The sequence below is a fragment of the Bufo bufo genome, chromosome 10 (assembly GCF_905171765.1).
Source record: "Bufo bufo chromosome 10, aBufBuf1.1, whole genome shotgun sequence".
In the NCBI taxonomy this organism is placed as follows: Eukaryota; Metazoa; Chordata; class Amphibia; order Anura; family Bufonidae; genus Bufo; species Bufo bufo.
The window spans coordinates 11,299,837-11,371,925 of record NC_053398.1 but is presented as its reverse complement, the minus strand read 5'-3'; the positions used below and the strand labels follow the sequence as shown (position 1 = coordinate 11,371,925).

Below are 72,089 nucleotides of genomic sequence, written 5' to 3'. Positions count from 1 at the left end.
GGACTTTAATAGCGTCCTGGGTGCCATAGTAACACTGAAAGCATTTGGAAGACGGTTCCGTCTTCAAATGCTTTCAGTACACTTCCGTTTTTCCGGATCCGGCAGGCACCTCCGGCAACGGAAGTGCATGCCGGATCCCAACAACGCAAGTGTGAAAGAGGCCTAAGTAATGTATGTACACAGTGACTGCACCAGCAGAATAGTGAGTGCAGCTCTGGAGTATAATACAGGATATAACTCAGGATCAGTACAGGATAAGTAATGTATGTACACAGTGACTGTACCAGCAGAATAGTGAGTGCAGCTCTGGGGTATAATACAGGATGTAACTCAGGATCAGTATAGGATAAGTAATGTATGTACACAGTGACTGCACCAGCAGAATAGTGAGTGCAGCTCTGGAGTTTAATAATACAGGATGTACACAGTGATTCCACTGACAGACTCCCTTTAAAGTTTTCTACAGCCCTGGCTGGACACAGAGGATACTGATGGGTGGGATACAAGAGACCACCACCCATGAGTGCACGCTGTGATACAACTACTCACTCGATGATGCGGGGCTCCGGCACTCTTCGGTTCACCTGAAACAGAAAGAAGGGGCACCTGAGCGAGTCTAGATAAAAATACAGAAGGAAGAATAGTATACATAGAGATCACAGAGCGAGCAGTGTATCTGGAGGACAGATACGGCGCTGCTTAGTTTCCATGAGAGCAACTGATGCAAAACTTTGCACATCCAGGATCTTTTTACTACACTTACCTGTCCCCCTATATATGCAGGCTGGGTGCACTATAGAGCACGGGGTGTAATATAAGGCGCACTTACCTCTGCTGGCTCTTTATATACAAACTGCTTGTCCGGAACGACCTGGTCACTTCCCCAGTGCTGGGGCTTTGCGGCGGTAAGGACAGGCCGAGATGCTGGGAGAAAGAAAACAACATTGTGTTGTAATGCAACCATTGTCAAGACTCCTGCTTGCTGTTCTGGAATTGGGACAATCTTATTTACACCCAGAGGCTGAAAACCTGAACAGATCTAATACTTCTCCAGTTGTATCCCATCTAAATACATCAGCAACACAAATCTCTCTCCTGTCAGGGGGTTTGTTACAGTGTATCAGTTTGGAGTCCAGGTTGTTTAGTGCACATTCCAAAAACATCCTAAAAAGTTAATTGGCTTTGTATAAAACGAGTGTGTGACCCATAGGGAGTTAGGAACAGGAGCTCCAGGGGACGGGGCGGAGAGATTTGGACCTCTGTACGGCGCCGCAGAATATGTTGGCATCATATAAGGAACAGAAAATAAAAACTGCAACAATACGAGCCTAGAGGAGAGCTGAGCATTTACAGATATCAGTCCAGAGTCTAAATGGCTGCAATCCCGACCGTTATACCGAGGCTCAGCTTTTTAGCTTCTGAAGTTTCCCAACCAACCGTATACCGAAATGGTTTTTGCCAAAATTCCCTCGGCCTTTGCAATGTTTTCATTCTATTCCTGAAACCAGAGTGCCACCTGCAGGCCATAGTGAATACTGCAACCAGGACCTGAAATTATTCTTAGTTATACAGACACTTTTTTTTTTTTATCTTAACCCCTTCATGATCGCCAATTATCTAATTACAGCCCAATTCTACTGCACACAGAGGACCTGAGGATCCTCCAACCCGGTCCATTAAACCCTTTGATCATCAAGAACAAGAGTGACTGCAGCATCATAGGAGGCGTCACCGTTCTTATCGGGTCACAGGGTTTTCGGGTGACATGATCAGAGACTGGGAGACCCCTGATGCAGTCAGTCCTGGGGACCCGGGGGCTGTCTGTATATGCGGCCTGCTGTTAGGGCACACTAAGCGTTGTCAGATCAGACTGCATTAGAATACAGCAGTAAGATAATACAGCAAATAAACTTGTAAACCAGAAATCCCTTAAAGGGGTGGGATACAAGAGACCACCACCCATGAGTCCACCTTATACTATTGATGATCTATCCTCAGGATAGGTCCTCAATATCAGATCGGTGGGGGTCTGACAACCATCACCCCTGCCAATCAGCTGTTTGAAGAGATGTTTCCATTCACGTATGTCCGGCGTTCCGGAGGGTGAAAGCCTCCCCAGTCGGGAACGCTGTATGCCAGAAGCTGGGAGCAGTGCAGCCGGCCTCCCCTCTGGATGATTTGCCAGATCTGACCTTACCAGGACGAGAGGTATTTTTGGCAGGTCCTGCCCACGCTCCCTGCACTCGCGCCCTACGTCTCTTGTCATCCATCCTCCCGTACGCTGCAGTCAATATTCATCACATGGATCTGGAACGAGAGGTCAATGCGATCAACGAGATATTACAAAGCGCAGTGCTAAAGGAGGCCACCGATTCCTGTACTTAAGAGAAGCTCCGGGGTTAGGGAAGGAGGCGCTGCTGTGACAACTGGGAGGAGGGGGAGGGGGGAGGGGGAGGGGGCAGGGCAAAGCTATCATTGGTGAGTTTAATGGGTTGAATGAGATGAGAAAAAATGGGGCTTCTTCCATGGACAGTTAGTGGCGCTGTTTGTGGGCCGTGCCTTGTTTTCAGGTGTAGGGAGCAGAGCTGCAGTACCTGGCACAGCCCATGGACAGTTAGTGGCGCTGTTTCTGGGCCGTGCCTTGTTTTCAGGTGTAGGGAGCAGAGCTGCAGTACCTGGCACAGCCCATGGACAGTTAGTGGCGCTGTTTCTGGGCCGTGCCTTGGTTTTCAGGTGTAGGGAGCAGAGCTGCAGTACCTGGCACAGCCCATGGACAGTTAGTGGCGCTGTTTCTGGAATAAGTGCACTCATTTCTCAGTGGATGCGGATCCATTTATACGGTCGTGTGAATGCACCCTAACGGACAAGGATAGTACTGTTCTATCAGGGGCCAGCTGTTCCGTTCCGCAAAAAAACCGAATGCACACGGACATCATCCGTATTTTTTGCTGACCGCAAAATACTGAAAAAGCCACACGGTCGTGTGCAAGAGGCTTAAATGCTATATCTACCCATCAGTGACTACTCGGCTCTCGTACCAAAAAGTAACATAGTTTAGGAATATTGTGGAACAAACATGATATAAACAGCACCGCACACCGCCGTACGCCATGTCCCGGGGAAGGTTTACCAGAACTAGATCAAAAAGGACATGAAGCCATAAACCATTCCCATAGCAACCAGATTTCAGCTCTCATTTTGTACAGACTCTTTACAAGATGAAAGCTGCTACCTGATTGGTTGTTACAGGCAATTACTTTCCAAAAGCAGGGCAAATGGAAAGTAACCAATCAGACTCCAGCTCTCATTCTGTACAGGATCTTCGGAAAATGAAATCTGTTACCTGATTGGTTACTTTTCATTTAGTCCGTTTTTTATTTTTATAAATGATCTGAAGCAGTTGCCTGTACCAACCAATCAGATTCCAGCTCTCATTCTGTATAGGTTTTCTGGAACTTTAAAGCTGCTGCCTGATTGGTTACTTTCCATTTGCTCTTCACCTTGCAATGCGGCTGACAGCCTGTACCAGCAGCGCCTCGTCTCCTCTACGTCCTCACAGGCACAGAGATACCTCAGCTCTAATGTCTGTCACACAGGATTACACATAGAGTTACACTAAAAAGCCGAGAACTGTGCGTTCCAGCTCCTCTTACCTGTTACAGCACACTGCTTCCGCTTCCTGTGTTACACTCATAAGTGTCCCTCCCCTATAAAGCTCGGGCAGAAAGGTTCCTCCGCATTATTTGTGAATTATACCCAGACTGGTCTGAGCACAAAGAGGGGCTATGGAAGCTGAAGACACCATAGACACAGCATGCCTGGTATATGGGGACACGGTAAAGGGCTGTTGGGATCCTTTCTAATATACTTTGGTGCACATTTATCTGATAAAGTGCACTGGATAGTCACCGCTTTTTGCCTCCATATGCACTTTCACACATAGAAACAATGGGGAAGATTGATCAAACTGGTGTAAAATAGAACTGGTTTAGTTGCCCATAGCAACCAATCAGATTCCTCCTTTTATTTTCCAAAGGAATGCTGAAAAATGAAAGGTGGAATCTGATTGGTTGCTATGGGCGACTAAGCCAGTTCTACTTTACACCAGTTTGATCAATCTCCCCCAATGGCTTCCTGCTTGTAGGAGGCAGTAATATTGCTTCCATACCAGGGCAGCCTCCTTTATCACCAGAAATACCAGACTGAGAAAAAAAGGTGGGTGATTTTGAAGCAATTAAAATCTCAAATTGCCTGCAGAAAATAAGCAGTTAATGTCAGCGGTTTTGGTGTTCTGTCAGTGGCAGCCTCCTTGGTGGTCAAGAGCAGTGAATGGGTCAGTCCAAAAATTCCTTGAGGAAGTGCATGAGTTTTTCTCCAATGCACTTTCATATGCTGCGTGTAGGGGGATGGGGGATGGGGGATAGGAATTTTTTTCAGAAGCGAAAAATACAGATCGGATCCTCGGCCGTACATAACAGTAAAGCAGGGTCTGCATGGAAAAAGTTTTAGGCCACTTTCACACGAGCGAGTTTTCCGCCCGGGTGCAATGCGTGACGTGAACGCATTGCACCCGCACTAAATCCTGACCCATTCTTTTCAATGGGTCTGTGTACATGAGCGTTGTTTTTCACTCATCACTTGTGCGTTGCGTGAGAATCGCAGCACGTTCTATATTCTCTCAGGCTATGAGCTGAGCGCTGCTATTGGCCAGCGCTACAGCCTGGGAGAAGGAGACCGCGGCAGGTTCCACTGGGTGGAGCCTAACTATGAAGATACCGGAGGCTATAACCGGAGAACGGAGCAGCGCCCGGGGATAACAGTAAGTACAGGGAGATCCCTGGGCGCCGCTCTACACATCTGTATAGTCAGTTTAGAGGCTTTATTCTGGTGAAAGGTCCTCTTTAACTTTGTGACACTTTGGTCCGCCCCCTCCCCCCCTTTTTTGGGCGTGTGACGTGACGACGGGCGGTATTATCCCTCTATATATACCTGCTTCTTTCAGTATACCTTCACCTGTTGATAAAGGCATGTTTGCCGAAACGCGTCCTGGTTGTAGGACATATTGATTTGATGCAATAAAACATCACGACTATACAAGACACGACTGCTGGGATTTATTTTGGATTTCAAGTGGAGATTGCTTCCTATCCCGTGCGGTGTGCATTGAGTGAGTGCCGGCTGATTTCTTTTTTTTTTAGTTCCGTGCATTGGGGACCACAATTTGCGGTCCCCAATGCACGGGCACTATCCGTCCAGTTCCCGCAACAGATCCAGACCCAATTCAACTTGAATGGGTCCTTGATCCGTCCGCATCCCCAAAAAAATAGAACAAGTGCCTCCGTTCCGCACCGCTGAATTGCAAGCTGCAATACGGGCCATGGCCGGCAACAGTTGTGTGCATGAGGCCTTTTTAAAAAATTTTGGGGGGGGGGACAAGGTTACCAAAAAAATGGTGAATCACGTGTTTTGTTTTTTCCGTTATGGTGTACACTGCGCAGGAAAAATATTTTTCTATTTCAAACATGGCGACACCTGTTATGTCTTTTTTTTTTTTTTATTGTTTATATATTTTTATATGTACAATTGGAAAAGAGGGGGAGATTGAAATAAAAAAATTTTTTACTTTAACAATAACTTTTAGCCCCCTTTGGGGGCTAGAACCTAGGGTCTTTTGATCCCTTGTCCCATTCGCCCTATTAGGCCACTTTCACATAAGCGAGTTCAACGCATTGAACTCGCAGCTCGTGTCTGCAGAATCTCCCTTCCTGACCTCCCAGGACTGACGGGGTCGCATAGCATTTATATTGATTTATGATGCTATGTAACCCTTTAACTGACATAATGCTGAGCTGTAAGGGTTACATAGCATCATAAATCAATATAATGCTATGCTCCCGTGTCAGTGCAGGGAGGTCAGGACGGGTGCTACCGTAGACACGCTGCAAATTCAATGTGTTGAACCCGCTTGTGTGAATGTGGCCTTAGGTTGAATTGGATTCTGACCCACTCATTAACGTGACAGGCCAGCGAATCTTCAGCAGCACCCTATCTGTCATGGTAACTGATTGGAGCCCCATAATTTCACTGCAGGGGCTCCGATCGGAAGGCAGGGGGAGCCGCATCGTGGCAATGTTGCGTGACATTTTTGTAATGATAGTTAATGGTGTTAAATCCATTCAAGCTGGATTTTTGTGCTATTGTCGCTCCGCAGCATGTCACACTGCGACACCATTGACCATCATTACAGAAAATGTTGTGCTACATCTCAATTTACCCTTATTCCCTCTGCCAGCACCACTGGTTTCCCCCAGTGATCCTTTTCCTCAGCTTTAGGGCTCCTGCACACGAATGGGTGCACCCCGTGGCCGTGCTGCGGCCTGCAATGCACGAACACCGACCGTGGGGCAGCTGCAGAAGATCGCGGACCCATTCACTTTAATGGGTCCGCGATCCGTCCGTTCCGCAAAAAGATCGGACATGTTCTATCTTTTTGCGGAACGGAATTACAGGACGAAACCCCACGGAGGCACTCCGTAGTGCTTCCGTTCTGCATTTCCGGACCCATTGAAGTGAATGGGTCCGCATCCGTGATGCGGAATGCCCACGGAACGGCACCCGTGTATTGCGGATTCGCAATACAGCAACGGGCAGCACACGTTTGTGTGCAGGAGGCCTTATTCTACTTACCCCTCTCTCACTGGTATTGGCCGCTCAGACCTCTGATGGGGTTCTCATAGACTAGAATTGGCTGCAATCTGCAGGGACGCTTTACTTTATTGGGGGATCCCAGGTGACCAATGACACACACGACAGATTGCCTACAATTAACTTTATTAGTATAAAAACCGTCTTTACAAACATCATGAAAACACGTTCTTGTTACCTCCGTGAGCCCGACCCATATGACAGGAGACACTTACTGCCCCAATCAGGATGGGAGAACCTAATGATGGTGGAGAGTTATCTGAACCAGTGCAAGGGGAAGTGGAGCGCTCAGGCTTAACCAATCAGATTGCAGCTTTTACTTCCCAAAAAGATGCTTGATAAATGAGAGCTGAAATCCGACTGGTTCCTGTAGGCAAGTGCTGCCTTCTTCTTATCCACCAGTTTTCTCCCCCAATGTCAGTGCAACAAGTCTTATCTAGTGCAAACAAGTACCACAGGCTGGATCCCACTGTTGGGGGTTTTCTGCGGCCAGTAAGAGTACGACAAGAGGCGCTTATCCAGGGATGAGACTGAGGTGTGGACTGAATCTTGCAGACCCATTCAGGTGAATGGGTCAGCACCTGCAAATGGCGGATACACGGCCGCTTCCCACGCACTGCAGACCGATATTTGCGGTCCGCAGCACGGCCTTGGTTACAGCTGTACCCACTAAATGAGACTCCCCCAACAAGCTGCCAACCAGGTCTGAAGTTTTTCTTGTTCCTTAGGACTCAGATACACGACCGTATGTACTTTGAGGTCTGCTAAACACGTATCGGTAAAAAATACGGATGGTGTTCGTGTGCATTCCGTATTTTGTGGAACGGAACAGCCGGCCCCTAATGGAACATGTTCTATTTTTTTGTGGAACGGAACATCCCCTGAGGAAGCGACGGCGAAATGCGCGTCGGGGTTAGGACTACACTGGTCGGTATTATATTTATGTATTATTCTTGAATGTACTGTCTGTGTGTATGCACTTAATCTCTATATGGATAGATACTATACTATTTGGGATGTATACTGTGCCCGTGTTTCCTTTATCACCTTAGGTGGTGTGAGGTATCATCTATATGACAAGTTAGTCAGTCATTCAGGTTTTGCATTTGATTGTGAATGGCGGCATTCGAGTGCAGTCCATTTCTTCTTCCTGTGTACGCTCGCTGCCTAGATTCTATTGTGAAATATTTTTGTACATGTGAACAGTAAAGTAGTGGTTTATAATACAGTGTGCGGTGTTTGTATTTGGGGGTTGTGATTCATATCGGTTACACACAGCAACCAAATTTGTTAGGAGCAGAATAGTTTTTTTTGGTGTGGAATGCACACGGAGTAAGGCCTCGTGCACATGATCATATTTTGTTTCCATGTCTGTTCCGTTTTTTTACAGATAGGATGCGGACCCATTCATTTCAATGGGTCCACAAAAAATGCGGACAGCACACGGTGTGCTATCCGCATCCGTATGTCCGTTCCGTAGCCCCGCAAAAAAAGAACAACGTCCTATTCTTGTTAGTTTTAGGCATTGTTACAATGGATCCGCAAAAAAAAAAAAACAACGGATGGCATACAGATGTACCGCAAAACACATACGGTCGTGTGTATGTAGCCCAACTCCCGTTTTTTTTATGGACCCATTGAAACAAATGGTCCTGCCTACGCTCCGCAAAAAAACAAACAAAAAAAAACACTAATAGACATGGAAAGAAAATACGTTTGTGTGCATGAGCCCTTAGTGGCAGGAAGTCGGGCCCCACAGCAGTTCAGCTGAGCCACATAAGGCACGGCATTAAAAACTGCAATATAGTCCGTTTCTTTCCACTGGTGCCTTTCTAAACCTTTTAATAGTTATGGCTGCGGTCAGTCTGTGAAAATGGACAAAGAAAACGGTGAATGTAGCCGTAGGGTAGATCAACACATGGCGTAATTTTAGTCTACAGACCAATCCATCACCGAATTTGCTCGTCTTACGTTCAGTTTGATGTAGATTTAATAATCACCATGCCCACCAGTGGCAGCCAATGGGCGCACAATTATGAGGTAAAATCACGTGGCCATTGGCTGCCGAGAGTGGCGTAGTTTGGCCGCTTGCAGCCAGTAGCACCAAAGGGTCGTAGCCTAAAACCTCATGCAGACGTCCGTGGAACACGGTCTGTGAGATACCGGACTGGATTAAGGTTTAATTGCAGGAAGAATGCTTTAAGCCCCATGCACACAACACTGTCAGTTTTTCATGGCCATTTTTCAAATATTTATGCATCCCTTTTCTGTCCGTTCTGCATCAGTTTTTAGCAATCATAAAAAAAATGGATGTAGTCTATAAATTATATATTTTTTTAAACAAATTAAACAGCTGCAGTGCCCTCAGTATACCCAATGTCCCCCATAGTGCCACATGGACATCAAATGCCCCTCTCAGTGGTCTCCAGTGTATATATAATGCCCCTCTCAGTGGTCTCCAGTGTATATATAAGGCCCCTTCAGTGGTCTCCAGTGTATATATAAGGCCCCTTCAGTGGTCTCCAGTGTATATATAATGCCCCTCTCAGTGGTCTCCAGTATATATAATGCCCCTCTCAGTGGTCTCCAGTATATATAATGCTCCTCTTAGGCCGAGTTCACACAGGCGAGATTTCCGTGCGGGTGCAATGCGTGAGGTGAACGCATTGCACCCGCACTGAATACCGACCCATTCATTTCTATGGGGCCGTTCACATGAGCGGTGATTTTCGCGCATTGCGTGAAAACCGCAGCATGCTCTATATTGTGCGTTTATCACACAACACAGGCCCTAAAGAAGTGAATAGGGCTGCGTGAAAATCGCAAGCATCCACAAGCAAGTGCGGATGCGGTGCGATTTTCACGGATGGTTGCTAAGGTGAAAGTCTATTCACTGTATTATTTTCCCTTATAACATGGTTATAAGGGAAAATAGCATTCTTTAATACAGAATGCTAAGTAGAAGGTCAATTGAGGGTTAAAAAATATTTAAAAAATTAACTCACCTCCTCCTCTTGATCACGTAGTTGCCGGTCTCTTCTTACTTCTTTAATCATGAGCTTCCGGTTAAAGGACCTGTGGTGATGTCACATCACATGGTCCAATCACATGGTCCATCACCGTGGTGATGGACCATGTGATGAGCTCAGTGACGTCACCACGGGTCCTTTGACAGGTCCTGAAGAAAGAACAGGAGACCGGCAGCTACGCGATCAATTGGAGGAGGCGAGTTGATTATTATTATTTTTTTTAACCCTCAATTGACCTTGTACTAAGCATTCTGTATTAAAGAATGCTATTATTTTCCCTTATAACCATGTTATAAGGGAAAATAATTACATCTACACAACACTGAACCCAAACCTGAACTTCAGTGAAGAAGTTCGGGTCTGGGTACCACAGTCAGTTTTTTTATCACGCGCGAGCAAAACACATTGCATCCTGAGCCAAAACGTGACGCCCTTGTGAGCCCAGCCTTAGTGGTCTCCAGTATATATAATGCCCTTCTCAGTGGTCCCCATGACAGTGCCAACCAAAAAACATAAAAAAAAAATAATAATAATACCTCGTCCACTTGCACGCACCAGAACACCCGCTCCTCACTTGAGCATGATCATGTGACATCACGCAGGGAACGCAGGTCCTGCTGCCTCAGGTGAGGAGCGAGTGTTCCAGCACATGCAAATGGATAACGTCTTTTTATTTTAACCCCTGAAATGCTTTTTTTTCCCCCCACAGTGTACCCATTAGACAGGTGCATTCCTGCCTAAACAGCCAATAAAAATGGCCCCATTGATTTCAAAGGGGTCCATCCAGTCGTGAAAACAGCTGCTATTCACTGACTATTAAAAAAAAAAAAAAAAAAAAAAAACGCCATGTGAATAGCCCCATAGACTGTCCTTGGCTCATGCAGCCTAAAACTTTTTTCCCACCATTGTAAATAATACTGACAGACGGCCACCCCCTCATATAAGAAAGATAAAAAATGGTGACCAAGAGTTCAGAGATCTCGGGGGATGTTAGCAGCAGGTTTTTGGTGGTTTCAAAAGAAATAAATGGTTCAAGCGCAGAGGCCAAAATATGCAGAGACGTGATGGATGGGATGAGGAGATCAAGTTTAATGATAGCACTGAAAAAAAATCCATTTGAAATGCAGTGAAAATCTATGGGGTGCTGCACCGGGTCAGTTTCTAGTACCTTGGGCTTGTGTTAAAGGGGTCATGGTTTGTGCCTCGGGGGCTGGGTCAGCTCCACAACACTGCGCAGCAAATACAGGTAGATCAGAGGAGTATGCAGTGCACAGAAAAGTCAGTCCCATATCTCACCGACTTTATATAGAATCTTAGGCCGATCCCCGTGTCCATGTATTATACTTCAGTATTAGGGTTCCACTACACGTGAATTTTGGGCTTGACACGTGTCGCATTCCCAAGTAGCGCAGTGTAGCAGGGCTGATATAGGAATGAATGGGGTCGCAGCGGAACTCGCAGGTTTGCTACAACCATGACACACAAAGCACAAAAATGTCGCAGCAAACCTGTGACCCCATTCATTCCTATAGCAACCCTGCCACACTATGATACTTGGGCATGTGTCGCGCCCAAAATCGCCCTGTAGCCGTGCCCTTAGGCCTAGTTTCCCACAACTGAGTCCATGTCTGGTCGGATATTCCCTGCAGACCCATTTGAGTGGTCTTGCATGAAAATCGGATCATGACTGAACATGCTACAGTTTATCTGTGTGAAGACCCCCATTGAATTTAACGATTCAGTGTTAAGTCCGGGTGCTGTCCATTTTATACTCGGACAGCACCCAGACTCGCGTGTCACAGCCCAACTGCAGGATTAACTGATCCAAACTCACAGTATCTCAGGGATCGCCGATGCTGAGAGTTCAGGTCAGTTCAACCTGCCCCTGGGGTGTGACGAATGCAAGTAAGATGTCCTAAACGAGGGTGGGTGTATCCAGCCTTAGGCATACAGTAGAGTATGGCGTGAAATATTAAGCTGACCACTTTTCAGGAAACTGGGTGGAGAAGTGGAACTGTTCTCGTGACTCATGAACACAGGTAGAGATGAGCGATTCATCAGTCCCTGGGTAAAAATGGAGGACAGAGAGTATCTTCTCTACCCTATGAGCAACGGAAAACCTGCTTGAAGGGGTTTGTCTCAGTTAATATGAGATTTGGCTTTCCAAGACCCCCAGTATAATCCGATGGTAGAACCGATTTTATTTCAAGACACGGAGGCTCATATTTGCTTAACTCTTTCTTTACTGAACATTTAGCAGCAAAGATAACTGAAGAAAAAAACATCAGGGTAACCATGACAATAACTCCACCCCCATAGCCCCTATATAAGGCGCATCACCACATGACCACTTCCTCTTTCTTTGCTGCTTCACAAAGATAAGTACACGATTTTTTGTAGCTTGTGGCTGTATGTTAGTCGGTATAGTTTTATTATTTAAAATATTATTGCTTAAAATATTGTGGTTTTAACCCCTTATAATGTAGGGTTCTCCGTTATTAGTTGGGCTTATTTGTCTGCCCGTTTTCACTTCTCTGTAGGATTCTTCCTCTTCTCTCTATATATTTCCCTGTGTGGTGGCTATCGCTACCTATTTGTTATTTTATTCTTATTGGCCCTTATCGTGCCGCTTTAGCTCCTGTAGTGTTCCCGACGCTTTGGTCTCTTGTTCCATACTGTATGGCGTTCGGCCATATTTCTCCCCCCCCACATCTCTGGTTCTTACCTTCTTGCTGCTTTTTCCCGGGCTGCACACGGTCGTAGTCTCGCGAGGTGCGAGATTCCCGGTCGCCGCCTTTACCTAGGTGATTCCTTGGCGCCGAGATCTCGCGAGATTACGGACGTCATCGTTTTGGCGTCCGTTCATTGGACCTCACTCCTGGGAGGTGGAGACTTGCTGTTTCCACTCCCCCTCCGCTTCCCGGGCTTCTTCAGTGCGTTCCTGCTTCTGCTACTGACCGCATCTTTTCAGCTCTGCACATTTACTGCATATCGGTATCTACTGTACCCTCCTGCGCCGCATATCTATTAACCGTTTATTACTGTTTCTCCCTTCCGATTCCTTGCTGTCTGTTGGGGTGACTCACTCCTTCAGACTTAACCTCATCATGTCCTCTGTACCAGCTTCTCCGGCCCTTTCCACCCAGGACAGGCACACTACCCAGGTAGCCCTCTCTACTACTCACAGGGCTAATGAGGCCCCTACTCCTTTAGTGCAAACCTCTCAATTGCAGCAGTCTATATCTGATGCAATTGTCGCTGCAATGGGGACCATGTCAGCTTCTCTGACACAGACGATTTCTCAGGCCCTTAGGGCACAACCCATGTCTGATATACCCCCTCCTGCCTCCAGAACACTCCTGAATGATGGCTCTGGCCCATCCACTGACTGCGCGAATAAGTCGCGTAAGAGAGCTAACCCGCGCCCGGCAGAAAGGGTGCGATCATGGAAAACCGCCCGGGCATTACCGGATCCGGTATCTGAATCAGACGCAGAGTCTGTTGAGGAGGCAGGCGAGAATTGGTCCGCTCACTCTGGGGATGAACTAGCTGATATTGCAGTTGACACTGCCTTAGATGACCCGTCTCTGACAACGGGTGTCATTACTGAGCCGCTTGAAGACGTCAAGGACGCAATCATAGACCCCATGGGGGATCCTCTATTTAATCCCGACCAATTACACCATCCACGGTCCTCGGAGTGGCTTCCTGCCACCCATGTGACTCAATATCTTGAGGCTAGGATCCGCACGCCTCTTTCCAAGGAGGCTCGCAGCAAGCTGCGCGCGGAATGTCCCCGTCCACTAATCCCTAACAGGATATGTGAAACTCCCACCGTGGATCCTAAAGTGGTCCAATTCTTGGCTAAAACCGGCTTTAATCCACGTAAGGGGCTTGATTCTGCGCTTAAGGCGTGTCAAGATAAACTTCTTGATGTTACCGGCCCACTGGCAAAAATCTTCGATTTAGCCGAGGCCGCTAGGGTAGCTGGCACGCAGGTCGACCCAGAGGATCTCAGCGGCTGGGCCCAAAGGGCTATATGTTTAGTGGGCAATGTTAACACCTCCATTGCCATCGAGAGAAGAAAGGCCATCTTGATGAAGATAGAGCCCAAGTTAGCTAATTTATCTTTATCCGAGTCTGGCAAGGAGGCGCAGGGCCTCCTTTTTGGAGATCCCTTTATAAAGGAATTGGGGAAATATGTTGGGGCTTTTACGGCCCTTGATAAGGCGCAGAGCTCTATGCGCCGCGTTTTCCAGCATCGTTTTTCTAACAGGGCCGGCAGTCTCAGGGGCCGACTGTCCGGCCGCTCCAATTTTCAGCCCAGAGGTACGGGCAGAGGCTCCTTTCAATATCGTCAGTCCCTTCAGGACCCCAAGTACCAGCCAACCTTCTTCCCGTCTCGTGGAGGTTCCTTCCGTTCCAGAGGATTCCGTGGCGCTCCGGGATCCAGACGCCCATATGGTAAGCCATCTCTGTGTGTCTTATCCGATTTCACTGCAGGTTGGGGGAAGACTCCGCTTCTTTTCCCATGCGTGGTCAAAGATCACCTCAGACCAGTGGGTCCTCTCCACAGTCCAGGGATTTACCATCGAGCTGGTATCTACCCCGAGAAACCTTCCTCCCATTCCGAGGGTTTCTTGTTCAATCCAGATGCAGACACTCTTAGATACAGAACTTGCATCCCTCTTTCAGAAGGAGGCAATAGAGTTATCCCCCGATCCTCATTCGGGAATACTGAGCAGCATCTTCCTGGTGCAGAAAAAGGGAGGCCAATTCCGTCCGGTCATAAACCTCAAAAACCTGAATGTCTTCGTTCGTTACAGACATTTCAAGATGGAGGGCATCCATCTGTTAAGGGATATGCTTCAACCAGGAGACTGGTTCGTCAAATTAGATCTAAAAGACGCATACCTTACAGTCCCGGTGGCACCCACATCCCGGGGTCTTCTTCAGTTCCTTTGGAGGGACCACATCTGGCGTTTTACCTGCCTTCCTTTTGGTCTATCGTCCGCCCCATGGTGTTTTACGAAACTCATGAAACCGGCGGTGGCTTGGCTCAGAGGAAGGGGAATTCGTCTGATCATTTATTTGGACGACATCCTGATTATGGCTCGGGATCCGTCCCTTTTGCTTGGTCATCTGAAGTTGACCCAAGACCTTCTTCAGGGCTTAGGGTTCATTCTCAACCTGGAGAAGTCTTGCCTCTTGCCGGCCACTTCGATAGAGTTCCTAGGTTTCACCATAGATTCTGGGAGTCAGACGCTCAGTTTACCTGCGTCCAAAGTCAAAGCGATCCGCAAAGAGATCCGCCATTCTCTTTCTCTCCCACAGGTGTCTCTCCGTCAGCTAGCTCGCCTGATAGGGCTTCTAACTTCTTCCATACAGGCGATTTTTCCTGCCCCCCTCCACTATCGAGCCCTTCAGAGGCTCAAAATTGCCCACCTCAGGGCGGGAGCTTCGTTCTCGGACTCTCTGACCTTGGACTTGGAGACCAGACACGAACTGGTGTGGTGGATACACAATTTATCTGTGTGGAATGGCCGTGCCATTTTCGGTCCCAGTCCCGACCTGGTCATCGAGTCGGATGCCAGCCTCATGGGATGGGGGGCCCATTGTCAGGGGGTATCCACAGGAGGAGCATGGTCTCCGGACGAATCTCATCTACATATCAACGCTCTCGAGCTCCTAGCGGGATCTTTTGCGATCCGCAGCTTTGCGCACGGTTCGGCTCGGGCGTGTGTTCGTTTACGGATGGACAATGTCTCAGCTGTCCGGTATGTAAACTGCCTTGGAGGGACGCGTTCCAGGGTCCTGTCTTCTCTTGCCAAGGATTTTTGGGAATTTTGCCTGTCCAGAGGACTGTCAGTTGTGGCCGAATACCTTCCGGGGTTACACAACACACTGGCCGACTGGAGTTCTCGGTGTCTTCCAGATTCCAGCGACTGGAAGTTGGATTCGGGGGTTTTCCGAGATATTGTATCTCTCTGGGGCCCGTTGTCCATCGATTTATTCGCGTCGCGCTTGAACGCTCAACTCCCCAGGTTCTTCAGTTGGCGTCCGGACCCAGACGCCGAAGCGGTAGATGCTTTCCTCCAGCCCTGGGGCGGATCTCTACTTTACGCCTTCCCTCCGTTCGCACTCATACCTCGAGTGCTCGCCCAGGTGTGTCACCAGCAGGCCCAGCTGGTTTTGATAGTTCCTTACTGGAGAACACAGTCTTGGTTTCCCCAGCTTCTTTGCCTTCTTTCGGAGAAACCTCGGCTCTTGCCATCTTGCCCACTCCTCCTGCTCGACCCTTACGGTCGTCCGCACCCTCTACTTCTGGACGGTACACTCCATCTTCTCGCTTGTCGTATTTCAGGGGTTCCTGGGACTCCTCCAGCTTTTCGGCGGCAACTAGACGCCTATTGGAGTCTGCATGGGCCCCAGGCACTAGACGAGCCTATCACGCCGCATGGGACGTCTGGAGTCGTTGGTGCAATTCTCGGGACTTGGATCCCGTACTTGCCTCTGTAACGGATATTCTTAATTTCCTCACATCCCTGTTTGAGGCGGGGAAGGCTTACCGCACTCTTAATGTGTACCGGTCGGCTATTTCTTCCAGGCATGCGGGTTTTGACGGTGTTCCCGCCGGCCAACATTCTTTGGTGTGCAGGTTGTTGCGTGGTTGTCGTTTAGCACGACCTCCTCGACCTCGTTTCTCTTCCACCTGGGACGTGGCGACAGTTCTCAGGTTTTTGGAGGGTTGGCCTTCCAACTCTATGTTGTCTCTCCGCCAGCTCTCGGCCAAGTTGGTGACCCTTTTGTGTTTAATTTCTTGTAAACGGGTCTCTGACGTCCGGGCTCTGGATATTGATGCTCGATATTTTACGCCGGAAGGAGTTTTGTTTAATATCTCTCGGCGCACTAAGACGGGTATTAAGTCTGTTGCTTATCCGTCCTTTCCTTCTTCTCTACAGTTATGTCCGGTGGCTTGTCTCCGGGAGTACGAGTCTCGCACTTTGGCTTCTCGCACTGGGAATGATCCTCAGCTTTTCATTTCCTTCCGCCGTCCGTTTGCGCCGGTGTCGAGCGTCACGCTGTCCCGTTGGGTTAAATGGGTCCTATCCCTATCGGGTATCGATACGTCCATCTTTACCGCACATTCGGTGCGCGGAGCAGCGGCTACCTCTATGTCTGTAGCTGGTGCTCGTTTGGAGGATGTATTGCGTTTGGCAGATTGGTCCCGAGTAGCTACCTTTCGGGAATTCTATTTTAGGCCTGTTCCTCATGTTTTTTCCTCAGTGATCGCTCAGCTTTAAACTAGCAAATATGAGCCTCCGTGTCTTGAAATAAAATTGAGGATTTTACTAAGTCATGACGTAAAGTCATGATTTTATGAAAGACACGGAGGCGAGTATTTCCCACCCTTGGTTTTATGCCCACCCATCTGGTCTGTGGGGTCTCATGACCTTTTAGAATGTTATTTATTTGTATTTATTTATTTATTGTATGCCTTATTGGTTTTCACAGGGAATGAGTCCGAGTATGGTGTTCCCACACTCGGATAGTAAGTATCCATATTACCATGATGTCTTATCTTTTTCTTCAGGTTGATCGCCTCCTGCCAGTTACTCCCAGGTGTTCACCTGGCGGCAATCCGCTGTTGTTCGCAGTCGAAGTTCGGGCTGTTTGTTGACCGTTCCAAGTTCAAGGTTCTCGTCGGTTGAAGTCCACAAAGAAAGAGGAAGTGGTCATGTGGTGATGCGCCTTATATAGGGGCTATGGGGGTGGAGTTATTGTCATGGTTACCCTGATGTTTTTTTCTTCAGTTATCTTTGCTGCTAAATGTTCAGTAAAGAAAGAGTTAAGCAAATACTCGCCTCCGTGTCTTTCATAAAATCATGACTTTACGTCATGACTTAGTAAAATCCTCAATTATACTGCAGCCAATGCAAAGGAAATGTAGAATTACATAGCGGCCATTTAAATGAATGGTGATACATGGATGACCTGGGACTGCCAGAGTGAGAGATGCTGCTCTGAGATCCCTCCATGATGTCCAGATGAGACAACCCCCAAAAGCAGGACCTGTGTACCCGGCCTAAAGAGACAGAACATTCAGGGTCTACTAAGTAAGGGTAAAACGATGAAGCAGTTAGTGTGAAGGGCCAGTCACAGGGTCTTCATGTTACATTCAGCCATGACAAAGACCTGAAGATTCTGGTAGATTTGGTAGAAGTGATGCAGGAAGAGACGCTTTCTAGTTTTTCTTCTCTCTCTTCAGGAATCGAGCGCGGAGCCCTTTATTCATATTCATGGTGAGCTTCATAGCAATGCAGAGAGGGAGCAACGATCCGGTGACCCAGCCCTGAGGGGAAGAAAACAGCGTCATGGTCTGACTGCACCCAATGAGGGACGATCATCAGAAGTGTCGCTGTACAGACAGCATTCAGCATGCAAAAATGGCGCGCACACAGTAAATGGGACACATTAGGGACCTTTTCTGACCACTGCACCGATTGGGCCTGTGCCTTTCAACCCGATCTGTCAGGATAATATACTACAAGATGTTGCAGGTGTAGAACCCCAGCTTCTAGCGGAGGGCATGCAAGCCCAATCTCCCAAATAAAGCTACCCATACAAGTCAGCAAAACTTGACATTTTGGGAGGCCGAGGTGACCATGTAATGTGTGTGGGGGCCTCCTGACTCCCCCTCACTGGTAGAGAACAATCAAGACTTGTTGCTTTAATGCCTGCTCATTTTGATCCGACAGCAGCTTCATCCCCTGAATCCTACGGAGAACACATACATGCTGAGCCGAGCCGAGCATGCATGTATAAGGGCATGGGGACAGGTGCTTGGCGGACAGCTGTCTTTGGTGTATGGCCGATCAGCTGTATGATACACAGAATGGTCTTACCATGATGGCGTGGGCCAGGTAGCCGTTGGTCTGGGTCTGTAAGCCGACAGTATTCAGTGCGGACCTCACGTAGTCTTCTGGGCTTGGCTTGTCCCATGTTGGTTTGCGGACTTTGCTCATTTTGGTGGCCACAAAGAATGGAAGAACACTCTGCAGAGGGGAACAATATACAGAATTTTTGTTATTTATGGAGTTTCTGCCCCTTTAACGGGCGCTGTATTCCCTTTTACTTATTTGATATACTGTACACTCATTGACAAAACAAAAATACCGCCCAGCTAGAAACGTCAGATTACTGCAAAACTTGTCCTGCAGATATGTCTCAGGAGGATATGTAAATTATTACAGGTGCGGTCTGATTAGATACTGGGTCTTGCCACAAGAGGGCATAAAAGTGCTCTCAGAGGTTACTTTTGGCCAGTTTACCTCTTGGTAAACAATGACTGCTAGACATGCCTCTATGATGCACTCGAAGCCATTCTGCCCAGTTGACAGACTTTGAGAGGAGGCGCACCACTGGACTGAGAGAAGCAGGATGGCGGTTTCGATGCCATCTTGGCCATTCTGACCTAGCTGTTAGAAGCAGTAGGTACATGAGGCAGGGACACACGGTGAACAGGCTCTGCAAGGCCCAGGCAGACACCAGTAGAGAGGATAATTTGATCCACCGACACGCACGAGCAGCTCCCACAGTTTTGTTGTCTGACATCCAGACACAGGTGGCCCCTTCATTACACCCCTGTGTCTGTCCGGACCATTTCTAGGCGCTTAGCAGAAGGAAATTTTGTCAAGGTGCCCATTACATGACCTGCCATTGTCAGCCAGTGACAGTCGCCTTCATTTGCAGTGATGTCGTGAATGAGAAACCTGGACTGATATGGACTGGAGCCGCATCATCTTTAGTGATGAATTCAGGTTCTGTTTGGGATCTAATGACGCTCAGGTTCCAGTATAGACCCCTCGTGGTGAAAGCTTCAGTCCTGACTTTGCTGGGGAGCCACACACTGCCCCCTGCTGGTGTGATGATCTGGGGGCCATCGCATACGACAGTCGGTCACCCCTAGTAGTGATACGAAGGACACTAACAGCTCAGCGATATGTGCAGGACATCCTGTGTTCTTCTCATTGCAGGATAATGTCGCCCACACACAGCAAGGGTTTTCCAGGAATGTCTCCTCCAGATTACACCTCCTTGGCTCCCTGGTCTCCAGATTTATCACCAATTGAGCAGTTATGGGACCAGCTGGGACATCTGTGGGCACATGTGACACCATACAGAACCTGTCTGCTTCCAGGCTACAGGCCGTCTCTCATCTCGCATCCAGGCTACAGGCCGTCTCTCGTCTCGCATCCAGGCTACAGGCCGTCTCTCATCTCGCATCCAGGCTACAGGCCGTCTCTCATCTCGCATCCAGGCTACAGGCCGTCTCTCATCTCGCATCCAGGCTACAGGCCGTCTCTCATCTCGCATCCAGGCTACAGGCAGTCTCTCATCTCGCATCCAGGCTAGAAGAGCTCAACAGGGTCCTAGAGCCTCCTTTCAATTGTACAGTTTTCCCCCATAATCTTCTCCTTTATATATTTAATATAATATTATAATCTCTTACATTTATCATCATTACAGTTACACATAAAAAGCTTCATTCCAACAACTTCTTGCTGCGGTACTTTTTGTTGTTGTTGGTGATTATACAAGATACATGTATTTAACACTATAATAGAAACCTAAACATTTTAAATAGACTCCTAGGACTATGCTATTCTCTCCTGCCATTTTTACATCTGCCTTCTTACTGTAACTGGCTGGCTGCAGTTATACGCTGTGGCCACAAGATGGCAGCAGAATGTCAATGGCTGCATTTCTATATGGGAATTCCTTGCAGAAGGACTAACATTTCATCCTCTCACGGCCAAGCGCTAATTTTTTTGTTTTTTCCCCACTCCTTAAGTATATTATATTTTCCCAGTACCTTGTGAGGGCCTTTTGACTGAGGTCATGTTTCTGCACTTCATATGCAATTTTAAAAGGGTTTTAAGAAGGACCCCTCACCTCTCCTGACAGGTCTGCTTTAGTAACTACTTGAATTTCCCATTTAATAATTCTGGAGTATCTATTCTTAGTCTATATAGTGTCGGTCCTCTGTTATTCCTGCTAGAAGTTATGGATGAATCAGTGTGCAATGAAGATCCAGATGGGTGTTACCAGTTCGGGTGTGGCCCTGCACACGTCCCTGGAATACCGGCCTGGATTCCTGCTGAGCGCAGGAGCGCACGGCGTCATTGGTTGCTATGACATCGTGCGCTTCGTGTCGCCGCTGCTGTACTGTACTTGGTAAACAATAAAGAGGCCGTAGTGTTCATTCAAGTGCAGCTGATTGCTGGAGGGTCCGGGAGTCGGACCCCCACAGATATTGATGACCTGTCCTGAGGATAGGCCATTAATATTTAACACCAGGAAAACCCCTCTTTTTATTTTTTTTCCTGGGGCGCTCGCCCGAATATATGCATTTCCATCACCCCCACCTCTCCATTTAATTGAATAACCCGTCAGATTCATTTTAATACAAGAAAAAGCAGAGTTGATATAAAATTAAAAAAATAAATAAAATTTAGACCAACAGAAAGCCTCGGAGGCGAGGACGTCACACTCTCCAGTGCTCGAGAACGTGATCTCCTTGTTGCCAAGACATCCGCTGTTGCCATGGAGACCACACAATAACAAGGATCCTCGGCAGCGACGTGCTTCACTCACCTGCACAGTGACACCCTTACTCTTGTACTCTGCGTGAAGACCCCGCGAGAAGAAATCCACAAAAGCCTGTGCAACGAAAAGAGGGGAAACAGTCAGCAGGCAGGGGCCACTACCCCCAGGAGGCATCCCCAGTCTGTAGGGGAAATCTCAGTCCCATGAGTATGGAGCCACCGATGAAAGACAATATAAACTGCCGACCATCTTGTATTTATCACAACCCTATTTTTGCCCCGGGCTCTGCACAGAGAGTGGCCGTGGCACTGCCATAAATGAGACTTGGGATTGGCCGTGGTCCCAGGGATGGGACCCCCACCAATCAAACGGATGAGGTGTCCTAACGATATGCCATCACTTTATGATGCCCTGACAACCCCGCCCCATGGCAAGCAATGCTCCGCCAACCCCGCCCCATGGCAAGCAATGCTCCGCCAACCCCGCCCCATGGCAAGCAATGCTCCGCCAACCCCGCCCCATGGCAAGCAATGCTCCGCCAACCCCGCCCCATGGCAAGCAATGCTCCGCCAACCCCGCCCCATGGCAAGCAATGCTCCGCCAACCCCGCCCCATGGCAAGCCACATCCTGACAACCTTGCCCCATGCCAAGCGACACCCTTATATACCCCCATCCAGTCAAATATTTTGGCGTGCTTGCCACGTACCTTGGTAGCAGAATACACAGTAAGGAGCGGTACAGGGTACATGCCGCTAGCAGAGGAGATATTCAGGATCACACCCTTGGACCTGAAACACAAAAATATAACAGTCATTACCATTAAACAAGCGTCCGATAATCCAGAACAGAACTGCAAGAAAATACACATTAGCTGCACGCTGCCGAACCTGCCCATTATGTACTGTGTATGGGGGCTGCCCAACTATCCCCGCGGCGGAGGGGGCAAAGGGAGTGGAAACATAACGGCAGGACCCGACTACACAGGGAACGGTCCCATCAATCAGCATCTCCGATCTCAGCTTCCTAGATCCTTGTGTCCCATGAATGAAGGAGGCATACTGGGGGTCATTGCAGTCACGGCTGAATTTTTAAGCTTGGGTTTTCATCGTCAGAACATTTATCCTATGTGTTGTACTTTCGAGTGGATCTCTAGCTTTTACCGCAGTGTCGTTTTTCCGCCCCAACGTTCTTTATGAATTAATTTCTTAATCTATCTTCACAGAGATAAGGGCCCCCCAAACCCCTGCACAGCCATAGAGTTAAATAATAGAATTTCAATAGCCTGCAGCCACCACTGGAGGGAGCTCACTGCATGCACTGAACTCAATAATACACTGCTCTGCACTGAGCTCCCCCTAGTGGCGGCTGCAGGCTATTAGAATTGTATTATTTAAAGAGGTGTTCCGGGTATTAAAGAATACCCCCGAGGTCCCCGCCGATCGGCATTATGAGGAAGCAGCTTACAAAGCACAGCGAGGTGCACTGTAATGGGACTGAGCGGCGCCTAGGCCATGTGACGTCACGCTCATCGGTCACATGGCCTAGGAAGAGACCCAAGCACTCAGAGCACCTCATATCACAGCTTATCAGCAGGGGTGTAATGCACAGCACCACCCCTGATCAGATACAATATGTAAATCCCGGAGAACCCCTTTAAGTCTACGTCTAGGCAGAATATTTGGAGCCCCTCTACATTAGTAAAAAGCACAGAAGTCTTAACGCTGTTACTTAAAAAAAATCGACCAATGCATTCAATGCAGGAGAAAACTGCGCCAGTGTGAACACGACATGTGGCTGGTTACTATGGATCCCAGGGACAGCTGGGTGGGCAATCTGATCTCAGGCTCCCATAGGCCTGGTCAGCACTGGGCTGCCTCGACCACTTTACCAGGATGGGTAGAACAAAGGGTTCCCCAATGATCGGAGGCGGCCCGGTGGTTTGTTTACATGCTGCCATCTCCACCATGGCTGAAGTGCTGCAGCCCGGCGGCAGGTAATCCCGGCACAGCCGCCCACTCCCCTGTAATTCCCCCCTAAGAATAGAAGCTGTCGAGCCGTATTGATGACTCAGATCTATTTTTTTTTTTATTCTGTTCTAAAATCACCACAAGAGCGTTGCGGAGAGCTGAAGGATTCCGTGAAGCCGGTGACTCACCCGCCGTCCTCATGAGTCACCTCCGATCGCTCCAACATGGAGGCCGAACGTATTAGTCACCACAATGAATTTTTCAAAGAGAAGGATTCTCCCCTATAAATAATAATGAGGTCCTGTCTGGTCTGACTCACCTCTCCAGCATCCCGGGCAACACCAGCCGTGTCATCTACAAGAGAAGCAGAGGACGGCCATGAGGACAGGACGCATGTGGGGGGGGGTTGTATGAAGAAAGGAAAAATCACAAACTCAAAAAATATATATGCTTTTTCCAGAAAAACAGCGCCACTCTAGTACAATGGCAGAGTCTGGTATTGCCGGTTATCCCCACAGCAGAATAGGGAGTGCAGCTCTGGAGTATAATACAGGATGTAACTCAGGATCAGTACAGGATAAGTAATGTATGTACACAGTGACTGCACCAGCAGAATAGTGAGTGCAGCTCTGGAGTATAATACAGGATGTAACTCAGGATCAGTACAGGATAAGTAATGTATGTACACAGTGACTGCACCAGCAGAATAGTGAGGGCAGCTCTGGAGGATAATACAGGATGTAACTCAGGATCAGTACAGGATAAGTAATGTATATACACAGTGACTGCACCAGCAGAATAGTGAGTGCAGCTCTGGAGTATAATACAGGATGTAACTCAGGATCAGTACAGGATAAGTAATGTATGTACATGGTGACTGCACCAGCAGAATAGTGAGTGCAGCTCTGGAGTATAATACATGATGTAACTCAGGATCAGTACAGGATAAGTAATGTATGTACACAGTGACTGCACCAGCAGAATAGTGAGTGCAGCTCTGGAGGATAATACAGGATGTAACTCAGGATCAGTACAGGATAAGTAATGTATGTACACGGCGACTACTTCTGCTGTAATGGCAGGATTGGAGGAACCTCTGAACAGGCCACGTAACCCTTTATTTGCAATGGTTAAGACTCACTGCAGCATGATCAAAGCCCCCAGTTCACCCACCAGTTTCCCAGTAACACAATCAGCAACAGCCTGTGTCATAGTGACACTGATCATAAATGTAATATAATGGAGTATGCGAATACAGTAAAAGTAAAGATTTAAAACCTTGATCCCTGCAACAAAACAGCAAGTATTTATTTAGTATAAGAAACTACACTTTTTAGTTATCCACAGGTTATTCCCTGTGAAATGAGAAAAATCAACATTTCCCAAAGATGCTTTTTTTTTTTCTACAAATGTATTTGGGCCCGATATGTCATGTATTTTCTGCTGCAGAATTGTAAAAGGAACATCTGCAGCATAACGCAGTGGCGGTAAAAAGAATTAAATATATTTTTTTTAAAGTCACCCACACACTGCGTAAAATGTATCTATTACCCAAATTAGCAGCAGAGAGCCCCCCATTCCTGTGTGTCCCCTGGTCAGCCTCCTCTCTATATTCACGACGGTCCGATGCGTCAGCTCGTAGATAGATTTGCACTGCGCTGAACATGCACGGATGGAAAAACGTGAAGCCGAGGTTCCCCTATTGTGATCTTTATCTTTATATTTTACAGTGCGGCCTGGTTAATCCTAATGATGTCAAGGAGACGGCAGCGAAAGGAAAAACGTGCGCGAGAAAAAAAAAAAAAAACACAAAAGGCACTTTTTTCCCCAAAAAGGGGGAACTGAGAATAGGAGAGGCAGCCTGGGATCGGTGCTGGAGCCAGACGTGGAGACGATGAGAGGGAAGTGGGTGAGATGCACTGTGTGGGCGGAAGCTGTGTGGGTGAGCGCTCGCTGCGTAGGCGTCCGTTTCAGACATTCCCCTGAACAACATCAACTAACAAGGATGTCTCCTCCAGTAATAGGGAGTGCGGGGATTAGGAAACAGTCTTCACGATGCGGCGGAATAACGAAAAGCACAAAAAAAAACTTTAAAAAAAAAATACTGAAGACTCAGATAGTTTGGATGGAGAGAAGGAGTGACGGCCAAACACAGGCCGCCAGCAGATGGTCGAGAGAAGAGAGAGACGGAGAAAAGAGACAGACCGCCGCTCCTAGAAAGTCTAGCAACAATCCTGGCTCATGTGGAAAAAAGACACCCGAGTTCCTACATATACGCCTGCCCCCCCACTGATAGAGTGCAAGCTCCACAGTCTAGACTGCACTAGTAATATACTGTGGGGGTCATTTATCAAACTGGTGTAAAGTAGAACTGGCTTAGTTGCCCATAGCAACCAGATTCCACCTTTCATTTTTGACAACTTCTTTGGAAAATGAATGGTGGAATCTGATTGGTTGCTATGGGCAACTAAGCCAGTTCTACTTTACACCAGTTTGATAAATCTCCCCCCATGTTCATAGAGAGAGAATTGTTGACCATTGTGCGAGACCACAGAGATGAAAATGGTTTACGAGTTATCATCTCTCCACAAGGAAAGGGGTGTGATCGCTGGGTATCCAGACCCCCACAGATTACAAAAATGGGGGTCCCGTGTCCCCGTTTTGAATGGAGAGGCAAGTCAAGTATATGCCCTGCCGCTTTATTCAAAGTTGAGCTGAGTACAGCACCTCCCATAGAGAAGAATGGAGCAGCAGTGGGCAGGCCCAACCACCGTTTCATTCAAATGGGGGACATGGGGCCCCTGTTATTGTGATCCGTGGGACCCCAGCAATCAGACACTTATCTATTCTGTGGATAGGTGGTAAGTATCAATCTTGGGACGACCCCTCTAAGAACCATAGAAATTTGGTTCTGCGCCCCTGTATTCTCTCCTTTTCCGCTCACTGAGTGTCACATTGGTGCCATTTTTTATTAAACCGTTTACCGTCCACGCGTTTACTGAACGGACGGCCAGGAGGACACGGAACACGTCGGTGGTTTCTTTCACTGTTCATTTACTGTTGTTCAATAAAAATGACCAACAACATTTGTGTTTATTCCCTTTTCCTTCATCACATTTTATTTTTAACATAAGTTTATTTCATTTTTATATTTTTTTTATCGTATTTAGGGACGTAGGGGGCCATTTATTAATACTGGCATTTTAGGCGCCAGTCTTAATAACCTCTATATCTGCCGGTGGATCTGTCGAAGTTATGAAGAGACAGCGACAGTCTCAGGCTACTTTCACATGGACGGATCCGTTTGTATTATCTGTAACATAGCCAAGACAGGTCCGTCATGAACACCATTGAAAGTCAATGGAGGACAAATCCGTTTTCTATTGTCAGTGAAAACGGATCCGTCCCCATTGACTTACACTGTGTGCCAGGACGGATCCGTTTGGCTCAGTTTCATCAGAAGGATGCAGCGTTTTGGTGTCTGTCTCCAAATCGGAATGGAGACTGAACTGATGCATTCCGAGCGGATCCTTTTCCATTCAGAATGCATTAGAATGCTAACTGATCCGTTTTGGACCGCTTGTGAGAGCCCTGAACGGATCTCACAAACGGAAAGCCAAAACGCCAGTGTGAAAGTAGACTAAGTCTTCGAGCTTCCTTGCGGTCTTACACTAAAACAGGCATATATAATGGTAAATGAGACTGGCCCTTCCCCGCCCACGCTGCGCCCCGTATTTTAGACCTGGCGTGAGCAGGGGAAGTGTCGCAGATTGTGGTGCAGCTAACCGTTGCGCCACAATCTGCACCTGAAATACGCCTAATAACGCTATGTTTCTGGATAATAAATGACTCACTCACTTTTTAAATACATTTATTTTAAACTGTGAAGCAAATTTCTAATTCAATAAGACATTATATTACTGCCAGCGCATATACAAAACGCTCGGGCATCTGCTGGGGCATACCTTAGGTCCTGCATGATCTCTGGACAGCCCTGGGCGCCATTTTTCAGGTCCCAGGACGTCCATATAAAACCCATCAGACTCGGCAACTCCAGTGTTAGTGTTGGCAGGCAAAGGAAGCAAAATTCCTTTTGCCACCGTGATCAGCATTGTAGGGGTTAATCATGGCCGGTAACCAAATCTGTTGGCTTTACTGGACAAGTACCAAGGTTGATGCAGTCGTAGGGGGGACAACACTGGAACAATGTGTGCGGAGGAGTAGGACTATTATTCGAGTGGCTCCGTGAGGACTGTGACGGGAAGGGGTTGAAGAGCAATTCCCCTTAACTACCTGGGGACATAAGGGCATTCAGTATAAGTAAAGGATCACAGCAATTTTCTGGGTTTCCCAATAGGTTCCCTAAAGGCCAAGTGCAGCAGAGGAGCGGCCTTTCCACTAGAACTCTGCTGCAGGCAAGTGACAACCACTGATCAGAGCCAAGAAAATATAACACTGGGTTGTCACTTGCACAATACTGTTTCCTCTGCCGTCCTCCTTTGTTCCGGCGCCATATTGATATCACAAGACAATGATGGCCCATTGGCACAGCCCAGTGATGTGGCGCCTGACAGTCCTAAGTCGCTACCCAGAGGAATGGCGCCAGAAGAAATGACACGCTCTACACGGACTTAGAGTTGGGAGCAGTAAACTGGTTTCCTGAAGTTCATGTGTCGTCCTTCAGGATTTACATCTGTGTCATGGAAAGCTGGGTGACAACCAATATGTATGCCATCACAGGAGTGGTCACCCGCCTTTGGCTGACCGTTAAATAGCACCTACCCAGTTATAAAGTGATGCAGCAGACGTATGACTAATTAGGGAGCTGGATGACATCTCATTGAAGCTGTGATGGTCGCCATATTGGTTGTCACACAGCTTTCCCAGAAACAGATACGAATAAGAAACAGATGGAAAAAACTTATCTTAAACAATAAAAAAAAAAGGGCAATTTGCCACGTGGATCTATTAGCTGCTCTGTGTAATATTTAACCCTTTCCGAAGAGGAAGGCTACAGATATATAAATATATATACAGCCAGGCAGTATCGTGTGCTTTGGATAACCTGTATCCAAATTCCCTGTTGCTCTCCAGCTGTTACAAGACTACAACTCCCAGCATGCCCGAACAGCCACAGACCATTGGACTTAGAAGAAGACGAGACACTGACAACGTTCCTCACCTTACAGACAGACGTGATGTTGATGGTGATCAGCTTGTCCAGAGTCTGCGGAAACAAAGAGAAATACAATGAAAGAAAAAGTCACAGAACGTAAACTACGACGCTGCGGCGCCTTGGGTCTCCGCCTCGGGTCACGCTATGCAGAACCCTTCACCTTTTATATCTTATAATAGTCCACTTCTTACTATAGCCTTTAGGGTTGTCAGAAATGACCACTTTCAAAATGCAGACCCCGGGGCAATCAGCTGGACGCCGCAAGCCCGGATCCCGGCAAACAGCTGATTTTCCTGGGGAAACCTGTGGCGATGCAAGGGGAATGTAGTATGACGAGGCGGCCATTCAGAGGAATGGTGGACCGTGTAATAAAAGGATGGCTTTAACCACTCGTACAGAGCAGGCTCATACAGAGGGGTCCCAAGCCGGGGACCCCCCTCTACAAAGTCCATTTGCCCTAATAGGTCCCATGGACACAGGCTGTCTCATCAGTCATTACAATGCAGTCGCCTCATAGTTCCCCATAAACCTGCAGGATGACTAACAGAGGAGAGGAGATGTCGGATACACTGGCACCACTTATCTCCGGATAATCCAATATCTCCTAGTGTGGGAGTTAGGGGATAGCCAATCAAAATCAGTGGGAGAAGGGCAGCTCCATTCAGGATTCCTCTAGATATCCGTCCCCTGCTGACTACCCATTGCCGACAGCAGTTTATGGTAACCTGTAGTCAGCTACAGATGGCTGTACAGTCAGAGCAGGAGAGCAGCTGCATACATTTTCTCTACCGCTGTTAAAGGGGTTTTCTGGGACTTAAATATTGATGGCCTACACTCGAGATAGGTCAGCAATATCTGAATGCCGGGTTTCTGACTCTGCCGTCGCTCAGCTGGTGTAAGAGGGTGCAGCACTTGGGCGAGCGCTACGTGATGTCACGTCCATCGGTCCCTACATGGCACACAGCCACTATACAAGGTACGGCGTTGTGCCAGATATACCACAAAGAGGCCGCAGCGCTGATCGGAGTCTGAGCCACACATGGCTGATACTGATGAGCTAATCCCGAAGACCGGTCATGAAGATTTAGTTCCTCGAAAACCCCTTTAAGATGCAAACAGTCTAAGAGGCAAATGCCATAAAAGCTAATTTTCCAAAATTCTGTGAAAAGCATTGCTGTAAGGGTTGAGCTAAACTTCCGACGTGCAGTCAGCTCTGAGAAGTCGGGTCTGTTAAGGGGACGTAGTAGTCACAGAAGGAGAATGATGTTCTTATAAGAAGCCTAGTAGAGTACGGGGAGTGTAAAGCCCCTTGAAGACGTCGCTGCACCCGGCGAGTTATCAAAAATGTTTGTTAAATTTCTAATGTGAATGTTAGGAGGCTGAGTACTCACGTTATCCAGGTCGGGAATTTCAAGAAAATACTCTGGATATTCATAAGAAATTCCCACGTTGTTTACTGAAAATAAAAAAGAAAGACATTTAATTAAAAGTGGTATCCGCACCTCATCCCTAGGACATGGCGTCATTATCAGCGGTGGGGGTCCGACCTCTGGAACGCACACTGATCCAGAGGATGAAGAGGACTCGGCTCAGGTTTAGCCCTGCATCCCCTTCACTGTGGTCTCAGCCACCCACGGGGCAGGGACTTGCATCACGGGCCGGATGCAGGTGGCTGCTGCTGGTAAAGCTTAGAAGGGGACGCAGCGCTAAGCCCCTCATTCTCAGTACTGGGGGGGGGGGGGCCTGGGACCCGCTTAATCAGCAAGAACAAGGAATTGCTGCAAAAATGCATTACATGGCCACCTTTCATCTGAATTTGTACTGTGTACTGCTAGACTTCCCTGCAAAAAAGTGTCAATCCCCACTAACAACTAATGTTCCCCGTGGTTAGCAAAGCTCCACCAATGGTCATACATATTAGACGACCATTGGGAAAAATCATTAACCTTGGCAGGACTGGCCAACTATCTAATGTGTATTGGACCTCCTGACTGGGCAGGTGTCAGGGAGAAAAAGGGTCGGGCATGCTGGATCTCGAAATGACTGGGAGATAAGCCGCCACCAGGTTGTTAGCTGTGGCGCTGTATTAGGGGGGATCTGGAGGAATGGCTGTTGGACAAATAAGTGGCCGTGGCACCCAGTCACAACATGTTAAGACCCAGTCCATATACATTATATATTTCAAGCAGATGCACCATGGTGTCCTATTGTTTCTACACAATGGTGTCCTGTACAAGGTACATAAATCTCTCTATATACCCTGTATTGTACAGTGAAGTAAACCCCCGACTATTGTAAGTGTACATGCACCCTCTGGACACTAGATGGCAGCAAACACCAAGGAGCTGCAAAGCCGTTTTTCCGCAGAATGGAAATAGTTCGTGCCAGATCATCTAAACTCACTGGATGATTCCCCAAAGCTGTCTGAATGAAAAGTGCACAAATGCAAAACCTACCAGTAAATTGACAGCTACAGCGCGATCTGGCGCCCGGACAATTGATGAATGTGCTTTTCTGAGCGCTTATTGAATTAACTTGCATGCGGGGGGGCCCCCCCCCCCCCCCCACTTTGATCCATCTATGCCCCAATAAATGGAGCCCATTACACAGAAGCCGGACTTCGCGGTAGGATCAGTACGCGCTGTACAGATTGATCGCAACGCACCATTAAATGAAGCAATTCATATAAAGTCCCAATGCACTGCTAACCCGGGAATTCCCACACAAGATGGCAGCCGCCGCTCTCCAGTCTAAAGCAGGATCAAGTTGATCTTACACCGTCAGCACAGGATCTATTAGGGTTATGTTCTTGCTGCAAAGCCATAGCACATGCAGATTTTTTCAGCGGATGGTGCTGTGGATTCAGCGCAGATTCCACCTCTGCGACACTGAAAGTAGGGAAATCCACAGCATTTCCACAACATAATGAGCATGCTGTGGGTTTCCAAATCACCAGCATGCTTATTTTTCAGCTTAAAAAAAATGTCCGCAGCATGTGGACGAGATTTGTAAAATCTCTTGTACTTGCCTTGTACTGTAAAACGCTGTGGAATTCACCTGCAGAAATCTGAGGGGAAAGTCCACCACCATTTGTAAATTCACACATTACGGAAAATTTCTACAGTCCGCACATAAATTGACCTGTGGTTCGGATTCGAAATCTTGAGTGTATCAGTTTATGTGGATTTCAGCTGCAAAGGGTAAAACATGTGGCAAAATCCGCATGTTATTCATCCAGAATTTGCTGCAGATTTTCATTTTTTTTCCAGTTTACGTTCCGTTTTTTGCGTTCTGTATACGGAACCATCCATTCCTGCCCCATTGAGAATGAATGGGTCCGCACCCGTTCCCGATATTGCAGAATGGATGCGGACCCATTTGCGGACGTGGACCCATTTGCGGACGTTTGAATGGAACCTCAAAGATAGAACACGTCCTATTATTGTCCGCATAACGGACAAGGATAGTACTGTTCTATCAGGGGCCAGCTGTTCCGTTCTGCAAAAAACGGAATGCACACAGACGTCATCCGTATTTTTTGCAGATCTGTTTTTTGCAGCCTGCAAAATATTGAAAAAGCCATACGGTCGTGTGCAAGAGGGTTCATTCACACGTCCGTTCCGCAGACCCATTTATTTTCAATGGGGCTGGAATGTGGCGTCCGTATTGGCGGATTCGCAAAAAAATAGAACATGTCCTATTCTTGTCCGCAATTGCGGACAAGAAAAGGCATTTTCTATGAGAGTGCTGGCGATGTTCGGTCCGCAAAATGCGGAACGCACATTGCCAGTGTCCGTGTTTTGCGGATCCACAAAACACATACGGACGTGCGAATGAACCCTCAGGGGCATTAAAGATCAAAAAAAGAGATGAGCAAATTGATTCTTGAGCAGCACGGATTTTCTTCTCCCCACTCACCCCGCTTGATTGACGGACTGGACATCTCACCAGGTGTAGCTGGTGCCTGCTGTACATGTATGACTCCTCATGGCACCACGCTCTGTCACATCTTCACCAGTCTGCATTGAGGTTTAGTACAACCATGTAAATTACAGATTGGAGACAAGCGAATCCATTCATAGGTTTACCACGGCCCTGTCAATTTCGCACCTGCACTGCTGCCCGGAGTACCGGCTCCAGCAACGCCCGGGTACTGGTGCATGCACAGTCCTCGCTCCAGCTCTAGACACTGCAGGGGACAAGGAGGAACTCTTCCTATCAAAATGGTTGCCCGCTCACCACTTCTCCCATCCTAATGTCTTATTAGAGCATATACAGGGGGAAGGAGGGTCCCCACTGGAGATTGATTCCCCCTATTAGCAGCGGGATCTTCTACCATTCAGCACGTGGGAAGGAGCTGCCACTGGGTGAGGTTAATCCAAAAGTTTTCATATTCACCCCATATTAATTTCTTTTTAACCAACCCTGTAGTGATCACTTACCCAACACCCCAATTTCTAGGCCCTTCAGTCCGGCCTCAATGCGGTCATAGATCTCTGCTGGTTTTCCAAAATCTGCTGCGATGACTTTAGTCTCCACTTTAAATTTCTCTCCTGAAAAGAAATGGAAAAAAAAAAAAAAAAAAGTGGTGTTAAAGGGGTGCTCCACTTTGGACAATCCCTACTTATTATCCCCTGACAACAAGCTGAGCACAAAAGTGCCCCCCAACCCTGTTTGGACCCCCAGAGATTACACCTGATCAGTAAGTGTGCGGTTTACCTGCAGGGCCACCACAGGAGACAAGTATTACACTGCGTCCATTCCCATCAAGGGGTCGTCTGTGTAATGCAGGACAAGTGGAGTCCTCCTGAGCGAGAGGCGCTGTATGTAGTCATTCACCATTCTGGTTAAGACATGAGGACCCCAAAATTATAGGATTATAAAAATAGATTTCCACACTGGACATCCCCTTTTAGGTGACTTACCAGTTACACTACTAGACAGGGCGCAACAGACCATCCCCTCCAGTTAACAAGAGAGCGTCTTGTTGGAACAGCCCCCGCTTACATTGTGAGACCACCTCAGACAGTAATGGAGGGGTCCCAATAGAGATCCACGGAGTCACAGCCTTCCCCCACTCCAGGGCACTATACTAGATCTTCCTCTTGGGTGTCGGTGGGGGATCCCCCTCAACCACCTCACCAAGGGTTGTTTGGAATGGAGAACCACCTTAAAGCAACCTGCCGACATCAGGTGGAGGATGGACGCTGCACGTTTGCATTGCCCGAATATCCTTAGTCATGTCCTTACTGGCCTCCCTGTTTTTTAAACTCCATTGACCTCTATGGTAACAGACCAACCGCCTGCCAATCAAGGGTCATCCTTTTTGGAGCGAGGATGCAGTATTTCCCATTTTAAACAGTTTCTGCAAATAACATAAAAAGGCAAGATGTCAAGGACAGAGACTGGTTGCTAGGCATACGTTCAATGACAACCCTGTGTTAGGCTGGTTGCTAGGCATAACATCTCCTAGCAACGCTATTTGCCTGAAACGTGGATGGAGCATCCCTTTGAGCGTCTTTGCATTGGAGCCGTCTCTTTAATGACACCTTGATAGCGGTATAGCTGATCAGGTCAGACTGGTCAGAAGATGTAGGACTAAGCATCAGCTTGTGTGGCGTATATCACAGCTATCCAACCTGAATGACAGCGTCCTGCAGCCTCCTTAGAAAACAGATGGCTGAATGGAAAAAAATAAAATAAAATTTAAACCCCCCCCCCAAAAAAGGAGATGAATACTTCTATCAGGATTGGATTCAGGATGGAGGCGATGTGAGGACAGGCTGTGCACAGTGATTCACCGCTCGCTGGTCACACAGCTATTCCTCATTGTACCAGGAGTCTTCAGGGGTCAGAGACGGCGCTCTATACACAATGAAACCCCTGCAGGTCTCCACGTGAGGAAAGGGTTAATCAATGCCCCCAAGCAGAATGGTCAGTGGCCAGCTTTCTGGTGCAGACCCCCGGTTTAGGCAGACGGACTGCAGGAGTAGGCGCATCGTGATAGAATTACGCACAGTCTCTGGTGTCGCAGGGGATGGTAAAACGCCCAAGAAGCCTATAGAAGATATATAACACACACACACCAATCAGCACTAACATTTAAACCGCCGGCCATGCTGACCGATCAAGGCCTGGACTCCACAAGACCTCTCAAGTGTCCTGTGGCAAGTCCTATATGTTGCTCGGTGCGGCCTCCATGGATTTCACAGGTGACGATCAGATTGAGATCTGGGGATTTGGAGACAAGCCTCCATCTCCACTTCTTTGGCATGTTCCTCATTCCTGGACAGGGTCCGCAGTGTGGCCGGGGCATTATCCTGCTGAAAGAGGGCACTGCTATTAGGGGGCGGCACTGCTATTAGGGGGCACCACTGCCATGAAGGGGTAGGTACTTGTCTGTACAGTGTAAGGCTGAAACGATTACTCGATTTAATCTAGTAACTCAACACAAAAAAAAAAATCGTTTGAGCCATGTGACCATGGAGTGTGATTGAAGCGCTTGCTATTACTCACCGCTCTGTGGCCTCCCCTCGGCCCGCACCGCACTGCACTGTATTCTGACGCACACACACATAGTCAGGATGTAGTGCACGTAACCGCGCACTAAGACCGGACGCTGTGTGATAACAGGAGGACAGTGCAGCTCGCGAAGAAGATGATGCAACTGCGGAGTGTCGGAGGTGCCCCTACAGGAAAGTATTTTATTTCACTAGAGCTGGGGACTGATGGCTAGGAGAGGGAGATGGCGGCACTAGGGGAGTAACCGATGGCCATAGGGGGGTGCCTGATGGCGCTGAGGACTGATGGCAGGGGGGTCTGATGAGTTTTTTTCTTATTAGAGTACTCGATTAATTGTTGAATTAATCAGTAGAATACTTAATTACAAAAATAATAGATAGCTACAGCCCTAGTACAGTGGTTAGGTAGGTGGTACGTGTGTCATCCACATGATGCCAGGACCCAACATTACCAGCAGATCATTGGCCAGAGCATCACACTGCCTCCGCCGGCTTGTCTTCTCTCCACCTGGTGCCATCTCATCCCCAGGTAAGTGACACACACAAACGTCTTTCCACATGATGTAACCTGATTCATCAGACCAGACAACCTTCTTCCCATAGGGCAGGTGGTGCATTCTCATCCCCAGGTAAGTGACACACTTGGCCATCTACATGATGTAACCTGATTCATCAGACCAGATCACCTTCTTCCCATAGGGCAGGTGGTGCATTCTCATCCCCAGGTAAGTGACACACTTGGCCATCTACATGATGTAACCTGATTCATCAGACCAGATCACCTTCTTCCCATATTGCACCTGGTGCCATCTCTTCCCCAGGTAAGTGACACACTTGGCCATCTACATGATGTAACCTGATTCATCAGACCAGACAACCTTCTTCCCATAGGGCAGGTGGTGCATTCTCATCCCCAGGTAAGTGACACACTTGGCCATCTACATGATGTAACCTGATTCATCAGACCAGATCACCTTCTTCCCATAGGGCAGGTGGTGCATTCTCATCCCCAGGTAAGTGACACACACAAACGTCTTTCCACATGATGTAACCTGATTCATCAGACCAGACCACCTTCTTCCCATAGTGCACCTGGTGCCATCTCTTCCCCAGGTAAGTGACACACTCGGCCATCCACATGATGTAACCCGATTGATTCATCAGACCAGATCACCTTCTTCCCATAGAGCACGTGGTGCCATCTCTTCCCCAGGTAAGTGACACACACAAACGTTTTTCCACATGATGTAACCTGTTTCATCAGACCAGACCACCTTCTACCCATAGTGCACCTGGTGCCATCTCTTCCCCAGGTAAGTGACACACACAAACGTTTTTCCACATGATGTAACCTGTTTCATCAGACCAGACCACCTTCTACCCATAGTGCACCTGGTGCCATCTCTTCCCCAGGTAAGTTATGCACACAGCCGCCCACGTGATGTAACCTGATTCATCAGACCAGAACACTTTCTTCCATTGCTCCCTGGTCCAGTTCTGACCCTCATGTGCCCAAAGTAGGCACTTTCAGAGCTAGTCAAGGGTCAACATCGGCGCTCTGACCGATCTCCAGGTACACCACCCCATACACAGCCAGCTGTCCTGACAACTTTATATCATCACTAGCAGGAACGTTGTCAGCCATTTGTTCTACAGTAGCTCTTCTGTGGGATTGGACCAGACTGTTTAGTCCTCACTCCCCACACACATCCAATAAGTTTTGAGCATCCAGAACCTTGTTGCTGGTCCAGCAGTTGTCCTTCTTTGGACCACTTTTGGTAGGTACTAACCACTGCAAACCAGGAACACCCCACAAGACTGACCCAAAAGTTGTCTAAATATCACAATTTGGTTCTTGTCACATTCGCTCATGTAATAGCACGGACCACGGACCACGGACCACCAGGATCTGGGATCGAAAAGGTGAGCATTGGTTCCCCTCTTTTTTTTAGAACATTCCCTGTCTTTCATTTTTTGGGGTCTCTGAAAACCCCTTTAAAAGAGGTCCTCTCATTTCGACAACCCCATGGGCTCTGCCATGGACATCAGACAGGAGGGGGGTCTCTCACTCAAGATATGAAAAAGTAATTCTGGAGGAAAACTGCCAGGAGTTTGTACTGGCTGCCGTCGTCTCTAGATTAAAGGGGTTGTCTAGGACAGGGATCAGCAACCTTCGGCACTCCAGCTGTTGTGAAACTACAACTCCCAGCATGCTCCTTCCACTTCTGTGGGAGTTTAGAGAACAGCCAAGCAAGTGTGCATGATGGGAGATGTAGTTTCACAACAGCTGGAGTGCCAGAGGTTGCTGACCCCTGGTCTAGGATTTAAAAAAAACATGGCTGCCTTCTTCCAGGACAGCGCCACCCCTGCCCATGGGTTGTGTGTGGTATTGCCAGTATATTCTAATACATTGAATACTGCAGAACTGCAAGACACACAACCTGTGGACAGGTGTGGCACTCTTTTTAGAAAAAGCCATGTTTTCCTAAACCTGGAACAGCCCCTACAACTGCCCGGATTATATCAGCCAGCTATGAGGACCGGGGCAGTGCCATGCTGTGAATGAAAAGGGGTGTGAAGAAAACACAGAAGCTCATAAATTTATTGTGGAAGGAGCAGCAGCACAGAGTATTTCAGGAGAGGAGCGTACTGGTTTACTGGGCGAGCTGTATGTGACAGGGCAGTATCATGAGGTTAGGATGGGAATGGCAACTATTGGGAGTTCAAAGATTGAGGAAGGAGCAGGAAGCCATAGCAGTGCAGAGTATTTCAGGAGAAAAGTGTGCTGATCTTAGGGGGGGGGGGGGCAGTGACCTGTGCACTTATGTAATAGTATAGGAAGGTTACCTACAGTTTGGAGGCGCTTTAGCATCCGCAGACTACAAGCTGCCATTGAATGAGGCACAGACTGCAGATAATATCCTCCGGCCTGCAGGGAATTTGGGATGAAAACTGCTAATTGTGCAATTTTATTTTTTTATTTTTTGCAGTCAGCTTATCAAGACTTACACTAAAGGTGGATTTCAGTGATATTCAGCCAGATGACGCTTGATGGACATATCGTGGCGGGAGAACGGCCGGTGCAGGAAGTAAATGTCAGCTTCGTGCAGCGAGTCACTGCCATGCAGCGGCTCTGCACTGACCTCAATGATATCTCAGGAGGCAGCGGGGAACTAGGGCAAGTAAATGGGCGGCCGAGCTCCGGCAGAGCATGGGCCCACAATTCTCCCTAGTGAAAGCAATCCAAAAACTGCGTTGTGTATCTTGTTCAGAGTCCCCGGCTTGTGACGCTGTAGCCATGTCTCTGGGCACTCAGGCGGATAAAGGACTTTCAGAGCCACGACATTCAGAGGGTATGTTCATACGGGTCATAAACTCTGTGGATTTGACACAAGGGTTTCTGTATGCAGCAAATCTGCAATATGTAAAAAAAATAAAAAAAATAAAACACTGCAATGTGGATGAAATCTTATCCATGTGCTAGGAAAAAAATAAATAAAAATGCGCTGCTTTGAACGCAACTGAACAAGACCGGAAGACACAGCGCAGGTGTTCGAAAACAGGGCTAGATGACATGTCGAGCCTCGTCAATCCAGACATGGGGGAAGGGGTGTGACAAACTGGTGCTACGAGGGCTATGGCCAGCCCCTTGGTGCTCCAGTTAGGTCATTTGCATACGAATACAAAAATGATTTTTTTTTCTTCCAGCAATGATGCAATGGGTAGTTATAATCGGTATCATCAGCATGATCAACCCTACCAGACCATATGCCTGGTTTATTAGGGTTGATCATGCCAACAGATGTTCCTTAAATCTACAGCATGTCAATTAATGCTGCTGAGTTCTAACTCCAAGTTCACATTGCAATGCACAAATCTGCAGCAAAATCCATCAAAAATCCACCCCATGTGGCTGTAGCCTTACGTCATCTCGCTCCCTGAGCTTCAGCTGCCGCCCAGCGGATAGTCATACAGGTCCAGGAAATTTTTTGTAAAGGCTCAAGACTAGATTGGGCCAAGGATGAGCAAACTAAACTGGGTGGTTGAAGGTAATCATTATATAATTGGGGTCATGTTTGTGGAGGTGTATCTTTTTTTTTTGTGTATGGGGACCTCCCGTTTCTCCCCAACAGCAAATGTCGGGGGAGATCAGGATTGGGCAGCTGGATTTCCATATGCCTGATCCTGGAAAGATAAGCTGCTGTCGAAGGTGTTTGTCAGCAACTTACTCCTTAATCCCCATACAGAATGCATGCACAAGCCGAGCATGCAAGTGTGTGGAGGGGTCAGGAGAGGTAGCTGTCAGGCCGACACCCATCTAAAATGTATGACTCGTAGAAAAGATGCAGATGGCCTCCAAGTCCCCTCTGCATAGGGAATCCCTCTGATGTCACTAGTGACAACTGACAACCACTGACTATCCATTGCCAGACAACTTGCAAGTGGACCAGGTCATGTTTACTACAGTAATATCACATATATTTAGATGACGTCCTTTGGGTGTGGATTCGGTGCCTCAAACCTCAAACCCACTAACCATCCCCCACCTTTGTAACGCCCTTCGCACGCAGCCGAAAAAACCGGGATGGATCTTTGGCCGCACCATGGAATTGAGTACAGAGGTAGCAGACATTAAAGTGACTAGTGTGCCGCATTACGCCAATACCATAGCGGGGGCGTCATACACTTTGTATTGGAACGTCTGTCCTACAGACCACGGTGCTCTGGAGGTGCCTTATTTCCAGGCAAAAGTTCCCACTGAATGACAATGGAGCTAATCCTCGTGCACATCGGCATCTGGTGAAATACACGTTGGATGCACGGGAAGCAAAACTGTGATGTGTGAACATAACCTGAACCTCCACGGCAGGGAACGCGCTGAGAATTCATTGCTTCCATTGGCTTCACTATGAGCTGTTTTAGGGCAGCCTGATCCATACAGTCTGCTGCAAACTGCCCCTCTCCGCTGAAGGACATGAGCACTGACAACTGAGGAGTCGCGATCTATGCGATTCCCCGAAACTTTAAAGAGGATCGTACTCTGGGGCGACACCCTATACGTGCATATCTAGACAAAGTTGGGGTCCGCACACCCAGTCACATGTTGGTGCTAGCGAAATGACCAGGTGGTCAATATGCCAAGTAAAGAGAAACATCGCTGCACTTCAATGGTTTATGTTGCAAATAAAGATATAGTTTATTATCCTTTACAGAGACCTCAAATGCATCATCTGATCCAGCCTTCCCTGATGCCATACTACTCACACAGGCAACACCGCTCAAGAAGGTCCACCTGGATCGAAACGTTCGGTGACTAATTACTGTGGAAAAATTATGATAAAAATATCTGGATCAGAAATCAGTTTGAGGTCTCTGTAAAGGATAATAAACTAGATCTTTATTTGTAACAAACATTGGCGTGCAGCCATTTCCCCTGTTTACTTGCCCTATACGTACAGGCGTCATGTACGCTCCGGGTGCCTTATAAATAGTAAAGCAATTTCAATGAGCGCTCTTCTAAATCTGGATCAGGAATCGCAGCGATGATTTACAGGATTTACCAGGCAGCGACTGCAATCCTGAAGTTCTGTGCAGCGAGAGATAATCCTATGGGTTTTTTATTTTTTTCAATCATTCATTAAAAATATTTTTTTTGAAATCAGGGCAACAGCCTCCCCTGCTCTCCCATAAGGCCCCTCTTCATTCAGAGAAGCAGGCAGAAGCCTTGTGTGGCCCATTCATGCAGAAACAGGGATCAGAGGCTCCGGGCCTTTCTTTATACCAGGGGTGCACAACCTGCGGCCCGGGGGCCACATGCGGCCCTTGATGCCATTCTGTGCGGCCCCCAACCATCTGGTAACAGACATGTATGCCTATGTCTTGTGGCTGCTCACATGTATTTTTCATGTATTTCTCCCATTAGATGGAGTCCTGAAAGTGTAACTAGACATTAATGGTATATAATGTGTGTTTAATATGCCATAAGTACAATATTTCAGTTGTTAATACACCTTTAAATTTTTATTTCGGCCCTTGTCATAGGTTCAGTCTGGCAATGTGGCCCCCAACCAGGAAACGTTGTGCACCCCTGCTTTATACGCTCGCTTCTTAAAGCGCCAGACACCGGGAGCACCTTCCTTCTGCAATAGGTCAAAGGCTCCTGATCAAGATTTAAAACTCGCTCTTATATTAACGTGTAACTACCGGTAACAGAACTTTGGGGATTAGTATTATTTCTTTACAGCAGGACAATATATGTGTGTTTTAAATGATTTTTTTCAAAACTTATTTTGTGTCTTTTTAAGTAAAATGTTATTTTAATAAAAAAAAAATTTACTTTTTTTATTTTACATAATTTGTTCTCTTAATTACAATATCACAGCAGGATTCTGTCGGTCACCATCTTGTGCCTGTACATGGAAATATGAGGGAAAGCACTCGTATGCCCTACAAGAGACAGCCCAGGGGGACCCTCATCATCTCGCTGGAGATCACTGCTAGAGGGGAGAACGAACCCCTAGGAGAAAAGTGTCTGATGGTCAGGAATCTAAATGGGGGCCTAGGCTCCCCCTTCCCCAATTAAATGGAGTGGTGGTCATGCGTGCGCAATGACGCTCCATTCAGCTCTATGGGGCAGCCGGCGAAGGCTGAGCGCTTGTACTCGGCTATCTCCGGCAGTCCCATACATGTGTGTCTGCTACTCCATTCAGACGGGGAGCACCGGCCTCCATTGTCATGAGACACTCATCTCCTATCCTGTGGGTTATCTTAATGGGGCGATCCCTTTAAATTAGAGTTTTCTCCAATCCCTGCAGGTGTGGCAGGAGTGCCGCTGTGTATTACAGCCGTTGACCTGCTGCTTATCATGTGGGCACAGTGCCAGTGCCCGCGTGATCACCTTTATGTCATAGTATGTCAAGGTACTTTAAGTAAGAGGAGGCCGCCAATGTGCTATTACATCACAGTGCAGGAAAGTGTTAAATGGGGTTTCAATGTCGATATGCCATATATATCGGATTTGTGGGTCTGACTAGAAGGACCCCCCCACACACACACACACACACACTGTGGCTCTACTTTCCAATACAGTACTAACGGAGGAAGTCACAGCTCCTTCATTCTCAGGATGGATGGGCACGAAGCCTGGCGTTTTAGATACTGGTCTTAATCCCCCTCCGCTGGCACTTGATGGGCCTAGGTTACGTAGTGGCGGCGGCCTCTACATAACTTCAGCGCATCCACCGCCAGCGCCTAACAGCCTTAAATCCACACCAGCTCCCTTGCTGGGGTACATTTAGATTATTTCCTACGTCACAAATCCCCTTTGCGACCAAATCTGCGACAGATAAACGCCAAAAAGTGGCGTATATCTAATCATAAATGGCCCCCTACGTTTTTATTTCCTTTAGGGCTCATGCACACGAACATATTTTCTTTCCGCGTCCGTTCCATATTTTCTTTTGCGGATGGTATGCAGAACCATTCATTTCAATGGGTCCGCAAAAAAACTGAAGTTATTCTGTGTGCATTCCTTTTCCGTATGTCCGTTCTGCAAAAAAACAGAACATGACCTATTATTGTCCCCATTACGGACAAGGATAAGACTGTTCTATTGGGGGCCCAGCTGTTCCGGTCCGCGAAATATGGAATGCACACAGACATCAACCATATTTTTTGCGGATCCATTTTTTGTGGGCCGCAAAATACATACAGTCATGTGTATGAGCCCTTAGACTGTGTGTCAGTCTTTACTGTAGTTCTGGTATTCTGTTCATAAACCAGGAGGCACAGGCCTATGGAGATTCCACTCAGAATGGAGCGGCGTCCGTGGCTGTGAGCCTTGAGAAATATGTCTGCAATAACGTCAGGAAATTCTATAAAACCGTAAGCAAAGAAGCTCCAAAAGAGGAGCCTACTTACGGGGCATTGATAAGCTAATTGCGCGCTGTCCCTTTAAGGTGTACAGGAGGATACGTGATCTACTCTTGTGATGACTCAGGACCAACCATAGGGAAGCATCTGGGATCCTGGAAGAGGCCGGCGGAGAAGATATTGGATGTTACCGGCTACGGCAGATTTGCTAAGCGAGCTCCAGGAAGAGCGTCCAGAAAACAGCCCTGGCACGGCTCATCCACCCACGGAATCAGAGGGGAAGAAAGGCAGCAACGCGCGTCCTGCTGGGAGAGTCTCCTCTTCCCGTGGTCAATAACTTTCAGCTGACTTACAAAGTAATGGTCAGAGAAATGCAAAAAGTTATCCGGTAGAGGCGAAAATGAGGTATTATAATGTGAGCCCGAATTCACACCATGGGGTCTGAACGGCACACTGGGAAACTGTGCCAAGACAAATGCTTCCCCTATCCACAGGACAGTAATCGGATGGGGGGGGCCCCGACTGCTGGGGTCCCCATCTATCACGAGAACAGGGTCTTGTGCTCCCCATATGAATAGATGTGCAGGTCACACGTCCGCTGCTGCTCCATTCATTCTCTATGGGGCTGCAGGAAATAGTCCAGTGCAGCGCACTATCTCCTGCAGCTGATGCCAATCATTTCATACGGGGCATAAGGACCTCAGTTCTGGTGATGCCAGGGGCAGACCCCACCAATCACATACTACTACTCTTAACATGCGGTCTAACAACAGCAGGATCTAATTGGACGCCCGTCAGTGTAGTACTGACCGGTACAATACGCTGCAATACTGAAGTACTGCTGTGTATTAGTGAAGAGATCAAAGGAACACAGGATAAGGTTCACAAATGAACTGACAACTATGTAAGGCTACTTTCACACTTGCGACAGAGAGATTCGGCAAGCAGTTCAGTCGCCGGAACTGCCTCCCGGATCAGGCAAAACATATTCAAACTGATGCCATTAGTAAGACTGATCAGGATCCTTATCAGTCGAAAAAATGCATTGAAATGCCGGATCAGTCTTTCCGGTGTCATCCGGCAAAACGGATCCGGCATTTATTTTTTCACCTTTTTTCAGTCTGCGCATACGCAGATCGGAAGGACGGATCCGGCACTAATTCATTCCTATGGGAAAAAATGCCGGCATTCAGGCAAGTCTTCAGTTTTTTTCGCCGGAGATAAAACCGTAGCATACTGCGGTTTTCTCTTTTGCCTGATCAGTCAAAATGACTGAACTGAAGACATCCTGATGCATCCTGAACGGATTACTCTCCATTCAGAATGCATGGGGATAAAACTGATCAGTTCTTTTCCGGTATTGAGCCCCTAGGACGGAACTCTCTGCCGGAAAAGAAAAACGCTAGTGTGAAAGTACTTTAAGTGTTCAGAATTTATTTATTTATTTTTTTAAAACCTAAGTAGAAAAAATAAATAAACTATTCCCCCTCATACAAGATGTTAAGATATAAATAGAATTGCCAAATCCGTAGTGACTAAAACATTATTCATCCCGCATGATAAATGCCGGAATAGCCGTCTGCTTTTTATTGCACCTTCCAAATATTTTGAATAAAAGTTGTTTATCTCAAAATGGTACCAAAAAAACTAGAACTCAGCCCTGCAAAAACAAGCCCTCACCCAGTTACTTCAATTGAAAAACATTACGACTGCGGAAACACAGGGATTCTGGTCCTTAAAAGGGTTTTCCAGCTTTGGGGCTTTTTTTTTTTTATATAAATAATAATAACTTTTCCCGTTGCTCCGTTCTTGTGGTCCTGGCCTATAAACTTCCAGACGGACAGGTTCACGTGCCGCTTGGGATATGTTACTGCCGAGTCCAATCATTAGCTGCAGCAGTGGCCGTCACCCTGTCCGCCCGGGAGCCAGAAAGATTGGACTGAGCGGCGGGGAGCAGACGAGTTAGATTTTTTTCAACAGGTACAATATTCTGCTGGGGACTGTTAAAATATAGTCCCAAAACCAGGTGCGGGACAAAAACACAGAACAGGTGCAGATCTCTCCAGTACACCTCATCTCTGAGTAGGCATCACTGCTGGTTTTGGTTCACAATAACTGATGGAAATAACTGACCAAATAACTGAAGTGTGAACTCAGCCTAAGGGGTTCAACGGCACTTTAATTGAAATGGCGGATAAAAAAAAATTCTTAAAACAATTTTTTTCATTTTCTTTTTTGCGGCCACTGACTGGCTGAGCAGTCATTTCCTGTGAGTCTAAGGGTACATTCACACGACCGTATTTATGGGTCCGCATCCGTAATGGATGCGGGCCCATTCATTTCAAGGGGACCACAAAAGATGTGGACAGCACACCGTGTACTGTCTGCATCTGTACTTCAGTTCCACAGCCCCGCAAAAATGAGAGAGCATGTCCAATTCTTGTCCGCAGTTGCTGAAAAGACTAGGCATTTCTATCAGAGGGCTGGCCGCTCCGTTGCGCTAAATGCAGAAAGTACGCGGGCGGTAACAGTGTTTTGCAGATCCGCAATTTGCGGACCGCAAAACACATACGGTCGTCTGAATTTACCCAAGGGACCAAGAAGTAGAGACCAGCAAGGATCTGGGAAGCGTCGGAACAGGAGCAGCAGGGGATCAGAGAGGTGAATATCTGTTTTATTTTTATTTTTTGATGGTATTATGACCTTTGGTTTAAAGAGGACCCTTCATGGATTTTTTTTTAGTTTAGATAAATACCTTTCCTTGCGGGGCTGATGCTGCCACCCTGCCCGTTTTTTATGTGAATACTGAGCATCGGTACAGGGAGGAGGAGACGCCAGGGAAGGCGAGCTGTTTTCTCTCCATGGTTGTGACGCTCTCCGCTGTGACTGGATCGCAGCACAGCCAGGGAGAAGGAGATGCTCATTGAGAAACCCATACAGACAACCCCTTTAAAAATGTTTACTAAGAGCCTTTAAACCTATTTGTTGTGTGACATAAATCCATAGGTTATTCCCACCACTCAGCAGAAGGACCCCGGGCTTATCTACGGGCTATGTAAGCTCAGCGAGCCTTGGGTGCAGCATCCATAGAGCTCAATATGGCGGTGGTTCTCAGCTGTCCCTGGATTCTCGTCTGCGAAGGCGCTGAATGGTAAATAAACACTTTTAGTGCCTGTGCAAGATGACCCCATCTAGGGACAGTCAAGAAAGCGGTTATGTAGATGTATCATATGACCGCAGCCATCTTGCGCCCTATGGATGCTGTAACTAAGGCTTGATGTATTTACATAGCTCACAGATGGGGCTCGGAGGTCTTCTTTAAAGCACTTGAGTTGAAAATCTACAAAAAATTAAATTAATTAAATAGAAAAAAAAAAAACACACATTTTCAGGGGGGCTTTCCCTAATTTAATAGGACTGTTAAGGGGTTAAGTTCATCCAACTACAACACAGATCATGAACAGATAACGTATAGCATCCCGGCATCATATCAAGAGGGGAGGGGACATCTAAAACCGGGTCCTTTGGCACTTAAAAGCCTCATGCAGACGTCAGTGTTTCACGGACGTGTGCTGTACGTGTTCTCCGCGGACAGCACACGTCCCCATTCATTTGAATGTGTGTATTCACACATCAGTCTTTTAGCACGGTCCGTGTTTTCAGCACGGATGAATGTCCTATCTTGGTCAGTGTTCTCGGATCCCTCACGCCCATTATAGTCAATGAGTCTGTGAAAACCACAGATGCAACACAGATGCCAGCTATGTTTCACGGATCATTAAGAAGAGATGCTTTGAAAATTATTTTTCAGCTGTTCAGTGTCAGTAAAAAACGGCTGCAACACGGACAGCAAAAAACGGACACACGGATCCTTCACGGACAGCTTCACGGGTGCATCACTGACCACCTGGTCATTGATTTGAGCACGGACGTGTGAATGAGGCTAAAGGGACACTGTCACCTGGATTTCACTTACTGAGCTATTAACATCACGTCAGTCTCCACAATTTACATTAAATATACCAGTATTACTGCCCTGTGTCTTGTAATTTCTCTATAAAATCGCTTTTATTAATATGCTAATTACCTCAATAAGGAGCCCAAGGGGCTGTCCCTCCGGCCGTTGGAGCCCAGCACCGCCCCACTGCTAATTTATTCACTGCTCATCGCCGACGTAATACGTTTGTTGCGGCAGAAATCTTGTGCATGCGCCGTGGATACTCATGTCAGCGTGCGGTGTCCTGGCATCGGTCTCGCAGAACGAAGTGCGCCAGCTTCGCTCGACCCGGAAATGCACGAGATTTTCGGGCGCAACAAACCTATTACGTCGGCGATGAGCAGTGAATAAATTAGCAGTGGGGCGGGTGCTGGGCTCCAATGGCCGGAGGGACAGCCCCTTGGGCTCCTTATTGAGGTAATTAGCATATTAATAAAAAGCGATTTTATAGAGAAATTACAAGACACAGGGCAGTAATACTGGTATATTTTAATGTACATTGTGGAGACTGATGTGGTGTTAATAGCTCAGTAAGTGAAATCCAGGTGACAGTGTCCCTTTAAGCAAATCTCCATCATTGCATGAAGCTTAAAATAAGAAAAATAAAAATAAAAAATAAATCACTGCTGTCCATGAATTACACAGATGAGCCTCCATATTTAAAAGGGTGTGAACATGTCTGCAGCCATTACTGCTGCAATGCATCTAGAATAATAAATTAAGCAATTTTGAAAATAGTTTTGATTACAAATCTCCCATACAGACTTGTGTCTCCATGGTTACAGACTACAAAACTGTAGTCTGGTCTTGATGGACAGTAGCAGAGGAGGCAGTATCCCCCATGCTGTGCTTAGGAGACTCACGTATAGACTTGGAGACATCATCCAACTTCTCCTGGCTCCTGCTGATCAGGACGATGGACATTCCACGTTTGGCCAACTGTAAGAAAAGCAGATATTACCCCTCAGCTTTAATTATCCTGAATTCATTTTTTTAAGAAGTTCATTTTTTTTTGGAACCTCCTGGCTGATAACAGGGAGCAACAGAGTAGTCACAGCAAATTGACAGATTTAGAATATTATTACATTGCCTTAAAGGGTTTCTGTCACCAGGATTAACCCTATTAAACTGGCTGACATTAGCGATGTGCTAATGTCAGCAGACCCCAACTACCGTAGCCTATGCTTATGGATGCGCCCCTTACTGCACAATTTTAACTTTTTTATATGCTAATTATCCTCCTGGAGCAGGGGGGGGGGCGTTGCACCTGCTCCTAGAGGCTCCGTTCGCCCACCTCTTTCAATGCCCTTGTTCACTTGATTGACAGGTGATATTATTTACTTGGGACTGTATGTTGAAGGCGGCTGGGAGGAGGTGATGTTATTTACATGGGACTGTATATTGGAGGGGGCTGGATAGATGGTGTGATGTTATTTACATGGGACTGTATGGTATAGGCAGGAATATAACAACAGGGGGCACTGCAAATCCAGGGGACATCATAGGCGTTCTTATTACTACTGAGGGCTCTATAGGAGGGACTTATAGATCCGCCTTATTTCTACTAAGAGCGCTATGGGGGGCCTTATTACTACTGAGGGTTCTGTAGAGAGCGTTATTACCACTGGGGGAACAATAGGGGGCCTTATTTGTACTGGGGGCTCTGTGAGGGTATTATTAATACTGGAGGGCTCTTCTACTAATGGGGGCACTCCTGGGGAGCATTATCACGGTTGGGGGCAGTATTACTATGGGGGCACTAAATTTTCTTCAGGATAGTATCTGGGGGTATCGGGGCTTGGGCCCCGGATCTTTTGAGACCCTAGCAATGCCCCTGCTGTGAGGAAGGAGTCCTTATATTCAGGAGCTGCTAGGCTAGCCCTGCCGACCAGCAGTTGATAGCTTTCTCCCTCTACACAGTAACAGGGAGAATGCTGTTAATCAGCTCCTGAATACGGAGGACTCCTTCCCAGCATAATGCCGGCACTGCAACTAACACACAAGTGTAAGTTCACAGAAAGCACCTTATAGACACACTACCAGATGGAAGGCATTTTCCGAGCGTTCAACGTGTGATCCTTTAGGTGCAATTTTTCAGTAAGTAAACTCTCGTGAATGTTTTTAAGTATGAGAAACAACAGGAACGTTCCTAGGTGTTACCCCCATTGCAATGAATGCGTACAGCAGGCAGCGCTTACCTCTTCTGCATATGCTTTTCCAATCCCATCGGTGGCTCCGGTGACAACTACAGCAAAAGAAAAATAAAAAAAAACACAACAAAGGATGAGTTGCGGTTCTCCAACAGGATTATAATGCAGCGAGATAGTTATCAACATGAATTATTTACACATCAGACCTCAATGCCCCAGAAACGTCTACAACAGGTGACAGTAATAACATCCCGAGGAGACTATTGACCTTAGAAGGGAAAAGATCTGGACTTGTGCTGCACTGGTCGCCTTAAAGGGGCTGTCCACTTTTTACTATTATCAACAAAAATTGTAATCACTGGGCTATCCTGCAATGCAGTGTAATAACCAGTTATGGCGTCCCCATTCACTTCTATGGGCGGCTCTGTCTGTTCAAGTGAATACTACAGAAGTGAATGGGGACGCCATACTTGTAAATTACACTTGCTCACCGCTGCAATTACTGCGGCCGGCAGGTAAACACACCAGAGAAGACAGTGCTCGTATAAGCGCTGACTGGTTCAAACAGTCGAAACGTTGCTGCTTTTTATTGGCCTTTTTGTACATTGTTCATGGAGTAACGACTAATGAAGGACATTTGGATAAATATGCTGCTGTCAACTTCTATTTGAATACTATCCAGAGGTCATCAATAAAAATAAAAAAAAATGGACAACCCCTTTAATGTGACCGCCTTTGACTGACAGCTCCAAACCTCCTGCATGGCCAAAGCTCAATGACCAAATTTTAGCTTCCTGTAGCTGCCACTAGAGGGAGCTCAGGAGCGTAATACACTGAATAAGAAGACAGTAACAGTAAGCTGCCTCTAGTGCTGGCTCCAGGGATATACCAATTTATGACCAAATGGATACTAAACTCAAGAACCCCAGAGCTGTGCGCTCTTCATTGTTTTCCCTGCACAACCGTGCTCCTGGCCACCCAGCTGTGCAACTAACTGCAGCCGGCCCTATTCACTTTCATGGAGGAGGCTGCAGTTGCAGGGGACACAATGGGGAGGTTTATTACTGGTGCACCTTCTGAGGGTTACTCCAGTCTCTCCCTGTCACTGAGTAAAGTGCCAGGGCTTAAGCAATGATGGGTCATACCTGGCATAAAAGCTTGATAAATGAGCTATACATCAGCCATACATGGGGCCCCCTAAATACACCATATTTTTCCATACGTTTATTCCAAGTGCCCGAGCATCTTCCTGCTAGTAGTAGAACTGCATACATTTGCATGTTTAGTGGGAAATTCCAATAATTTGGACCCCACACGCCTAGGGATGCCAGATTGATGCAATTGTACAGTTGGCACTGTCAAGTAGTCCAGCATTTCCAATGGAAAAAAAAAACAACATGTCAGATGTGTGCAACAATAGTACCGCTGAAGATTGCAAGATGCTTGCTCTACCAGAAAAAAATATATATATATATAAAAGACTTGGATAATATTCTAATTTCTAAACTATGGTGTAATTCTCACTACAAAGCCCAAAAAAAAAAAAAATTCCAAATCTCCTCCATAGACCTAAGCTGAAATGATCTGGCTACCATCAGCCACCACCAGGGGGTGCTCACTGCATACTGTGTCACTGTTCAGTTCAATGCATAAAACGCATGCAAATTGCTCCCTCTAGTGGTGGCTGTGGACAGCCAGAATTGTATTCTCCTCTTGCACTGCTAACAATATCCAGCTGCCCAGAAAAAGTAGCACGGCGCCCTACTAGTGGGGGGGGGGGGGGGGGGGGGAGTCACAGCAATCAAACCTACACCTGATCCGACCTCTTAGCACCCATCTCCACCCTGCCGCAATCTCATAAAATAAATCAGTGGCGCGTGTTCTTGGGAGTGGTTGAAGACGGACTCCTAGAGGACGCGGGGACTTGCAGTACTGCAAGTAGCTTTGGTCTGCTGGAGTATACTGCGCCTTCCTATGGGCGCCAGACTTCCATTGTCCCCGGGCGCAGCCTGTGACGCGTTCGGCGGTCGCGGTGGGTTAAAAATATTCTACCCTCTTTGTCCTCAACTTTCTGGGAGGATATTTTTAGCAGCCGCCCAATCAACCTTATCTAAATCAAACATCGAAAAACCGACTGGAGGCGCACTGCCAGCAAATGGAATATTTTTAGCTCGCCCCGTCTCTTCCTTAACCTAACGAAAGCCCAAAACAGAGCGCAATCTCTGCCGGTCTCTCTCATCCCCCCCACCCCGAACACCTGAACAGAGCAAACACTCGATTGATTAAAGATTAATACCGCCGCAAACCCGTGACAGCTGCCTCTCCTATCAGTTCTTTAGGGAACAGAGGAGGGGGGGCCTCAATGGCGAAGGAGGACGGGGGGGGGGGGGGGGGCGTGCAGAAGAAGAGGGATGACAGAAAACTTACATCAGTATTTCTCTTGGGGATCCATTACATAGAAAGAAAATTGCTATTTCAATTCCCCTTTGTTGCTATAAATAGCAGCCCCAATTGATTCGAGCAAACAGGGCACCGGCTTAGCAGAGCTGAATATAGAAAGAGCTGAATTCCCCCAGACTGAATGCGAACGCGTCTAACAGATGCCAGCTCACATTTAACAAAGAACAAAAGGATGAGAAGTATGCGGGCTGCAAGTTAATAAGACGGGAGCGGCTCCCCGCATCCTTACCGTAGGACCAACATGGCGGCGGGAGGGGAACGTAGTAGCGGGCGCGAGCACACCCCCATCCTGCGGAGGTTACAGCAAAAAAAAAATGATACTGCAAAACCCTCCGCCACTAAATATTACAGGGTGCGGACCACCCTAGAGGAGAGAAACTCCACCTCAGGTCACCGAGTGGAAACCTCGGCATGAACCCCACTTTATGAAGACAACAGAAAGGGGCCCCCAAGATCACACCATTTTATCTAGTATGGAGACATGCCAGACCCCTCCTTACCAGTACTGGGGGGGGGGGGGGGGGGAGTGTCGGGGGTTTAGTGGAGGAAAACGCCAAAATGAGAATGGGAGAGGCTATTTTTTAAAGGGTACATTTTTGGGACCCCGACTGATCCTGAGATTGAAAGGGCTAGTCTGGTGCCAAGTGTATGGGCAGGCTACATGGCTGCTGCGCTAATTCAGCACAGCGGCCCCTTTATCCTAGGATCAGTGGTGGTCCCCGAGGTCGGGTCTCAGCGACGGCCTATCCCCGCCACAGGCAAGCACTTTTTAAGATAAGAATACCCCTTTAACTTTCATCAGAGCGCTTCTTTTGTCATCAGGGAGAGTCAGGTCACCCTAGCCATAAAAATTTGATTGACGGACCGGACCCTCCGAAACCAACCGGTTCGGCCGATGTTCATCTCATGCGTATGACCACCTCTACGAGAGCGATTGGAAAAGCACGACGACCATTTTAACCCGGGGTTACCCTTTATTGAGGCTCTATTCACCATGAAGGATCCACAATGGACCAGATTATCGGATTTCCAGTAAATTACACCAACAGATTATCTGACCAATTTCTGTCCAATCAGACGAATAGTTGTTGGTTGGTATATGACCAATCTGTAGGAGTAATACAGCCCTAAGTGGACCCATTCATCAGTCGCTAAGGTGCCCAATCTATGGACTACCCCAGACCCTGTGCCCCCATAGCTACTGTACATAATAGGAAATGCAGAATCAGGGCGGCCGCTCTACAATCACCTCGCCTATTAATAATTTGGCAAGTAGGAAAATAAAAAATAAAATTGTGATGGAAAATTACGCCGCCCTCCCCGATCCTCAGCGAGCATTAAGACCCCCCCATGTATCGTTAACTCAGAATGGACAAAATGGGCAACGACGTCAGCAGCACGTCAGTGAATATAAAAAAAAAAAAAGTACAATAAGTGAAATGAAGACCCCCCCCCCCAAATGAAACAAATAGGGGGTGTAAGAGGCGCAGGAGGGCTGCACAGGCTGATACAATGGAGGGGAGCGGGGCTCGGGAATATTTATGATAACTGATGGCCTGTCACACAGACACTGATGAATATTTTTACAGGATAAAAATGGCAACGGAGGTTCTAAAAATAAAACACTCTGTTTCAGACCTGTCTGGCTGCGCTACGCCGCTGGAATACAAACGCGCTCGCTCCCTCTCGCTGGCACGGCGCTCTGGACAGAAGGGGGGGGGGGAGGAGAAGGAGCTGGGAGGGAAGCGGCGCATCTTACTTAGAAGACAAAGGGTTCATAGTACAGTTTCCTATCACCGAGCCGATCCCCAAAGTACAAAAACCGACACCTGGAGGTTATACATGGCCGAGCCCCCAACGGGTTTAATGCCGGACGCTTCCGAAATCCAAACATGAGAAGATGACAATCACGGCTAGGACTAGATCTGTGGTTGTCGTCTTTGTCCCAACCAACACCCATCGACAATGGGAAAGCTCTCTGCTTTAGGCCGACGGTGGTATTGCAGCCAAGACCAATTCACTGACCTGCGATACCAGAAGCAGCCACCGAACGAAGGTGGCGACTCTTTGAGAATCTCGTAAAATGCGCATAAAGGCATCTGAACATCGTACAGAACTGTCCCGTCTATCAGCCTGCGTGTAGCGCCTCTCCCACCCCGGAGGACTGGAGAAGTGAATAGCAATACGTCACGTCCCCGACTGTTGTAACCCCAGAAGACCAGCCTATCATTAGTGGGGGGCTGCCGAAGGAAAGGGGACAACCTTGCACTGCCAAAAACTGCAGCGTAATGCTGTATGTCACTGCAACTAATGAAAGTAAATGGCGTGGAGTTGCGAAACGCAAGACTCTGGGAAAAAAGTCTCGGCAGGTCCAGATTTCACGTTGCGTCGTATGTCACATTGCGGTTGCTACAACTTTCCAGGTTGCTATGTGACCCCACAAAATGTTATTAGTTACAGCACCGGCAGAGATATATGGCGATATATGGCCGTATGATGTGTGGCGTGGCCAAAGTCACCACGTAACCCTAACCTTAAATGAAGCCCCACTAAAGCCCGGGGGTAACATCACCTGGAACTGAACCACAAATACGAGGCCACCATAGTGAAAATGGGGCCACGCTCTTATTGAGATGCCCATCGATTTGACTCCCATGACATATCTGGTTTAGAGGGGTGTGACAATTTTTTGGGGGGGGATATCGCAGTAAAATACAGTTAACCCAATACATTCTGAGAAAGGAAAACGTCAACAGGATTACGGGGCGATCATCTCACATCCAGTATTCCGTGACGCCTGCATTACTTTCTATGGACATCCGATAATTGGCCCCCGCAGAAAAGGAACTTGCAGTTTACTGGACTAACATTATGTACTGATAGGAGGATAAGGGAGTAGATGGCGGAGCGGCACAGAGACTCCCGATAATAACCCTAATAATAATACTGCCGTCTCCAGGCTCATAAATCTGCTCGCCGCAGGGAGGGGAGATCGTGAGCTCTACAGCTCCTGTCCCTGCACGACGTAACGAACCCGTATACATCGGGGGGGGACAGTTTTAGGTTTTATTACAGATCTGCTCCGGAGGCAACATGGCGAATAATTCATTGATAAACCAGGAACTTATTTTGCACCTGTGCAAAACTGCAGAAGCGAGCGGTGCGGCCTCATAGGTTGGCGAGCTCCAATCAGCGTGGAGCGTGATGCTTGCTTCTGTTGTCAGGGCAGGATTTTCCTATCTCTCCAGCACCCTCTATTCTGCAGAGAACAGGCGGGTTTTTTTTTTTTTTTTCTCCTCTGCTGGAAGAGAGATGCCTGCGAAATCCCGGAGACTGGATTGTTCAGAAGTGATCTGGGCCGGGAAGGAAAATACTGCTGTGCAGCAAAAGTGAAAAAAAGGAGCAAAAGCATAAAAGTGGGAAAATGCAGGCAAACCCCAAAATGCTTAAATGGGTTTAACCTCTTAATTACTGCTTGGAGTCCACAGCCGCTCCTGCTCTAACAGCTCGAACGGTCGTTTATAGCCGCTTAACGCTCAGATTGCCACAGTCAAAAGTGATCAAAGGGGACCCCCTCCTGCTATCGGGTCATTGGGTTCCCCCTACCGCCCCGTGACACAATCGGGGAGCCTGTGCAGTCAGCTCCGGGGTCCTCTCTAGGTGTTGCCCCATTAGTATTCCATCATAGTGGTAAAGTTTATAGGCAGATGCACGCCTATGCATTAAAACTTCACAACAAAACACATAAAACTAAAGTAATAAATTCAAAGTCAAAAGAAGAAAAAAATCTGCAAATAAAAAGCGCAATTATATTTTCTTGCACTACATAAGAAAAAACTAAATCTACACATTAGGCATCCACATAACTGGAAGATTTCGCTTGCTGAAGGGGCCGGCCCATCGCCCACATCGGTGGTATATCGCTTGGACATGCCGCCACCCATGTCTGATAGGTGCGGGTTCCACCTCTGGATACCACACCCATCTCTAGAATTGGGCCCCCAAGGCGCATGAGCAGCCGCCCTCCATTCACTTCTATGGGAGTTCCGTAAAGAGGTGAGCGAGTGCGCTTGGCCATTTCCAGAACTCCCATAGAAGTGAATGGAGGATGCACCGTGCATGTCCCACCACCTCTGTACGAGTTCCGGAAATAGTCAAGCCAGAGCTCGGCCATTTTCGGCACTCCAATAGAAGTGAATAGAAGGTGGCTGCGATTGCACGGTATCGGCCATTCACTTTGGGGAACCCATAGGTGGGACCTGCACCAATCTGACATTGATGGCATATCCTAGCTCTAGACCAGACCAATGTGTGAGATGGGCCAACCCCTTTAAAGGGAATCTGTGACCCCGATATTGGACTATTATCTGCAGTAATGAATGAGTAGTACTGCAGATAAGCAGTCCAGATCACAATTTTTTATTTTCCATCTGCCCCAGATTCCCCCGCTGTCAGCGCTCAGAGCTGCCCTGAAATACACTGTCAGGACTGCTGTGCTGTGCCAGCATAATGGAGAGGACTCGTGCGCACATGCACGGCAGTCCTGACAATGTATTTCTATGCAGCTCTGAGTGCTGACAGCGGGGGAACAGTGCTTCCGTAGGGTTCCGTTCCTCTGGATTTGCAGACCCATTCAAGTGAATGGGTCCGCATCCGTGATGCGGAATGCACACGGAACGGTGCCCGTGTATTGTGGATCCGCAAAACGGCAACTGGACACCTACGGTCAGCCTTAGCCCTCTTTCACACGAGCGTGTCCGGATAAGGTCCGGATGCGTTGCGGCAAACCCGCGCGAGTAGGTACGCAATTGCAGTCAGTTTTGACTGCGATTGCGTTCCGTTGTTCAGTTTATATCGTGCGGGTGCAATGCGTTTTGCACGCGCATGATAAAAAACTGAACGTGGTACCCAGACCCGAACTTCTTCACAGAAGTTCAGGTTTGGGTTCAAGGTTGTGTAGATTGTATTATTTCCCCTTATAACATGGTTATAAGGGAAAATAATAGCATTCTGAATACAGCATGCATAGTACAAAAGCGCTGGAGGGGTTAAAAAAAAACTAATAATAATTTAACTCACCTTAATCCACTTGTTCGCGCAGCCGGCATCTCTTCTGTCTTGTTCTGTGAGGAATAGGACCTTTGATGACGTCACTGCGCTCATCACATGATCTTTTACCATGGTGATGGATCATGTGACGGACCATGTGATGAACGTAGTGACGTCATCAAAGGTCCTATTCCTCACAGAACAAGACAGAAGAGATGCCGGCTGCGCGAACAAGTGGATTAAGGCAAGTTAAATTATTTTATTTTTTTAACCACTCAAGCCCTATTGTACTATGCATTCTGTATTCAGAATGCTATTATTTAACCTTATAACCATGTTATAAGGGAAAATAATAAAGATCGGGTCCCCATCCCGATAGTCTCCTAGCAACCGTGCGTAAAAAAAAAACAAAAAAAAACACACTGCATCCGCACTTGCTTGCGATTTTAACGCAGCCCCATTCACTTCTATGGGGCCTGTGTTGCGTGAAAACCCCCCCCTACCCCCGTCCCAATGATAAGCTAATCACAGGTGTTCGATTCTCCAGTAGCGCCTCCACAGGGAAACTGAAGAATTACACTGCGTTCGGTATTGTTTAATATTGACTCAAGATCAATATACAGATTGGCCACCGATCAGCTCTTTGAAAAAGGCCGCAGTGCGCCATTTACTGCCATGTCCTCCTTGCAGCATCTTAACAAGCACAGCACCATCCACTGTATAGTGGCTGTGCTTGGTATTGCAGCTCAGGTCCACTGACTTAAATGGGATTGAGCTGCGCCTTGGCCACGTGACCAATGAAGGCGACATTGCGGATCTAGAAAGAGGTCACGGCACTATGGGACTGCTGGACATAGACAAGTACAGCGCAGTCCAATAGAGAATGAACAGAGCAGCACAGCGCAAGCTCAGCCAGCTGGTCCAGTCATTTCAGGGAGGCCTCACAGGGCACGAAAGTTCCCGATCATGACGGTGGGGTCCCTATGGTTAGACCTTCACCGGGGTACTGATCCTGAGTTACATCCTGTATTATACTCCAGAGCTGCACTCACTATTCTGCTGGTGCAGTCACTGTGTACATACATTACTTATCCTGTACTGATCCTGAGTTACATCCTGTATTATACTCCAGAGCTGCACTCACTATTCTGCTGGTGCAGTCACAGTGTACATACATTACTTATCCTGTACTGATCCTGAGTTACATCCTGTATTATACTCCAGAGCTGCACTCACTATTCTGCTGGTGCAGTCACTGTGTAAATACATATCCTGTACTGATCCTGAGTTACATCCTGTATTATACTCCAGAGCTGCACTCACTATTCTGCTGGTGCAGTCACAGTGTACATACATTACTTATCCTGTACTGATCCTGAGTTACATCCTGTATTATACTCCAGAGCTGCACTCACTATTCTGCTGGTGGAGCCACTGAGTACATATATTACATTACTTATCCTGTACTGATGCTGAGTTACATCCTGTATTATACTCCAGAGCTGCACTCACTATTCTGCTGGTGAAGTCACTGTGTACTGTATATTCAGAGGGGGTGCACCTGTCTAGTACCTGACCCCCCCACACCCAATATTACCCAGCAGCCTTTTCTTTATTACACTTTCTACCAAGTTGCTCTGGAAAAGTACAGAAGCAATGACCTACGTTCACTTCCCAGGAAGCGCAGAGATACAGAAAGAGCCTGTGGCCAGTAAATGGGAATAAGTGCAGTGTAATCCGCAGCGCCTCCCCCCCCCACCTATTCCCCCCTCGCTGCACGTGTACGAGCCAATGCCAGCGTCACATGACCAGGCCTCTCTAGGGCTCCGTCACATCAAGTCACCGTTTACACACGAGGCCGGCGCTCAGTGAAGAGATTACATCCAGACCAATGCCCCCCCCCCCAACCACATGAATGGGGGGGGGGGGGGCGGGGATTCATAATTCTGCTCTGATGAACATTAATAGAAAAAACATCCTGGAAGTGTCGAGATCTCTATATAAGAGGAACATGCAAAGGCACAACAGTGGGGGGCGCACTCATGTCAATTCCCACCAGGTGCTGGGGAGCCCCTCAGGTACCAGTACTGACCCCCCCAATATAGGCAACTACCGGGGGAAGGGGGGCATTGCCGTTCAGTGCAGTTACTTTTTTTCCCCTCAGCATATGACATTTACAAGGGAAGCCCGATCCTGGCTGTGGTTAAAAACTGCACCATAGATGCGCAGTGTGAATGCGGCACCAACACCGTAACGACCAGGCCTGTATTCCCCCCCCCCCCTCCCCCCCCGTTTGCTCCTCCAGATTTCGGCAGACATAGCTTTTTATTTTTTTTTGAGAATCTGAATATTTGAGACATTATATATATTTTTTTTGTTGTTGTTGTAGAGCAGATATAAAGGGAAAAAGCCATTTTCATCACAATCATTTTTCTACATTTCAGTCCGAATAAAAGGGTAAATTAATTCTTTCGTTTATTACGGTCGGGTGGATAATATATTTAGGTTTTTAGTATTATGAATCCTTTCTCCAGAACCGGACCTCCAAAGTGAAGGAGAGTGCACTGCCCATGCTCGGCGCGCTCTTTGTTCATTGCTATGGGAATTCCGAAAAAAGCGGAGCTATTTTCAAAAGACCCATAGCAGTGAATGGAGAGCACGCCGAGCATGGGCAGTGCACTCTCCTTCTCTTTGGAGGTCCGGTTCTAGAGAAAGTCCCAGAGGTAAGACCCGCACCTGTCAGACACTGATGGCACATCCTAGCGATATGCCATCAGTGTCTCAGATGTGGCAACCCCTTTAAGGCTAGGTTCACATGTCCAGCTTTCTAGGACCAGGGCCTGACTGCACAGGGGTTCCCCAGTCCTAACCCAATCAATGTAGAGTCCGTTTGTATCACGCCATGGTCACTCTGGACTTTAAGGGATTAGGCGGCCAGCATAGGAGACTCCTCCAATCCCGTCCATTAGAGCAGGAGCTGCGCTGTCATTGGACAGCCGACCACCCGCTCCACGGCGGCACAGGACACCAGCGTGAGGCTTACTCTACACAGCCACATATACAAGGCGCTGCAGGATAAGGGCTCATGCACACGAACGTCTGTATTTTGCAGTCCGCAAAACACAAATGACGTCCGTGTGCATTCCATATTTTGCGGAATGAAACAGCTGGCCCCTGATAGAACAGTGCTATCCTTGTCCGTAATGCGGACAATAATAGGACATGTTCTATTTTTTTGCGGAGCGGACATATGGAAACGGAACGCACACGGAGTAACTTCCGTTTTTTTTTCAAGAGGTCCACAAAAAAAAATATAAAACGGACAGAGAAAGAAAATACGTTTGTGTGCATGAGCCCTAAGACCCCTTAATTACCATGAAGGGGTTAAATCACATGGGCACCTGTGCGCACAAACCTGATCACAAAACCAAACTACGCGTTTCAGTTCACAAGCAATGCCACGGCGGTAAAAAATCGTGTAAAATCGTGGGCGTGTATCAATCACCAACCAGAGACGTCATTAAAGGGGAACTACGATCAAAACCAAAGACATCATGGCAACATCTGAGGTCACTGCACTGGGTGACCACCACAACTCGGCATCACTACTTGCCAACCAATCATCCCTGCTCTTCGCTGCAATGGGCTGAACGATCCGCTGCACAAGGCACAGCCTCGCGCCTCTCCTGTGCCTCAGACCCGCCTCTGTCCTGGCAACCTTGCAATGATTGCGATACCCGTCCCATCTGATAGATCTAGTCTAGCCACATCTCTATGTGGTTCCCGTATTCATTTTCCTGGTGCAATGATACACCATACAGCCATGATCCACACCTCAGCCCATCACTGGCCTCCTTGGTGAGGTACCGGATCAGTGAGGCCAGTGACCGGCTGCATCTGTCACATGATATAGATAGGGCACATCATTGCTCCAGAAACACAAAGACTGGCAGGGGCCACCAGGGCATCAGCACAGGAGCGGCAGAGGATTTAAAAGGGACAGCTCACAAACATTTATCATCTAGGTGATGCTGGGAGTCCAACGATCGTGAATACAGGGGTCCCTGGTGCAAATTGGGTCTTCATCATGTCACAGAGGTTCGCTGTGATGCCCCCTACGTCTCTCCCTCGATTGCTGCAATCAGCATATGTCATTCAAAAAGAGTTAAACAACTGGGATTGAAGTTCCTCTGACCTCTGCTAGGGGCAGCTGTGTGTATTACGGCCATCGCTGCCTCCTACCCGCGTGACCATACTCATCCTGTCACTTATGGTGAGCATGCTAGTCCTGCATCAACAAGGGGTTATTCGGACAGGACAATACAATGGACTGAATAATACACAATAGAGGCTGCAACACTGGTTTAACCCCGCGTCCCCTTGCCTGCACACTGCCCCCCCCCCCCCCCCTCACAACCTCTGCTCTACAGCTGGCCGTACACCGTGGCTGCTGCCGAACTAACCGTCTCCGCTTACAAGCATGCTTGATCTGATCAGCCGAGCATGCATGTTTATGGACATAGGGAGAGAAGGAAGAAAGGATCTGCCAGACATACCCGGCGCCGCTTATCTTCTAGAAGAGAAAAGTGTTACACAGTAAACTATCAGACACACTTGGAGCTGCGCATCTTCTAGCAGAAGAAAGGGAATACATTATAACTATCAGTCCTCTGTTCTGATGGGTCCTTTGCCCGGAATAAACACGGAGTTCCCTTATGGTCCCAGTGGCTGCTCTACTGAGAAACAGAAGAGAAAAAGAGCATGTCACATTCTGAGCGGAGGCCCGCCTTACACTCGCACTTAGTTCTATGCACTTAGCTAGAACCATGTCATCGCTCTTTAGCTGCAAGTACTATCCTGATATTAGGGGACCCTCTACTTCCAAAAATAGTGATAAAGGAATTCACTTCCACCAAACATCCAGCAGATGGCGCCACAGAGCTCTGGATACAGAGGCCAGGTCTGTGACGTACGAGGCGGTGAGCAGCCGGCTATGACCCCCGCAGATCTACAACACCCCCCAGTGTAAAAGGGCAGAGGAACCCAGTGCGCCCAGTCATCTATCCCCCCCAATCAGTTGAAGGTTATGACAGGCGTCCACTACTGGGGGCCGCACACACCGTGTTGTAACGAGGCTCCGACAACACCACTGAATTTTTGCCTGACCTTTCATGGTTAACTCAGCCTGAAGTCTGTGACAAAGCTGTGCCCGGGGGCTGCTACACTGCAATGAATGTCTTCAGGAATAGTATTCAGCCTCTAAACCTATACATTGTATCCACTCACTGACAACAAGCAGAGATCTGTAAAGGACTGAAACAAAATATACTGGACAGCTGCAGACCTTTCCATCATACAGTGATTAAAGGGGTATTCCTATCCACTGAATAGGTGGTAAATGCTGGCTTGGTGGGGGACCTCGGGGATCCCAGTCCTGCCCCCCTCCCCCATGCCCTCAGCCACAGGAGTCAGAGTAGGGCGGTGGTCCAGCAAGTGTCCTGTTGCTCAGACCCCCTACTGATCTAACACTGGATTGGGCATAAACGCTTGAGGCTGGAATACCCCTTTAAGGCAGATCGCACAGGTAAAAGCTACCAGAAAAGAGGACCATCTTGAGAAAGTGTCTATCACCACAAGGGGGCACCATAACTTCAGCTTTTACTTGAGAGTCCCAATGTTTGAGATTAGTCAGGGTGTTGTTCACAGCACAGCCAGGAGGTGGCAGCGTTGTGCCTGAATGTCTGGGTGACTATTACAAGCCTTGTAGTGGAGGACCCTTCTAGCACTACAGCCCATCTCTGCAGAATATACCTAGTAAAAGGGGGGGCACTAAATGAGGGACCCCCAAACTAACCCCTAATAGGGGACGAGGGCAGCACTAATGCCAACTGGCCAAGAATTTCCACATTTTATCTGCCAGTCCAAAACTGCGGCTGGGTTGTGGCCCCAGGCCTTATGCATCACTCACTTGCCCCCTGGTAGTAGAAGCAGTGCTCCGCCTCTACTAGTCACTGCCCCCCCCCCCCTCACCTCTACTAGTCACTGACCCCCCCCCCCTCACCTCTACTAGTCACTGACCCCCCCCCCCCCTCACCTCTACTAGTCACTGACCCCCCCCTCACCTCTACTAGTCACTGACCCCCCCCCCCTCACCTCTACTAGTCACTGACCCCCCCCCCTCACCTCTACTAGTCACTGACCCCCCCCCCTCACCTCTACTAGTCACTGACCCCCCCCCCCCCCCCCTCTACTAGTCACTGCCCCCCCCCCCCCCCTCACCTCTACTAGTCACTGACCCCCCCCTCACCTCTACTAGTCACTGACCCCCCCCCCCTGACCTCTACTAGTCACTGACCCCCCCCCCCCTCACCTCTACTAGTCACTGACCCCCCCCCCTCCCCTCTACTAGTCCCTGCCCCCCCCCCCTCACCTCTACTAGTCACTGACCCCCCCCCCTCACCTCTACTAGTCACTGACCCCCCCCCCCCTCACCTCTACTAGTCACTGACCCCCCCCCCCTCACCTCTACTAGTCACTGACCCCCCCCCCTCACCTCTACTAGTCACTGACCCCCCCCCTCACCTCTACTAGTCACTGACCCCCCCCCCCTCACCTCTACTAGTCACTGACCCCCCCCCCCCTCACCTCTACTAGTCACTGACCCCCCCCCCTCACCTCTACTAGTCACTGACCCCCCCCCCTCACCTCTACTAGTCACTGACCCCCCCCCCCCCCCACCTCTACTAGTCACTGACCCCCCCCCCCCCACCTCTACTAGTCACTGACCCCCCCCCCCCCCCCACCTCTACTAGTCACTGACCCCCCCCCCTCACCTCTACTAGTCACTGACCCCCCCCCCCCTCACCTCTACTAGTCACTGACCCCCCCCCCCCCCACCTCTACTAGTCACTGACCCCCCCCCCTCACCTCTACTAGTCACTGACCCCCCCCCCTCACCTCTACTAGTCACTGACCCCCCCCCCCCTCACCTCTACTAGTCACTGACCCCCCCCCCCTCCCCTCTACTAGTCACTGACCCCCCCCCCCACCTCTACTAGTCACTGACCCCCCCCCCCTCACCTCTACTAGTCACTGACCCCCCCCCCCTCACCTCTACTAGTCACTGACCCCCCCCCCCCTCACCTCTACTAGTCACTGACCCCCCCCCCCCCTCACCTCTACTAGTCACTGACCCCCCCCCACCCAGAGCCACCAAGCATTTACAGAAACGTCTCCACACTTCCCTCATTAGCCATTGCAGTGCTCCCCCCCACCCAATAGCCAAAGCAGAGCAGCTTTCCCCTCCAGTCACAGCGGGGCCTCCCGGAGCATTATGTTACACAGTACCTGAGCTCATCCACAAGGATGGAAGGCCAAAAACATGGCCGCTGTCTTCCAAAAACAGAACCACACTTGTCCATAGGTTGGGTCTGGTATTGCAGCCTTGTTCCACTGAAGTGAAAGGGGCTGAGCGGTAATACCACACACAACCTGAGAACAGGTGTGGCACTGTTTTTGTAAAAAAAAAAAATGCTTCTCAGTTCTTTCTGCAGATTTTCACCGTAGATTCAGACTTTGCAAAAAAAACTGCAGCAAAACCATAAGTAACACAAGCGGATCCCCTGACGAATCACGAGGAAATCCAGAACCAATTGTTTCTAGATCACGTGGGCTTAATATAAAGGAAAGATTGTAACATCACAGATACGGTGTGAAACCAGGGGCGATACGATAACCTCATCCACATTCCTACAGCCCAGACGCCCGCTATACACTGCCCATCTCTCCCTACAGCCCAGACGTCCGCTATACACTGCCCCTCTCCACATCTAGTGACAGCGGTACTGTTCACACTCACTTGTATATTCCACATCTCACTAATGTAAAGCAAATCACTACACGAACTTTACCAACTGCCCCATCAATGGCAAACTCCACAGCTTCATTCATGCCCCAGTCTCTCCGCTCATTCATGCCCCAGTCTCTCCGCTCATTCATGCCCCAGTCTCTCCGCTCATTCATGCCCCAGTCTCTCCGCTCATTCATGCCCCAGTCTCTCCACTCATTCATGCCCATGTTCCTCTCTCCCTCCATAGTACTGGTCTCCCCATTCATTCAGCAGCTCTCCTCCTCATTCTCTCCAGTCTCCACCTCCCTCAGTCATCCCATAATCACTGACTTTCATCTAGATCACTTCATGTCATTTTGACCCCCCCCCCCCCACCATTAGTTTTATATATCTGCCCCCCCCCCCCTTGTCTTCTGCCCAGATGTTTTATGTATCTGTCCCATCCTCTAGTCTTATAATCTGCCCCCCAGTCCTATAATCTGCCCCCCAGTCCTATAATCTGTCCCTCATTATCTGCCCCCCACCCCTCCTCATTATCTGGCCCCGGTCCTATTATTTGCCCCCCTCCCTCATTATCTGCCCCCCCTTCAGTTTTATATTATATCTGCCCCCACCCCTCCTTATTATCTGCCCCCCCCCCCCCATTTTATATTATATCTGCCCCCCAGTCCTATAATCTGTCCCTCATTATCTGCCCCCCACCCCTCCTCATTATATTATATTTGCCCCCCAGTCCTATAATCTTTCTTTTCTCATTATCTGCCCCCACCCCTCCTCATTTTCTGGCCCCGGTCCTATTATCTGCCCCCCCCAGTTTATATTATATCTGCCCCCACCCCTCCTCATTATCTGCCCCCCACCCCTCCTCATTATCTGCCCCGGTCCTATTATCTGCCCCCCCCTCCTCATTATCTGCCCCCCACCCCTCTTCATTATCTGCCCCCCACCCCTCCTCATTATCTGCCCCGGTCCTATTATCTGCCCCCCCCTCCTCATTATCTGCCCCCCACCCCTCCTCATTATCTGCCCCGGTCCTATTATTTGCCCCCCCCCCCCCTCATTATCTGCCCCCCACCCCTCCTCATTATCTGCCCCCCCAGTTTTATATTATATCTGCCCCCCCTCCCTCATTATCTGCCCCCCCCCGTTTTATATTATATCTGCCACCCCCCCAGTTTTATATTATATCTGCCCCCCAGTCCTATAATCTGTCCTTCCTCATTATCTGCCCCCCACCCCTCCTCATTATCTGCCCCCCCAGTTTTATATTATATCTGCCCCCCAGTCCTATAATCTGTCCCTCCTCATTATCTGCCCCCCACCCCTCCTCATTATCTGCCCCCCCAGTTTTATATTATATCTGCCCCCCACCCCTCCTCATTATCTGCCCCCGGTCCTGGAGCTCCGCACTGAGTGACAGTAATAACAGCCGATGATGAAGCCGGACTCCCGCTCTGACTCCTGGGAGACACTCACCTGCCCATTTCCCGATCCTCGGGCCCACCTGCGCTCCACTCCCCAGCACCCAGACCCGAGCGCCACTCAGCAGGCGCCATGCGCCCCTCACACCCCACCAGGAGGCCGCTATCACACCCAGATACCAGAAGAAGCCAGCGCAGGGCACAGGGAGCCCGGCCAGCGGCGTGTCTGAGGCCATGTCCCGGCACTGCGTATGACTGCGCTACAGACCGACACCCGGAAGAGCCGCGACGCCACACCGTGTGTAAAAAAAACAAGGCCCCTGTCAGACAGCCACCCCGCCCCTCCGCCTACAACTCGCCACCCTATTGGCCAGTTCGAACGACAGTTTTCGTAAACCCGCCCTTTTCTCTAGTTTCTATGTTCCTATAGGACTGAAAAGCAATTGTTTTTATTGGCTTATTCTCCAATCAATCAACAAATCCCGCCCTTTATGGTACTCCGGTCGTCTTATTGGACGACTGTTGTCATGGCGATCCTACCTCCCGGTTTCTCGTCATTCTCTCAAACTGTCTGTTCCTCCGAAGGCTTCCTATTGGACGATAGGGTCCCGTCGCTTAGCAACCCTGCCTCCTCCACCCCCGCATTTCTGCCACTTCATTCACAAAAGGGCTGAGAGGAGCTATGAGCTGATTGGCTGGAAGGATCTTGTTACCATGAATGGTCTGTGCGCTGATTGGTGGAGAAGATGGCACCAGATTGTATTAGCTAATAGCTGTTAGAGGACGGGACGCTGCGCCATAGAAATGTCTGCAGTACATTCCTGATCTGTGTCAGTAAATAGGACAGGTGTCAGTAAGGCTGGAGGTCTGCAGTACATTCCTGAGCTGTGTCAGTAAATAGGACAGGTGTCAGTAAGGCTGGAGGTCTGCAGTACATTCCTGAGCTGTGTCAGTAAATAGGACAGGTGTCAGTAAGGCTGGAGGTCTGCAGTGCATTCCTGTACAGTGTCAGTAAATGGACAGGTGTCAGTAAGGCTGAGGGTCTGCAGTACATTCCTGTACAGTGTCAGTAAATGGACAGGTGTCAGTAAGGCTGGAGGTCTGCAGTGCATTCCTGTACAGTGTCAGTAAATAGGACTGGTGTCAGTAAGGCTGGAGGTCTGCAGTGCATTCCTGTACAGTGTCAGTAAATGGACAGGTGTCAGTAAGGCTGAGGGTCTGCAGTACATTCCTGATCTGTGTCAGTAAATAGGACAGGTGTCAGTAAGGCTGAGGGTCTGCAGTACATTCCTGATCTGTGTCAGTAAATAGGACAGGTGTCAGTAAGGCTGGAGGTCTGCAGTGCATTCCTGAGCTGTCAGTAAATAGGACAGGTGTCAGTAAGGCTGGAGGTCTGCAGTGCATTCCTGAGCTGTCAGTAAATAGGACAGGTGTCAGTAAGGCTGGAGGTCTGCAGTACATTCCTGAACTGTCAGTAAATAGGACAGGTGTCAGTAAGGCTGGAGGTCTGCAGTGCATTCCTGATCTGTGTCAGTAAATGGACAGGTGTCAGTAAAGCTGAGGGTCTGCAGTGCATTCCTGATCTGTGTCAGTAAATAGGACAGGTGTCAGTAAGGCTGGAGGTCTGCAGTGCATTCCTGTACAGTGTCAGTAAGTAGGACAGGTGTCAGTAAGGCTGGAGGTCTGCAGTACATTCCTGATCTGTGTCAGTAAATAGGACAGGTGTCAGTAAGGCTGGAGGTCTGCAGTGCATTCCTGTACAGTGTCAGTAAATAGGACAGGTGTCAGTAAGGCTGAGGGTCTGCAGTGCATTCCTGTACAGTGTCAGTAAATAGGACAGGTGTCAGTAAGGCTGAGGGTCTGCAGTGCATTCCTGATCTGTGTCAGTAAATGGACAGGTGTCAGTAAGGCTGGAGGTCTGCAGTGCATTCCTGATCTGTGTCAGCAAGTGGACAGGTGTCAGTAAGGCTGAGGGTCTGCAGTACATTCCTGATCTGTGTCAGTAAATGGACAGGTGTCAGTAAGGCTGAGGGTCTGCAGTACATTCCTGATCTGTGTCAGTAAATGGACAGGTGTCAGTAAGGCTGAGGGTCTGCAGTACATTCCTGATCTGTGTCAGTAAATGGACAGGTGTCAGTAAGGCTGAGGGTCTGCAGTACATTCCTGATCTGTGTCAGTAAATGGACAGGTGTCAGTAAGGCTGGGGGTCTTCAGTACATTCCTGTGCTGTGTCAGTAAATGGACAGGTGTCAGTAAGGCTGGGGGTCTGCAGTACATTCCTGATCTGTGTCAGTAAATAGGACATGTGTCAGTAAGGCTGAGGGTCTGCAGTGCATTCCTGATCTGTGTCAGTAAATGGACAGGTGTCAGTAAGGCTGGGGGTCTGCAGTACATTCCTGATCTGTGTCAGTAAATGGACAGGTGTCAGTAAGGCTGGAGGTCTGCAGTACTGGTATTGTGGTAGGTTTCCTTGAAGAGGTGGGTTGTTGGCTGGATGTTGGTGGATACATTTATGGACCGGGGATCAGCAGAAAGTTCTGGACACCACAGGAGGTGATTACAACAGATGAAGACATCGGACCGTGGTAGAGCAGAGAGCGCACCTGGGCCTGTATGGAGAGATGCACATTACGTGTAGTGCAGCCAGAAATACTGTCTTCTGTAAGCATCCTCTTCCTGGTGTGATGTCACAGCCAACCAGTCAGCTACAGGTAGATTTAGAGTAGATTTCAGTTACTTGCTGTACTTCCTCCCTGCTGATGTCAGTTGCAGGAACAGATATGAAATTTCAGTATGGGGATGAGTAGGATGAGATTTCAGTTACTGCAGTCCTTTACTTCCTCCCTGCTGATGTCAGCAGTAGGAACAGATATGAAATTTCAGCATGGGACTGAGTAGGAGGAGATTTCAGTTACTGCAGCACTTTATTTCCTCCCTGCTATAGGAACAGATACTACACTGAAAATAATATAACGCTGGGATGCACTTGTGACCCAAAAAACACATTAGCATGATCCGTCCAAATTATGCATTCTACCGATCCATTTCATGTGACGCACTGAGACGCTTTTGATATGACCTTAGTTTACTATACACCCAAAACGTAAGGGTCCTGCTCCACGGCCCAGGCTGATCGACAATAGCTCAGTTCTCGTTTAAAGGGCCCTTCATATGACCCTCTCCATGTTGTTTACACAGGGCCATGTGCTGCCAACAATTGAGGATTTTTGGTGCCACATAAAATATTCAGTCACCCAACAAACGGGTATTTTGACTGTTTGTCATGTGACTGGCGGCACCTTTACATGGGCCAGTTATTGGGAACAAGCGCTTGTAGGAACATTCTTCCTGATAATTGACCTGATCCTCAGCCTAAGGCCTCATGCACACGAACCTATTTTCCTTCCGTGTCCGTTCAGTTTTTTTTGCGGACCGTATGCAGAACCATTCATTTCAATGGGTCCGCAAAAAAAGGAAGTAACTCGGTGTGCATTCCATATGTCCGTATTTCCGTTCCGCAAAAAAAGGATAAGACTGTTCTACTAGGGGCCAGCTGTTCCGTTCCGCAACGGCCGTCCGCTGTATTTTTTTGGGATCCGTGTTTTGTGGACCGCCAAAGACATACGGTCGTGTGCATGAGGCCTAATCCTAAACTGCACTAAAGTAGGTATCAAAGGTAGTAGTGACATTCAGACCGAAACGCCGCTCTGCCACTTAAGAAGACCCCGGTATTACAAATGGCCCTGTTACAGATTCTGCATTCAATTTACGCTTCTGCGGCCACTTATGTAATACACGGAGGGACCAGTCTGTCGTCGAGGGTCCGTTTTATGGTCGTAGAGCTGTTTTTTGCTTGTGGTTCCCAAGTGAGGGACCACCTATATGCCATTAGAGATAGGAAGCAACCCCTTTGAATGTATTTGTGGCATTGGGCATTTCATGTGCATGGTATCCTATGGAAATGACGTGTAACATGATGAAACCACCGTCTACGTGGCATGTTGCACCTCTGTACTTTGCTCTTTGTACCTTTGCTGTTCTCTCGTGTGGCGGTGAGTCATCCGAGCTCCCTGCAATCATTACTACACTTAATGCTACTGTATAACGCTTATTTTTTACTACACTGCTGTGCCTATTGCATACACACTTTAGAAAGTAACCAGGGAATCTGTCACTACATGCCTCCACAGTAATCCAAACGAATTGTCAGATGTGCTGTCTCCCCAACCTGATCGGTGTCTGCAGTCCAGAGAAATTTATGCTTTTATTATAGGCAAGTGACCTGCTTGGTGCAACCAGGGCGTCACCGTTGCACCAAAAGCTCCACTCGCTTTCACTGGAGGCTGCACCCCGCCAGGTTTAGTGACAGGGCCAAGCAGGTGAGATGTCATCTCCCCTGGCCCTGTGTTTTCGTGCATGCGCTCGTGCTTTGGGAATCGGCATACAAGCAGTACAGCCCTGAGGCACCGGCGCTCCCGTGAGCGCCGCAGCCTTCTCCCTTCTCAAACAGCTGATTGGCGGAGGTACCAGGTGTCAGACCCCCACCCATCAGATACTGATGGCTAGAGATGAGCGAATCGAGCTTTGGATCCTAGATTCGAAGTCAATTCATTCAAAACTTCGTTTGAATGCTGTACAGAGATTCGTCTTCATACAGCATTAAAATGTATGGGCTCCAGCGAGGCGAAGTCAGTACCAGCTGGTACCTCGGTACCGAAGCAGACTTCAGATCCATGTTTTAAAATGGTTTTAAAGTTGAAAAATAAAATCTCGAAGTATTCATTCAAGTCCCACAAGACTTTGGTGATAACTCGCCTCGCCGGAGGCCATACATTTTAATTCTGTACGGAGACAAATCTACGTACAGCATTCAAATTAAGTTTTGAACAAATCGACTTCGAAGCTCGATTCGCAGAACACTACTGATAGGATAAGTCATCGGTTATAAAGTCTCGGAAAACCTCTTTAAGCAAGTTGAAGACAAAATGATCTCCAAAAGGCATAAAGTTAAAGATGACACATTCCCTTTGTATTTTAAGCAAATACATTTTTTTTTAGGTCGTCTATTGTAGATTTTGCCTCCAAAACGTGCTGAATTTTATTGAATCCATTCTTCCCTGTATCCCTCAAATGTACCCTGTGTCATTGGCTGCAACACAACCCCAAAGCATGATTGACCCAACCCCATGCCTAATGTTTGGAGGTGTTCTTTTCATGAAATTCTGTGCCCTTTTTTCTCCAAAATACCTTTGCTCATTGTGGACAAGAGTTCTATTTTAACCTCATGGGTCCACAGGACTTGTTTCCAAAATGGGTCAGGCTTAGGTTTAGATGTTCTTTTGCAAACTTCTGAGCTGGATTGTGTGGTGAGGATGCATGAGAGGTTTTCTTTTGATGACTATTCCATAAAGACAATATTTGCGCAGGTGTCTCTGAACACTAAAACAACGTACCACAACTCCCGATTCTGCTAAATCTTCCTGAAGGTCTTTTGCAGTCAAGCAGGGTTCTGATTGGCCTTTCTAGCAATTCTAGCAATCCTACGAGCAGATCTCTGAAATATTTCTTGGTCTTCCAGACCTTCTCTTGACCTTCACTGTTCCTGTTAAGCCTTCTCCTGCTTTGTGGGCCTCAACCATTTTCAGAGTGTTAGGCAGCTGCTTAGAAGAACCCATGGCTGCTGTTTTTTGGGACAAGATTAGAGAAGCCTGGGAATTTATAAAGCTTTGACATTTGCATTACCTGGCCTTTTCTAATGATGATTGTGAACAAGCCTTAACCATAGCAGGCTATTTAAGGTCCGAGACCTCAGTCAAAGTTAGGCTGAGTTCACACTTCAGCTATTTGGTCAGTTATTTCCATCAGTTAGCGTGAGCCAAAACTAGGTGCGGGTCAAAAACACAGAACAGGTGCCAATCTTTCCATTATACCTATGAGTAGGCTTCACTACTGGTTTTGATGGAAATAACTGATCAAATAACTGAAGTGTGAACTCAGCCTAATTTGATCGCTCAAATCTCTTGGGGTTCCCATACTTTTGCAAGGTACTCCTTTCCTTTTTTTCACTCTAAAATCATACAAAACCAAAATAATATACTGATATTGCTTAAAATGTTCAAGATGTGTTTTATTTTTAACGTTATACCTTTTGGAGATCATTTCATCTTCACAGTAACAGTCATGTTGACCAGGGGTGCCCAAACTTTTGCATGCCACTGTATGGGTACATTTTAAAATAATTTAATATTATGACAAATTTTTTTTGTGGCTCCAGTGGAACTC

The 72,089-nt window shown here is 48.0% G+C and overlaps 2 protein-coding genes across 3 annotated transcripts in view; both read right to left on the bottom strand.

The window, feature by feature from the left end:
- The window catches only part of ALKBH3 (alkB homolog 3, alpha-ketoglutarate dependent dioxygenase), a 12,019-nt gene extending 8,333 nt beyond the window's left edge, over positions 1 to 3,686 (bottom strand). Inside the window, exons 1-4 of one of the 2 annotated variants that reach the window (XM_040410661.1) lie at positions 3,654 to 3,686; positions 2,198 to 2,307; positions 830 to 924; positions 550 to 584 (exon numbers count right to left, since the gene is read on the bottom strand). In XM_040410661.1, coding sequence (XP_040266595.1) covers positions 550 to 584; positions 830 to 924; positions 2,198 to 2,270 — 203 coding nt within the window. In that variant the 5' untranslated portion in view covers positions 2,271 to 2,307; positions 3,654 to 3,686. Of the gene's footprint in view, positions 1 to 549; positions 585 to 829; positions 925 to 2,197; positions 2,308 to 3,500 lie in introns of both variants that reach the window. The other variant, XM_040410662.1, reaches the window with a different exon arrangement.
- Positions 3,687 to 17,659: 13,973 nt separating this feature from the next.
- On the bottom strand, positions 17,660 to 66,138 carry HSD17B12 (hydroxysteroid 17-beta dehydrogenase 12). Its single transcript, XM_040410660.1, has 11 exons — positions 65,863 to 66,138; positions 49,077 to 49,123; positions 47,742 to 47,817; positions 32,931 to 33,041; positions 29,880 to 29,944; positions 28,495 to 28,539; positions 23,632 to 23,666; positions 22,052 to 22,133; positions 21,393 to 21,458; positions 18,641 to 18,790; positions 17,660 to 18,087 (listed from the first exon to the last, which is right to left on the bottom strand). The coding sequence occupies exons 1-11, from the start codon at positions 66,041 to 66,043 to the stop codon at positions 17,980 to 17,982; spliced, it is 966 nt and encodes a 321-aa protein (XP_040266594.1). The 5' UTR covers positions 66,044 to 66,138; the 3' UTR covers positions 17,660 to 17,979.
- Between the last annotated feature and the right edge of the window lie 5,951 nt (positions 66,139 to 72,089).

What these genes read in the sequence shown, in the direction of transcription:
- HSD17B12 (XM_040410660.1), bottom strand. Translation starts at nt 66,043, where the DNA reads ATGGCCTCAGACACGCCGCTGGCCGGGCTCCCTGTGCCCTGCGCTGGC. An exon ending in CCTAGAAATTGGGGTGTTGG is followed by an intron (nt 29,945 to 32,930) that starts GTAAGTGATCAC and finishes TTTTATTTTCAG; the next exon opens with TAAACAACGTGGGAATTTCT. An exon ending in AAATTCCCGACCTGGATAAC is followed by an intron (nt 28,540 to 29,879) that starts GTGAGTACTCAG and finishes TTGTTTCCGCAG; the next exon opens with ACTCTGGACAAGCTGATCAC.